At 40.5% G+C, this 72,089-nt stretch overlaps 1 long non-coding RNA gene across 1 annotated transcript; it reads left to right on the top strand.

Moving 5' to 3' along the window:
- Positions 1-25,475: 25,475 nt before the first annotated feature.
- LOC120398783 lies at positions 25,476-70,195 on the top strand. The gene is made up of 3 exons (XR_005594701.1): positions 25,476-25,577; positions 47,625-47,723; positions 69,878-70,195. It is a non-coding gene; the product is annotated as an uncharacterized LOC120398783 (long non-coding RNA).
- The last annotated feature ends 1,894 nt before the right edge of the window (positions 70,196-72,089 follow it).

The raw sequence follows: 72,089 nt of genomic DNA, 5'->3' as shown, positions 1-72,089 counted from the left end.
ATTGGACTAACTTTTTTAAAAGGGCATTAAAAAGGGGTGAGGGGAAACATCTGAATTACACTGAGCTTGTTTAGCCCAGTCAGGAATCCTAAAATAATCAACTGGTTTTGTTTCTGTCTTTGGAAAGAAAGCATTATCAGGAGTTAATTTGTACAAATTATGAGTCACATGATGGCTAATTTCCATATTACTTGCTAACATTGCCTGGACCACATCTCAATATACACCAGTGTTATGGTATAATATTCTTCATAGGGAAGGAATGTAGTCTGCTAACCAGAAGAGGAGACTAGAAGTCAGTAGTTATGAGTTCACTTCTTGCTTGACTCACTGTGTGACCTTCAGCAAGTCACTTAATCTCTCCGTGCCACAGTTTTTCACTTTGAAAAAAAAGAAAGAATAATACTTCTCACTTAGAAGAGTTCTGATGCTTATATAATTACTGCTTGAAAAGTTCTTTGAGAAGTGAGGGTTACTGGTATTGATTCATGAGCTTGTTAAAAAAACAATCACAATGGAAACCCTACTTACTTATTTAACAATTTCATGAGACTTTCAAATGATTAAGAAGAGCTGGTTGCACAGTACAGTACTATTTAATAATTTAGATAGTATGTGCAATGTGGGTGAACTGATTCCACTACTAGAACTTTTACTTGCCTATTGTCTGCCATTTGTGCACGATACATTTGAATTCCAGCACTGAAAACAAAAGCCAGAGGTCCTCTGACCAAATCAGAATTCTTTTAGACCAATACATTTATACAGACAACACATGCTAATAAAAAATCGAGGGGAGAGACTGTGCTCAGCTAGTGCCACTTTCTAGAATTTGATCCATATTTACAATGTTCCGTGCTAATACAATACATAGCAATGCTACAGCCTTGCCTGCATCAGTAGCCATTTACAGTAGATGTACCCTGGTGAGAAGAAATCAGGAAGAACAAAGAATAACAAAATCTATTGTGTTGATAATCTTCTAGAAGATTGCATTTATATATTAGACTTAACATGAAACTTCAGAAATGTTTAGGGCAGCCAGTTGAACTTTCACAGCATGATTTAATAAAATTGCCGTGTATGAACATACAAACTAGCGTAAGAGTCATTACTTTCATTAAGAATATTACAGTGAATAAATTAAGCTAAAACAATAAAACCTAAGCAACAGATATATGTAAGTCATTTACATCTTGTTGTAGACGCATTTGGAGTAGGAAAGAATGAATGTGTTATGGTAGAAGTTTCATTAGCTCTTGCCTCTCAATTGACTTCAGAGCACACCACAAAAATGCAAAGACAATAAATATAATCCATAAACAAGAATACTATACAGTGCTTTTTTTAGCAACATGTCCTGTGACATTACATTTTAACAGTCATGTTGCATTTTCAATGTGAAAAAAAGCTTAAAAAGTGCTGCAGTGGTGTCATCAATGAAATCTGCAGTCATCTTTCATATGGATTTATTACATAACTCTACAGTCAGACCCATGAATGTGATATTGTCTCATGAGACATACTGAAGATATTGGAGGGAAGGCGTTAACAAACTATTATAAAGACATAGCATCCAGTACCTTTCTCAAAGACGCTTTGCTCAGACATTTACTGAACTTTTTTACACCACCTAACTAAAATAGAATATGGAATCAAACTGCATTTCTAAACACCATGAATTATTTACAACTATAGACATTTTAAGGTGTTTACATTAGCATCTTCTTAGTATCTTGGTTTACAGACTGTGATAGGCTGTTGACTGCAGTCTCTAGGGTAGAATAAGTCTAATGGAACTTCCTCTGACATCTAACAATGACGCTGAACTATTTACATGCAAGATTCTTTGGGAATAAGATTCAGTATAGATTGGTCTCTGAGCATGAATTACTTGTATTTCATTCTGCATCAGAAAAGACTGAGAAATTGGAGTTACACTCTGTGTATGGCTTTGCTTATTAGTATGCTGAAATTGACTGTAATCTATTGTTCCAGGTGTGAATATGTATGGCACCTCATGACAAACTATGGTTATACTGGCTACACTTTGGGTATATTGTAGGATATGAGGCAAAAGCCCAACTACCTTCTACCATCAAATGTAGGGTGTGTAAGTGTATAACTGCTTGTGGATCTAGAAGATGACTATTCCTATAACAAACTATTTCTTACAATTGGCTAACCAGTCAGATGATATGCATGAATATTTGTACTTTTTGCATCCTAAAGGCAATGTGTGAACAATTTGAAGGGAATGAGAAGTATAAGAATTGCTTCAGAGCCTTGTGATGTCCTCTCTGAAAAAAAGCTATGGAATGCAGAGATTATATTTAGTACTGTATGTGGTATTACATGGTTAGAGGAGAAAGCCCATCTCAGTACATTAAGCACCTGCTAATTAGAACATTTGACTAAAGCACTAATAAATCACATTGCAAATATGAAGGATTATACCGGCAGTCATTTAGGTTTTGTAAATTATAGACAGAGCTCATAGTGATGCCTGTAGTTTAAGGTTGCACTAAAGTTTCCATTCAAATAGATAATTTTCAACAACTTATAACTTTCAGGCTGAAATTTGGCAAGTTTGGCCTCTGTCTTGCAACCAGCATTAATAATAATAATAACAATAACTATTATTCTTTCAATATTTTGCAAATTTTAAGCAAAACTGGTTCTGAAGTTTTTAGGAATGAAGAGATGAGGAATGTACATTTTCTCCTGTTGTGAAATTGGTTCTGGCACTTAGGTGTTAAATTGTAGAGACTTGAAATTTGGCAGGAAGATATTTGGCAGTGCCTTTCACTGGAATGGTGAAAATTGGTTGCAATTTGTTAAAGTTATAGGGCTTTTAAAAATGTATCTTCCATAGTGGATTTTCAGTGAACAGTCTATCAATGTTTTACTGGTAAATGCACATGTGTGCGTAACATCAGAAACTTCATAGGAGCATGATGCTATGTCTATACATAGGATATTGCATAGGGGGTGTGCTAAGTGAAAGAAAGGAAACTCTCCTCCTTGACTTTAATGAAGGAAATTTTCAGAGCACTTAGAGACACAGAAACTGGCAAAAAGGATGATTATCTATCTCCAGCTGCCTTCCTTAACAAGATAGCTATTAGCCTATAGGAAGGGGCATTGCACAAGGACACCATGAGTTTAATCCTTTTCCCTTTTGGCTATAAGTATGTTGAAAACAGGTTAGCAAGTACGGTATTTTCCCTCCTCACAGCTAACAACATGAGGAGGCCACTATTTGTAATAACAGTCGAAAGTCCAGAGCTATAGTTTGTTTTATTCACATATGTAATCTGGGGCGGCTACCATCCAGAATGAGAGGGTTAGGAATGCTCACCCAATCTAATATTCTGTATTGATGAATACTCTTTAGTATCTTATAGTTACTTATAGATGAACATGGATACAGAGGGCCTGATCCAAAGCCTATTGCAAGCAATGGGAGTCTTTCTATTTGCCTTTCGAGGTGTTGTGGATGAGATCCATAGGTTGTCCAAAACTTAACACCGTTTGGAAACATCTTTATGAAAACCTCTTAATATGATGTGAATATCTAATTGATCAGTAGTTTTCTGTTTCATTATCTTGTCATAGTACATGACTAAAATACTATAATATCCTGGTAGTTAAACGGTACATTGTTTATTCCTCATAACCTTCTCTAATGCTTTCTCATGAGTTGCCATTGAGAATTCTTTCCTTCTTTTGTGCTCAAGAGCTAATTTTGAAAGCCTATCCTGCCTCCTCTATACCTAGCAATCAGGGGTTTATGATTGTCATCAAACAGTCTCATAACTGAGATGCAGGGAAGATGCAGGGAAAACAGTCTTATCGCTGAGATGCATAAATTTTGAATCAAATAATATAAGACAAATCAAATGGCATGAAAAGTCACTACTGAAAATCCTCCAGATTATGAATGAGGGTAGAGTGTTTTGACTATTGAAAGGTTTGAGTTAATGTTGTAGTATTTGCTTTTGTTACAATATTATAACTCATTATATTGATGGAGTGACTTGTGCTGTGTGAAACTTTCATTATGAAACTTGTAAGCATATGACGATATAGCCTGGCTTTGTGTTTCATTACCGTACCAACTAAAAAGCTCGGACCACATTTATTGAAAAGTCTGCCACATTTTCAATCACACTTGGACTCTGGAGTAAACGTTCATTAATTTATAGATTCACTTTAACACTGGGTGAAACTCTTCAGTGTTGATTGTATATCATATTGTGTGGCTGGATTGATTCAAACCTGAAGCTCAAACTGAAAATCGGTGGATGAGAGCCCCCTTCATTCCCCAGCTGCAGATTCTGATTAAATGTGACCTGCAAATAATGCATTTCATATAGGTCTAGTGCTAATGAGGAAAATTCAGACTTGAATTAGGGAGGAAAAATCCCATTCCTTAGGCTATTAATATGCTTACTTCAAAGTTGGATCTGGTTTTAGGTCTTTAGCTCAAATTTCATTTAGGATTTCTACTTACAGTGAATATTAATCCAATATTAGTCACTGGAATTGTTTATATATATATATATATATATATATATATATATATATATATATATATATATATATATATATATGCACAATCAGAGCTGTAGTGACCAAGAGGTGTAGTGGAAAGAAGATTCTTGTCTCACTGCTATTGCAGAACCTGACTCAAAGACATAGGTTAGGGGGTTTGTTACAGGAGTGGGTGGGTGAGATTCTGTGGCCTGCATTGTGCAGGAGGTCAGACTAGATGATCATAATGGTCCCTTCTGACCTTAAAGTCTATGAGTCTATGAAAGACCACTAAAGTCAACAGACTCCCATTAACTTTAATGGACTTTGGATCAAACACTTAAAAAGGCAGAACATGTAGTCCTAACCCCTCCCCTGCCACACCAGATGCCAGAAGCCAACTGGTAAGTACTCACCTTGAAAGTACATGATTCCTTAAGGCTCTGGAGAGCTGCCAGACACTAGCCAGACTTACAGCTCAAGGTGTACTAGGTTTGCATTATAGCCAGCTTCCCAGCACATGTGCTGATGGAATGCAAGAATCTCTTCCTTCACACAGCAGCCATTCAGCGGCAGCATTTAACCCTCTGTGCAGTATAAAAATAGCATTTATTGTCTGTCATTGTGCTCATTCTTCCTTAGGGTAGGGAGCACTCTGAAGTATATGAGCCATGTTAGGCTGATAGCATGGTATACTTTCAAGTATCTTTTATTTGTATGACTTTGGAGCTGGAGAGAAGCCTTTTTTATTACTCTGTTTTTCCCCTCTAAATAATAGATCTGCAGTATTTCTATAACTGTAACAGTTCTGATGACCTGTTACATTTTGCCATTCACTGTAAAGGCCAATAAATATGAAGTTTAAATTGCACCAAATGTATATCTAAAAATACTCTTCAACTTCACAGGGCTGCTTAATAGCAATATTTCACTTTAGTTCCAGGGATTCTAATTATAATCAATAACTAATCAGAAAGTAACTTACTCAAATGAAGTCAGGAATAATATTAAACTGAGTCATAACTTCCCCAAGCACATAATTATAAAGCCCTTTCCAAATTCTTTTGTAGCAAAAATGTGCATCTAGCACATTTTTCTACTGTGGGCATCTGTTAAAATTTGTTAAAAACAAATTCAAAATGAAACTTTCAGCAGAAGCTTCTACTTTCAAAAGAGGGGCCTTTAGGAAGATACCCTGTGCCTACAGTAAGTGAAGTCACTTAATCAAAAGAGTTGGAAGAGTACCTATCAAAGACACAGAGTATGGTGAAAACACGCAGACTGAGCTGACTGGAGTAAAAGGTCTAGGGGGAACAAGCTTTCCACAGAAGAAAACCCCCTTCATGGTGTTTAATTTGTATCAGGGCTTGCCAGGGCTGAACCCCAGCCCCTCTAGTCTTGGCAGTTCATAGCCCCAGCACCTCTTGGCTTGCCCTGTCAGTAAAAAAAATTGCTTGAGCCCCAGCGCCTCTTTCATTACAAATTAAGCTCTGATCTTCAAAGTGGACAGAAGTGAAGGAAAGATGCATCTGGAGAACATCCAAACCAACACTTGTCTGAACCCTGAAATATAACTCATGCCAGGATAGAAAGTGTGGTCAATAGTTATTTATGGGTGTCTATGAATGAAAGCTTTGCTTATAAAGAAAACCCAGAGACACACCAGTGAAGAAAGTATCAACAGTGCAATAAAATGTAGTGGTACCATCACAAGAGAAATAAAATGGAAAACTTTTTTATCACACTTTCTATAGCAAGATCAAATTGCAGGAATGAACTTTATAGTGAATGCCAAAACATTCTGAGACAAATACACCTCAGCTGTATACTGAAGTTAATGGAGCTACACCAAGGATGATTTTGGTCTTTTTTTTACAAAAAAATCTCAGCTATAAACATACAATAGTACCCCTAGTGTGTTGTGTTTGGAGAAACACATTTAAGAGTCCAGTGGTGAGTTTAAAAAAACAGCCGATTTTACTGACAGCTTAATTCAACTTTGGTTTAATTGAAACTGCATAGTAATCTGGAAGTAATTCCAGTTTAGAATGGCTCCTGAGAGATCACTCCATCCTGCCACCCAAAGCTGACTAGCAAAATTCAAACATTACACCATCAGAAATAACTCTCACTTCTTTCTGATATCCTGAACCTGCTGGTTTTAGAATTTAACTCGTTCATGGGTGTTATATGCACTGCCACCTATAGGAAGTGTACTGAGCCATAGAACATCTTTTATAAAGATAAAGGTTAGCAGACTATTCCACTACTGTTCTTATTCCTTTAAGATGAAAAATAAAATCAAGATCTGTGGTAATTGAATGTGGTACTTTTAGCAAGAGTAAAAAGGCTAGATCTGGCATTCGACACAAATTCCAATTTCAATAATTATTCCCCGCCTACCTCAGTTTTTCTTGCACTCTGGATATGGTTGTGGATATGGTGTTTTCCACTTGCAATCTTAACCTGATGTGCAGACTGTTGTGATTTTGCTTGCTTGCTGTGTTCCGCCCCAGAGGTGGCTATGTTGCAGAAAGGAATGCATTGTTTCGATTAGCAAAATGTTTTGGGTTCCTTCAGGACAGAAAGTAGTAGAATGTCCAGCTATGAAATGTGATTTATTTATTATATCATCCCAGTTTCCTGTCTTGGGACTCTCCTGTGGCTTTTAACCAGAGATCCATGTTGGGAGCAGTGCAAAGCAACATTAATCCAGTGAGATCTCAAGGACTTACAATGACATGCAGAGCTCCCCAGCATGCAGGGGGAGCATGTTCACAACTAGATCACTTAAGAGGGTGCAGTACATTTAGCCCCTCTGGCAGGAGCAGGGGACAGGCAGGATTGTGACTTCACCTCCTCCTTCCTATCCACTTTTCAGATTGTTAGGCACTCCAAGGTGTAGTTAGGGAATAGACTCTGCTTATAGGAGAGCACAGAGGCTGCAGTTGTGGCTATCCCCTGCACACATAGATGGAGACAAAAGGAGGGAAGGTTTCTTGTGCTATCCACCTCCCTTGTGTGTCCACAATCTGGCCCACACTATACCTTAAGAAAGCTACTATCAATATTTATGTAAGCCCTGTGGCCAGAAGTTTCAGAGGGTAAGGAGCTCTCTTCTCCTATCTATCAGAGAGCAGGGGAGAGACTGACCACAGAGCTGTTCATCTGCATAATCTATTACCCAGCATTCTAGATTAACAGAACCTCCAGAGGAGAAGGACTTTTCTGCCCCCACTTTTTGGTGAACGGGGGAAGTACAGCTACAGCAAGTAGTTCTTTTGCATAATAAACTTTATATCCAGAATTCCTTCACTGACGCATTGAGAGTCACCATAACAGTACACAAACTCAGAATTGGTTGGGTAGGAAACCATAACTAAGAAGGGAAGGAAGGGAAAAGGGCTCCTACTTTCTAGCAAAGAGTCTGCTGAAGGGTTCTATATGCTACTGGTTTCTCTCTTATAAGGATCCTGCATCATTAAAAGGATTCTGCATCTGGAGATGATGCAAAGGTAGCTCTTCAATAGGATGCAATACAGAGAGGGCTCTTTGTTGAAGCTATAGAGGACAGCAGCAACTCTGAATGAACTTTGCTATGGTTTCTCCTTTACCAGCCAGTAAGTAAAGCTGAAATTACTCTAGTAGGGTTAAGTGGTAGAGGCTCAAGAGAGAATCAAGTAGCACTTCCTAAGGGACTGGAGACAGACCTTCCAAGTGCACCTCAGGACTCAGGAACTATGCTGCCTCCTAATGCCAAAAAGTGAGTGGGGTTTAGTGGAAGAGGAAACGGGGAGGGACATTATGCCTATTGTATATTCACACCAGCAGGTGGGAAACTGAGTTAATGGACTCCTGGTGGAATGTTTTATTTATCATTTATTTAGATTGTTGTCAAAAAAAAGAAAATAAAAAATGCCCATGTTCTGATGCAGAATGAAACCAAATTCTTAAACTTCTAAATTTTTCAAAAATGGAATTCTTGTTTTCAGGCCAATTCTAATTCTAATTTTTTTCATTCTTCATTGGGAAGTTTCTTCCTTACCTCACATACAGTATCTGAAAGTAATGTCTGATTTCATGTCTCTGCAACACTTGTCACAATATTATAATTTTTTTATAATTTATATAAGATTCTTAAAATAAAGCCTTAACATAGAAATAATATTCCCACAGTTACTACAGTTTCAGCAAACTGGAAAATGGGAACTTTATATTGAATTCCTGAGCATCTTCTCGTGTACTCTGTCCTACTTTTTAGTACTGTGAGCAGTTGAAGGTTCTTGTTTCCTGTTCCAAAGTCTATTGTCCCAAATAGTGTGTCACCTACTCTGCCTCCAAATCGATTACTAGTGGTCTCGCATAGCATGTATTTGAAAACCAGTGGCCAGATTCTAGCCCCTGCGCCAGTCACTTTAGGTACTCCAGCTATGTATAGGGATCATAAGAGAATGCAACAGCTTTGGGGTGCAGGAGCTGGATTATAGTATTCCTCTCATGCAGGAACTATATAATGATGGCTCAGTCACGTCAGGGATGGAGCAAGTTCTGAGAGGGAGTGTATCAGGGGAACTCAGTGCTGTATCCAGTCTGAGCTGCAGATCAGCACATTGGCAGTTATGGATAGGTGAAGTTGTTTTACTCTGTACCTCAAAGAAGCACCCTGAAGCCCTCATATTCATCACTTGCTTACATTTATGATCTGTTTCATACACAATATGCCTGTGATCTTTCCAGGATGCTATAAGAAACTATAAAAGAGAAGTGACATCAGCACTTGGCCTCACTCCCCCCACAATTCAACACCTGGAAACATGTATGGATGACAAAGACTTTGAACTGGGGAGGGTGGTCCCGGGCTGAAAGGCAGTTCCAGCCTGTGTATTGAAGATCTGTGACCTGTTTGTACCATCTGTCAGGATGAGACCCTGCTTGATTCAAATCTTGTTTAGTTTATGGAGCTCAGATTGTGAATTTACTTTTCTTTCTTAGGTAATCAACTTTGGTATCTATGCTTATAATCACTTAAAATCTATCTTTCTGTAGTTAATAAATCTGTTTTATATTTTACCTAAAACATGAGTGGCTGGGAAAAGCATTCATGTAATTCAGTTGGGTGTGTCCCTGCCTGTGTCTGTGTAAGTGCAAAGCCCCTGTCAGAGATTTGTAGCTAGACAGCAGCATCAGAGAGTGAGAGGGATACCCCCGGTTGGTGGGAAAGAGGACTCAGCAGTCCCAGAGTCCAGATTGCACCCCATGAACCCCATCGTAGCAGTGCAGGGGCCCCACTGGCCTCTGACACAGACAGAAACTGCATAGTGCAGAGGTGGATTAAAGCTACCTTTTATATATCGATATGCTAGTTATTTTGGCTTCAGTTAGGGTGGTGGTGCAGCTTTAATTCATGACTTCTATTACTGCTTTCTAAGAGACAAGGCCCAGTTCAGACAGGAGGTGAGTGTTTCTTCCTGCTTAAGTATGCGTACCTCTGGGCCCCAGAGACTGCAATGACTTCACTCCATCTTGTCAGCAAAGTAGAAGGAGAATTCTTCACAGTGAGTAGTGATTGGGTCTGTGGGAGAAATGAGACAATCATCAAAGACTTACAAGTTGGAACATCTCCTTTCCTCAGGGTTTGGCAGATATAAAGGTCATGGAATCATAGAATCATAGAATATCAGGGTTGGAAGGGACCTCAGGTGGTCATCTAGTCCAACCCCCTGCTCAAAGTAGGACCAATCCCCGACTAAATCATCCCAGCCAGGGCTTTGTCAAGCCTGACCTTAAAAACCTCTAAGGAAGGAAACCACTTCCTGAGGTAACCCATTCCAGTGTTTCATCACCCTCCTAGTGAAATAATTTTTTCTTAATATCCAACCTAGACCTCCCCCACTGCAACTTGAGACCATTACTCCTTGTTCTGTCATCTGGTACCACTGAGAACAGTCTAGATCCATCCTCTTTGGAACCCCCTTTCAGATAGTTGAAAGCTGCTATCAAATCCCCCCTCATTTTTATCTTCTGCAGACTAAATCCCAGTTCCCTCAGCCTCTCCTCATAAGTCATGTGCTCCAGCCCTGTAATAATTTTTGTTGCCCTCCACTGGACTCTTTCCAATTTTTCCACATCCTTCTTGTAGCGTGGGGCCCAAAACTGGACACAGTACTCCAGATAAGGCCTCACCAATGTTGAATAGAGGAGAATGATTACATCCCTCGATCTGCTGGCAATACCCCTACTTATACAGGCCAAAATGCCGTTAGCCTTCTTGGCAACAAGGGCACACTGTCGACTCATATCCAGCTTCTCGTCTACTGTAACCCCTAGTTCCTTTTCTGCAAACTGCTGCCGAGCCAGTCTGTAGCAGTGCCTGGGATTCTTCCATCCTAAGTGCAGGACTCTCCACGTGTCCTTGTTGAACCTCATCAGATTTCTTTTGGCCCAATCCTTTAATTTGTCTAGGTCCCTCTGTATCCTATCTCACCCTCCAGCATATCTACCACTCCTCCCAGTTTAGTGTCATCTGCAAACTTGCTGAGGGTGCAGTCCATGCCATCTTCCAGATCATTAATGAAGATATTGAACAAAACCATCCCCAGGACCAACCTTTGGGGCACTCCGCTTGAGTGCCTCATTGCCATGTCAGAGTTTCAGGCACATTTATTGTTATGTAGACATTCCTAAGTCACAGAATGTGTGTTTGGGAGTTCCTATAGCTACAGCTTTTCCTCAATGTGATGGAGGACCATGGCCACTGCTCCAGCTAGCACAGCTGGTCATCTAGCTTCTCCTGGTTGGGTTAGAATGGGACCATGACTGTGCAACATGATCCCCTGCACTGGCCAATGATGAGGGAGTGCATGCTACACCCTTCTCCAGGGAGGTGGCTGCTGCTGGCTGCTACTGCTGCTATTTCCTAGGCACCCCAAATGGAGGCAGGATGGTCTAGTGGACTGGGCACTGCACTGAGATTCAAGAGTCCTGGCTTCAGTTCCTGGCTGAGCCACAGATTTACTGTGTGACTTTGGGCAAGTCACTTAACCTATGCTGTCAGTTTACCATCTATAAAATGGATTTTACATGGATACAAAATCCAGTAATGATTGTGAAGCACTCAGGTGCAATAGTGATGAGAGCCATATAAGCACATAACTAGAGAAAGAGAAGGTTTTCTGGATAAGTGAGAGCAGTGCTCATGTGGTCCTCAGTGCAGAGTGGTCCCTTTAAATGCCCTTAAATGTGGAGCAGTGCATACTGTAGTCCCAATTTAGCACAGTATGCTTGTCAATCATACAAAAGATCTGATGCTAAAGGAATCGTTGAGCAACCATATGAAGGATATTCAAATCCTAGGAATAAACTAGGAATTTACATATGTGAGAGTTGCTTATTGAAAACTGAGTTTGCATAGGCCCAGAACATGGGTGCAGACAATGCTGACTTCCCCACACAGCCCAATAAATGTACATCTACTTTGCTAGTGATGGTCCATCATGCTAGTGATAATTCAGTCTCCCTGCTCATTGAATTCTCAGACTTTCTGCTAAGAAACCTAATAAGGGTGCATTTAGAGTCAGTTGCAGTAGCAGTTTCTGTGATGTGAACATGTGTACACAAGGAACAGAACCCACTGATTCCTTTAAATCATTACTGACCAAGACAAGATTCAAATCAATAACTTAGCAGTATATAGATTTAAAAGGTGAGAGGGTAGCCTTTCTAGTAACTAGTCTATTTTGCTGTGCTGCAGCCATAAAATTTGCCATGAATCATTTACCCTGAAACTGTGCTCCAGAATCCAACCTTAATTTTTTTTTAAATTGTTTCTAGCCCTTATGGTTGGAAAGATGACTCTGGAAAGATGAACTGATCGTAAGTCAAGGAAATGTTGTTTTCCTGAGTCTGCAAGCAGCCTAAAACAAGAACTCTGTGAACTGTCCCATTCATCTTAATGAAGTGTTAACTCTGAAACTTAAAGATGATATTTTATATGCCAATACTGTTAATTGTTTCATGGCTGACCATTTTAGAGGAAATATCCAGTTGATGTATTTATTCCATAATTCCAAATTGTCTCCCATGCCTCCCCATGGGCCCAAATGTCTGTTACTGCCTGTGACTTTATTGATATAATCTGGGACCATATAGAACATGGTGGCAACTGAGGTCCTGTAGGGGCACCAACTCTTATGTAAAGGGGGTCATATAAGGCGTCTAAGACCAGGTTATGGGTTTCTGGTTATGATTATGCTGTCTGTATGCATGTGTCGTTTTGTAGTTGAAGTTATGAATATTGGCTCTATACTGTTTGTACTTCAGACTTATGCTATGCTTCTGGGAAACATCCCAGACAAGTTGGTGTTAGCTCTGCCTAGCCTGCTTAATGGCCCATTAAGGACCATCAGCTACACAATTGACCCATTGAGAGAAGGCAGATACACCTTGTAACTCAGCAAAGTATGCAAGGACTTGCCCATGTGACTCCAGACTCCATTTTGCTGTAATTTTCCACAGTAAGAACAAAGAGGTTCTTACACCTGGAAAAGCCTATAAAAGGCTGATGCCTATCTCCATCTTGTCTTCAATCCTGCTTCTTACCTCTGGAGGGACTTTGCTACAAAATGAAGCTCTGAACAAAGGACTGAATGACCCATGCTAGCGGGGGATGTACTCCAGAGACTTGATTTGAACCTGCAGTTATTCTGTCACTGCTACAAGCCTGAACCAAGAACTTTGCCATTACTGTATGTAATTGATTCCATTTAACCAATTCTAGCTCTCAACTATATCTTTTTCCTTTTATGAATAAACCTTTAGATTTTAGATTCTAAAGGATTGGCAACAGCGTGATTTGTGGGTAAGATCTAATTTGTATGTTGACCTGAGTCTGGGGCTTGATTCTTTGGGATTGAGAGAACCGTTTTCTTTTATTGGGGTATTGGTTTGCATAACCATTTATCCCCCGGACGAGGGGCACTGGTGGTGATACCGAGAAAGTGGAGTGTCTAAGGAAATTGCTTGTGTGACTTGTGGTTAGCCAGTGGGGTGAGACCGAAGTCTTCTTTGTCTGGCTGGTTTGGTTTGCCTTAGAGGTGGAAAAACCACAGCCTTGTGGAAAAACTGCACTGTTTAAGCGATTTATCCTGAATTGGCACTCTCAGTTGGGTCCCGCCAGAACCACATCATCACACTGCCCTCTACCTAACTGCCTATATTTCCAGTTTGGGTTCTGACAGCTTCTATGATGAAATTATGAGTTGTTGATACTGCTATCTTTGGAACATTGACAACTGAAAATATGTTGACAGCATCAATTTAATTTAATTGAAAAATACACAACATAGGACTACTGTATTGACTGTGCTGTTCATTTTCATATTTAACTCAGTAAGATCATCCAATTTGAATTTAAATGAATCTGCCACAGAATTTCCAGGTCCTACAGTAGATTGTCGCAGAATCCTGAAATCTTGTAAGTGTGCACAGGGCGGTTATGCATATCTTATTCCCAAAAGAGTTTCTGAAACATTTGTTACAACAGTTCATAACTAACAATTTTTTACTGCCTTCCAAAACACACCCACACAGAATTGGCATTTATACTTGAAGATTCCACAGTGGAATGGAACAGAACAGAGCAAGTACGGGTAAAGAGAGGACTGTTGTAAGCAGATATATAGTAGAGAATGGGAACCCTATTTGTTGCCATGATTTCTTTATATAAAGAACTAAAGAAAATCCTGTCCACTTGTGCCAAAATAGCAAAAAGAGAAAAGTCTCCAGAGTGATCAGTACAGAGTTAAAGAGAGCTATAAAAATAGCCAAGATGTTAAACAATTACTTAACCTCAGCCTATACAAATGAAATCAATGAACATTTACCTCCATCAGAAATTAGATTTACCAGAACAAAAGAGGAGAAATTAGAAAGTATCCAGATAACACAGTTAATGGTTATTAAAAGCTTGGAAACTCTTACAAGTGCAAAAGCTCTAGAACCAAAACATATACATCCAAATCCAACAGCACTAAAGGAAGGTGGAAAATAAATTGGAGTAATTTAATGGATATTTTTAAGTTTACTAAACCCAAGAGAAAATATTAAAGGATGGAGTATGGCCAACATAATTACTTAAAAGAAGACAACTGCACACTAGGAATTTTCTTAGATCTTAGCCAAATTTATTGTAAGGGATCATATAAAAGAACTTCAGTTTGGGTAATTTCATCAAACATTCTCAGAAAATCTAACTAAATGGCATGATATCTAACTATAGAAGCATAGCCCTTTCTTTTTAAGAAAGACACATCCTTGATGATTTACCTCTAAGCATTCTTACTATGAACACACCAGATTCAAGTCTTCCATCTATATGCTCTACTCCAGCAGTTCTCAAACTTTAATAACCCGAGGACCGCATTTTGATTTAAAATTTTTCAGGGACCCCCAAACCCCATCACTTAGTCCCAGGTCCCATCCTCACTCCACCCCTTCCCCCAAGGCCCCACCACTGCCCCATCTTGTCCCACCCCGCACTCACTCCATCCCTCCTTCGCTCACTCTCTCGCACCCTCACTCACTTTTACTAGGCTGGGGCAGGGCATTGCGTTGCAGTTTGGGGTTCGGGGTGCAGACTCTGGGAGATAGTTTGGGAGTGGGAGGGGATGCAGGGTGAGGGCTCTGGGACGGAATTGGGGTGCGGGCTCAGGGCTGGGGCATGGTGTTGGGGTGCAGGAGGGGTGAGGGGTGTGGGCTCCAGCCAGGTGGCGCTTACCTTGGGCAGCTCTCAAAAGAAACTGGCACATGTCTCTGGCAGCGGCTTCTAGTCTGGGCAGCCAGGGGGTCTCCACACGCTGCCCCTTCCTGCAGGCACTGTCCCCACAGCTCCTATTGGCCATAGTTCCAGAGTCGAACTCGGGGCCGAGGCAGTGTGTGGAGACCTCCTGCCCCCCCTCCACACCCTAGGGGCCGCAGGGACGTGCCAGCTGCTTCTGGGAGTGGCACAGGGACAGGGTAGGCAAGAAGCCTGCCTTAGCCCTGCTGTGTCGCCAGATTTATAGTACCTAAAATCTCCCAGTTTGGCTTCTGTAGCCTCTGGGAGATAGAGGGTGAAGGAGGAGTAGAGAGAGGGAGGGGGAAGGAAGGGAGGAGGAGGAGTTGATAAGCGGGGCCCATGGACCCCCTGGAAATCCCTTCAGGACCCCCAGGGGTCCATGGACCCCAGTTTGAGAAACGCTGCTCTGATGGGGGTGGGCAGTAGTTATGGAACAAGTTATGGCTCTGATTCTGCACTAGCCCCAGCCTCGCTGTATTACCTTAGTACACAGCTCTAGTCCTGGGCCAGGATCCCATTGTGCTATTCATTATATGAGAGATCGGCAACCTTTGGCACGCAGCTCGCCAGGGTAAGCATCCTGGCGGGCCAGGCCGGTTTGTTTACCTGCTGCATCCACAGGTTCAGCCCATCGTGGCTCCCACTGGCCACAGTTTGCTGCTCCAGGCCAATGGGGGCTGTGTGAAGCAGTGCTGGCCGAGGAATGTGCTGGCCACCACTTCTCACCACATGCCAAAGGCTGCCGATCCCTGCATTACACAAACACAGAACAAAAAAAAGACAGTCACTTTTGTTTGCAGTGTTGTTGTAGCTGTGTTGGTCCCAAGATATGAGAGAGACAAGGTGGGTGAGGTAATATTTTTGAGTGGACTAACTTCTGCTACTGAAAGAGAGAAACTTTTCAGCTACACAGAGCTTTGCTTCATGTCTGACATAACATACTGAGGTCTCTGCCATGCTCCCAGAGGTTCTGGAACTAGGAGGTGCTCGGGGAGCTGCCTCATCCCCTGCCTTGAAGTAATATGCCCACCATCAACTGAAGAACAAGAGAGTGATAGGCGTTTCCCTTTACTGAGGGCATGCTACTTGCTACGAAACTCTGCATTCCCTTGCAACATCACGATGATAGGCCACACATCATTTGTGTTCTCTCACACAGGGCATGATGAATGCAATTCTCTGCAGCATAAAAGCCAAGAAATCAAACACACAAAGATAAGAAATGAGGAGTTAAGGTTCAAAGCTCTATGTTAACTATCGCTCCCTGGCTTAATGCCTGAATTTCGGGTCTCTCATAACATTATTATAAACTATGGGGTAGAATGTGCCTGACTCTGTACAGGGTCACATGGTAACACACACCTCTTCATCATAGCATTTGCTAAACCACCAGAACAGAAAAAAAATTGACCAAAAGCAGCAGTCTAAGATTGACATCTGCTTAAATCTATCCCTATTCAATAATTTACTTAGGCATGTACTTAGACAATAATAGAATAGTATGTATTTAAATATTTGTGGATGTTTTCTACATTTTCAAATATATTGATTTCAGTTACAACACAGAATACAAAGTGTACAGTGATCACTTCATATTTATTTTTATTACAAATATTTGCGCTGTAAAAACCAAAAGAAATAGTATTTTTCAATTCACCTAATGCAAGTACTGTAGTGCAATCTCTTTATCATGAAAGTTAAATTTACAAGTGTAGAATTATGTACAAAAAATAACTACATTCAAAAATAAAGCAATATACAGGAAAACTTTAGAGCCCACAAGTCCACTCAGTCCTACTTCTTGTTCAGCCAATTGCTCAGACAAACAAGTTTGTTTACATTTTCAGGAGATAATGCTGCCCGCTTCTTGTTTACACTGGCACTGAAAGTGAGAACAGGCATTCACATGAAACTATTGTAGCCACTGTCACAAAATATTTACTGCCAGATGTGCTAAAGATTCTTATGTCTCTTCATGTTTCAGTACCATTCCAGAGGTAATGCGTCCATGCTGATGGCGGGTTCTGTTCAATAATGATCTAAATAGTGTGGACGATGCTTGTTCATTTTCATCATCTGAGTCAGATGCCACCAGCAGGAGGTTGATTTTCTTTTTTGGTGGTTCAGGTTCTGTAGTGTCTGCATTGGAGTGTTACTCTTTTAAAACTTCTAAAAGCATGCTCCACACTTCAGATTTTTAAACTTGGGCCGAGTGCCATATCTATCTTTAGAAATCTCACATTAGTACCTTCTTTGCATTTTGTCAAATCTGCAGTGAAAGTGTTCTTAAAATGAACAACATGTGCTGGGTCATCATCCGAGACTGCTATAACATGAAATATATGGCGGAATGCAGGTAAAAACAGCGCAGGAGACATACAATCCTCCCCCAAGGAGTTCAGTCACAAATGTACTTGATGCATTCTTTTTTAACGAGCGTCATCAGCATGGAAACATGTCCTCTGGAATGGTAGCAGAAGCATGAAGGGGCATACGAATGTTTAACATATCTGGCATGTAAATACCTTGCAATGCCAGCTACAAAAGTGCTATGTGAACACCTGTTCTCATTTTCAGGTGACATTGTAAATAAGAAGTGGGAGCATTATCTCCCCTAAATGTAAACAAACTTGTTTGTTTGAGTGATTGACTGAACAAGAAGTAGGACTGAGTGGACTTGTAGGCTCTAAAGTTTTAAAGTGTCTTGTTTTTGAGTGCAGTTACGTAACAAAAAAACCTACATTTGTAAGTTGCACTTTCATGACAAAGAGATTGCACTACAATACCTGAATGAGGTGAACTTAAAGTATTATTTCTTTTTTTTATCATTTTTACAGTGCAAATATTTGTAATAAAAATAATAATATGAAGTGATCACTGTACACTTGGTATTCTGTGTTGTAATTGAAATAAATATATTTGAAAATGTAGAAAAACATCCAAAAATATTTATAATTAATTTCAATTGGTATTCTATTGTTTCACAGTGCAATTAAAACTGTGATTAATCACGATTAATGTTTTTAATCATGATTCATTTTTTGAGTTAATCACATAAGTTAATTGTGATTGACAGCTCTAATTCCAACTATACACGCTAAAAGAATCTTACTAGCGCTGTGATGCCTATCCTAAGCAGATATTTGATTGCTGTACTTTCTTTTTAGTTATGGCAACTTGTCATGCTACTAATGTTTATTGAACCGAAAAACAAACTGCTGTAATGGAGATGGGATAGTGAACTAATTTGACAGCACTGTAAAACAGAGGCCTTGATTCAGCAAATCACGTAAGTATGTGCTTAAGTTTAAATGTGTTTACTTTCATTGGCCTCCAAATTTAAGTAAGTGCTGAAGTGCATGGCTGAATAGATTTCACTTCAATTGACTTAAGCATATGCTTAACATTAACATACTTTATTGAATCAGAGCCTGAGGTTGTCAACTGTTTAAAAACTATTTATTTAATTCCTAAATGTAGTTGCTCAATTTAAAATGTTTCTTTCAAACACCTTTGTTGGGAAAAGCACTATCTACAATAAGTTCAGTATGGGGAAAAAAATTAGAGTAGCAAGCCCAGAGTGTTCTAACTGGTAAGTCTTCAGTAGTAGGTTTATGAACTATTTGTATTTGTAGATCTCTTTTCATGTAAATGAAATTCAGTTAGCTTAGTACAGTTAGTGTACAGGATCATATCCTAACCAGTGTCCCTTCCTAATAGTGTATTTCAATTATTTTGTACAAAAATAAAATTTGAATGTATTTTCACATAAATGAACATAGAGGAAATTAAATATGAAGTCTCTAATCATTAGAAAATGATGGTAGTAATTGGGACAAGATGCCATGCAGAAGGATCTAGAGGAACAAAGCTAGCTTATTATTTATCCTGTGTAAGGTCTAGCATGGTTGATTGTTCAGGATAGTCTGCCCCTAAAGAAGAACAGTAGCTAATGAGGATGGATGTATCACCTAAGTGTATTAGAAATGGCTGCAGCAAGAAAGGAATTGTGATGCATATAGAGTGCTCTTTCTTTGTACAGCTCTCTGGTATAAGGCTGCCTCTGAAAACAGAAGAACTGTGTTTCTGCCTGGTACATTTGCTAAAATGATACAATGGGAACAAATGTTATCCTGGCTTTAAAATGGTCATGTTTTATATGTTCTTTCTTTTTGCAAAGGAAAAGATTTCAAGTTGCCCAACCTTAATTCAGGAAGAAAACAAATCCCTTAAGAGACACTGAATTAGGTTAGGTTGTAATAAAAATGAGATGATGCAAAAATAAGAAAATTATTTTGTAAAGGGATACATGATTTAGTTACAGACAATTATTATATTAGTAACATTGATGTTCAAAGGCCAAATTTTATTGTGGGCAATAGATGCAGAAAAAAGCAATCAAGTTATAAAAATCATGCCTTCTGTCCTCCTATTCAAAAATCAGGAGATACATTGCTCTAAAATTGAAGAGAGTTTTCTCTATGCCATTCTGATGTTCTCAGCAATATAAAAGAGTAGACAAACTGGCACTTGGAACAGGTGTTCAATCTGATATTCAGTAAAATAAATATCTAGAACATTTGTAGCCAAGAAGCAGCAAATTTGAAAAGGAAAAACCACTTCGGTTCAATTCAGGAGAGTGAAGGGAAGCTTCATCAGCTCGGGGGGGTGTTTTTTTTGTGAAAATGGTGTGAGCACATCCTGTTTGTTAGAATTCAAAATGGAAAAATTACAAAGATTGTCATACTCTTAGACACTAGTGAATTGTTGCCCCTTTAAAGAAGCCAGGAATCTGTATATCCATCCATCTCCTGACTGTGTACAGTAAAGTTGTCTGTCTGTCATCTAGCTGGAGACAGAGCATGAAAGCATTCTTCCATGGATAAGTACTTGCTGTGGTTGTGCTCTGCACATGAGAATCTAATGATTTGGGTTTAGACTGCGCCTTTAAGAACAGCCCTGAGCAAGTGATATAAGTGCATAAAATCTGAAGACTAAAATAAAATAAAATGCACCACCTGAGGTGATGTCCAGGGAGCCACTGTGACTCAGAAACACACTATTGTTTCATAATTCATTCTGTGCTTCCTCTCCTCTCTGGGAAGTGGTAGTAATTTGCTGTTGGCCTGTACCAGCCATACACATTGTAGTACAGATGCCAGCTCAGCTGTGTTAGCTGGCATGTTTGGAGTGAAGGCTCTGTCCAATCTCTGACCCTCCTCGCCCACTCCCTACACACATGTTCTAGGGCTCACATGCTCACTTACTGCTACCTGCTTGGGACAAAGCTCCAAATAGCGTTGGCAAGGGTTTAAGGTTGGATGAGGGGGTACCTACTCTTCCTTAGTCCTCTGCCTGGGCATGTAATCCAAGTTACAGTCTAGCATATTCAATGGGTAATCCTCAAATAATATGGAAATGAGGTTCAATTAATAAACAGGCAACAGCTCCGATACATACCTAAACTGATACTATTAGAATAAAAAGTGATTCATCTGCTATTTTTCTTGACACTCAGATAAAATCATCAAAATGTTCGGTACTTAGCTTACAATTAATCAGAGAGTGACAAAACTAGCCAAATCCAACACTCTATTGGTCTGAGTAGTACCACTATGTCAGCCTACAAAAGACAACATCAGCACCTTCATGATTAAAATATAGCAGGGCCAGATCCTCAAGTGGTGTGATTTGTCATCCAATGATGTCAATGAGCAATGAGAGGTTATACCAGTTTGGGATGTGGCTCAGAGCAACTTCCTTCTTGTTCTTCACCTCAGGTTCAAAACAAGACAGTATCACCTAAAAGGATTCTATTTGCCTCCATTTGAAGTGCACTATAGAAAAAGGGAAAGATGAGCAGCTGATCATACAACACTCAGAACAGAAACATTTTCAGTGTGAAACCAGCATGTGGGAAGGGAGAATTGGATTGCACAACCACTCTCATATTTGGGAGACTTGGAAGTTCCATTATGGGAGCTCTTCTTGTGATCTTCTCTACTGCTTTCATTTGCCTGTCCTAAAAAACCCTCTAGAGTATATGTATTCCAAAGAACCCTCAAGAAGCATGAACTAGATCAGTTTCTTCACAGAAGACCAAAGTATGTATAATCCCTTCATAAACCTGGGAAAACCAAAGTCATGTGGAAAAATCAGCCAGTTTTCACTCACAATTTCCAACAGACTACCCCTTTGATCATCTGCTTCTGTATGTGTTGAAATTACGTTACTAGTGCACCTGTGATAGTTGCACTGTATACATTGAGAGCAAGTTTTTCATGTCCAAAGTAAAAAAGCATATCCCTTCATCTCTACAGGTTTCCCAAGAGCCATCAGGAAATATCACTGACCTTGTACTATCTGTGCAGAGAGATCATATTTTAATTTGGTCAATGCATAGGTACCACAATGATAGGTGCTATATAAGACCCTAAAGTAGATAGACTTGATAGCGGGCTTGGACTTGTGGCATTAACCTGCTTATAATCCATTCCTGTTGATAACATACATTTGAGATTACTCAGTTACATGAACACTTTAAAATAATTTGTTATCATAAAGACGCTCCCATAAAAAAAAACTGGAGCTGAGTAAATTTCAACAAGTCTAACATTTCAATTTGGTTAAGGTCATAGAGTATCTGCATCTTTCAAGAGCCTGTCTCTCGCTTCCCTCCTTTGCATGCCTTATCTTTGTGCCATCCCTTTTTCCTTCCAGCCTAACCAGCTACTTTCTCCTTTCCCCTTCCCATACATACCTTTTTCTACCTCAACTCCATAAGCCTATTCCTTACCATGTGTAGTACAGCTGAGTGGGGGAAAGAAGAGATGGGTGAGTGAACACTGTTAGGATCAGAGACAAGGAGGTTGGGAGTAAGGAAAGAAAATATTGTCCTAAATACAATTAGCTATATGGCTCTTCTACCCTCTTCTACCTCCTTCTTTCTCTTTCCTTTCCTGACTCCAAACCTCCCTGTCTCTAACCTGAAACAGATTGTTCCCCATCTCTTTCATCCCCCTCTCCAGCAAACACACAAAGCACTTTTGCTGATGTGTCTTTAGCTTGATACTCTTATAGACTCTCTTGCTAGTCCACAGTGAGCAAATTGCTAGTTTCAAATCCCAAATCTAAGCAAAAGAGGTTTGGCACAATCATGGAGAGGATGTATTTCAACAGGTTAAGTTATGGTGTGATGTTTGGGCTGAGGCTCTGACAGTCATTGCTTTCATGACAATTCAGCAATTCCTATTATAAACCTGATCTTTGATCATTCATGTTGTGGCACACCATCATATAAATGCCCATAGTGCAAAGAAAAGACTACTGTTTTAGAATGATTCTGTATATTCCTATAAAAGTCTAGAGAATTCTGCTACTCTTCACTTAACACAAACAAAGGGTAACCATGCATCATTATGGTGATATCAGTAATCATAATATCACAATTCTGTATCCGTAATTACTTTTGCCTAATCATTATTTTAGTGATTATATGGCAAAGTAAAGTTTATAGAAAGGAGGTTGCTAATCTACAGTTTAATACCTGTTCAAATGTTTTGGTCTATTGTTTATCTATTTTCCTACCAAAGCAAAATCAAACAGTCTGCTTGTGAATAATTCACTCTAAATTATTCAAATGTGATAGCATCATACATTCTAAAAAGGAACTAATTACAAGAATGGACTGGAGTCTTCAATAATCTGAAATATTGTTTTTTAATCTAATTCTCCTTCTAAAATAATTACTCAGAATCAATCACTGTCAGGATTAGAACAATAATCAGATTGTCGTTAGAGGCAGTTGATAATATCTCAGAGTCCAATTTCTTCCCATGATAAGGAGATAAAATCATTTCAGCAACTGGGAATTAAATTACAACTATTCAAAACTTAGTTTAAATGCATCATTTTACATTTGTGTATCTTTGGTCTTTGGTGTTCATTTTATTTGTGAAAAATATGTACACAGTGGTCTTTATATGGTATTTTAAAAATAATTACAACCGTTTTCAACTTATCTAAAGGGAGGCTTTCATTGCAGAACTAAAGGCTTCTTCCAGTTCTCAGCACAGTTTATTGATCTGTTCAAAAGGATGACAACCAAATCAGTCTAGAATGTCTCCCTTTGAGTCTTGAAACAAGAAAAGCAAGAAAGAAAAGTGCCTGTGAAGTCAATCAACAGCCATGCATTATCATATAGTTGATAATCCACTATTTCTAAGACTATAAAACCTATATATATTTTTATCCTCATCAAAAACAAATGAAGCTTAATAGCCATGCTGCCTACAAGTGATAAAGTAAGCATTTCATTTAGCTTTGAATACACAGGACAGGTAGGGTTTGGACAGTTTATTCAACAGAAGAATAATAATTCCTCAAGTCTAAATTTGGAAGTAGTCCAAGATGTTCAGGTAAATGTAACCCCCTTTTGGAGTTTGCTAGCTCCTGGAACACTGGACTGAGCCTATAGGGTTTAACATCTGTAGTATGCAAAGTCATGGAAAAAATTTTAAAGGAGAGAGTGGTTACGGACCTTGAGGCCGATGGCAACTGGGACAAATTACAGCATGGATTTACGAAAGGTAGATCATGCCAAACCAACCTGATCTCCTTCTTTGAGAAAGTAACAGATTTTTTAGACAAGGGAAATGCGGTGGATCTAATATATCTTGATTTCAGTAAGGCGTTTGATACGGTACCGCATGAGGAATTACTGGTTAAATTGGAAAAGATGGGGATCGAAATGAAAATCCAGAGGTGGATAAGGAGCTGGTTAAAGGGGAGACTGCAGAGGGTCGTATTGAAGGGGGAACTGTCGGGTTGGAGGGGGGTTACCAGTGGAGTTCCTCAAGGTTCAGGTTTGGGTCCGATTTTATTTAATCTATTTATCGCTGACCTGAGAACCAAGAGTAGGAGTGGGCTGATAAAGTTTGCGGATGACACCAAGTTGGGAGGTATTGCAAATTCGGAAAAGGATCGGGATATCCTCCAGGGAGATTTGGATGACCTTGTAAACTGGAGTATTAGTAACAGGATGAAATTCAATAGTGAGAACTGTAAGGTTATGCATTTAGGGATGACTAACAAGAACTTTAGTTATAAGCTGGGGACGCACCAGTTGGAAGTAACGGAGGAGGAGAAGGACCTAGGAGTCCTGGTTGATCGTAGGATGACTATGAGTAGGCAATGTGATGTGGCCGTTAAAAAAGCTAATGCGGTCTTGGGATGCATTAGGCGAGGTATTTCTAATAGGGATAAGGAGGTGCTAGTCCCGTTATATAAGGCGTTGGTAAGACCTCATTTGGAGTATTGTGTGCAGTTTTGGTCTCCCATGTTTAAGAAGGATGAATTCAAACTGGAACGGGTACAAAGAAGGGCCACTAGAATGATCCGAGGAATGGAAAGCCTGTCGTATGAAAGGAGACTTGAGGAGCTCGGTTTGTTTTCCTTAACCAAAAGAAGGATAAGAGGAGACATGATTGCACTCTTTAAATATATCAGAGGGATAAATACCAGGGAAGGAGAGGAATTATTTCAGCTCAGTGCTAATGTGGACACGAGGACAAACGGATATAAATTGTCAGTCAGGAAATTTAGGCTTGAAATTAGACAAAGGTTTCTAACCATCAGAGGAGTGCAATTCTGGAACAGCCTACCAAAGGAAACAGTGGGGGCGAAGGACTTCCATGACTTTAAGATTAAGCTAGATAAGTTTATGGAGGGGATGGTATGATAGGATAACTGGCTTAGTCAATAGATCAATAAAGTTCCACACTGGTAATTAGTACAATGGGTCAATGATAGGATATTGTTAGCCTTTTTCCAGAGGGTCTGGCTGGAGAGTCTTGCCCGCATGCTCGGGGTTCAGCTGACCGCCATATTTGGGGTCGGGAAGGAATTTTCCTCCAGGGTAGATTGGCAGTGGCCCTGGAGGTTTTTTGCCTTCCTCCGAAGCATGGGGCAGGGGTCGCTTGCTTAAGGAGTTGGTGGATCGGCTTATGTGGCCTGCATCTTGCAGGAGGTCAGACTAGATGATCATAATGGTCCCTTCTGATCTTGAATTCTATGATTCTATGATTCTATGATTCTATCCTTTGGACTACAGCAACAATGGCTCCAGAGCCTCTGGATACCATTTCCCAGCCTGCCTATGGTGCAGAGTGGGGACAGAATAGACTGGAAACTTGTACAAAAGCCAATGGTGAGTTTTGGATGGAATGATTTACATAGTCCCTTTGCTGGGTTCATGAGGAACCAGGATTTCTCTGTTCCCTCAATGGGAGGGGACAGGCTGCAAGCACCAAGGACAAGGCTTGAACCATGCCTTGGGGGAGCGGCTACATCAATAATAATTAAACTGGGCATGTGGAGTTGTAAAAGTAATATCACACTGTAAGAAATCAGGACCCAAAATTATTTTAGGTTTATTTTTCTTTTCCCCTGGTCCACTGGTTCTAGTTTATATTTGTTTACTGAGTTTTGAAGGTGAGGGGGATGGGGTTGGTCTTTATATGAATTTATTTATTTTTAAATCTTGAATTCCCAACATTCATAATAAACTACACATACCTACAAAGCATATGAACTGTGAGTTGCATTATATCATATTTTTCTTACATAAATAAACCTCTGAAAAATCACTCTTAGAGTTTGTCTACACCATGCAGCGATGTGCACTACGTGGAGAGGGATATGATCTTTAAAGTGCACACTAATTATTATGTTAAAGTACTCTAGGGAACTTTTAGTTCACACCAGCGGGGTCTATATGGACCAATTAGTACGCAACATATTAATGCACTTTAGCAACACAGTTCCAGCATGAGCATCGCCTCACGGTGTAGACAAGTCCTCACACTAATTTCAAATCCACTTCAGTTGTATATGTTCATATTTTTGTTCAGAGTGGAATGTTATTACCAGTCCTGCAAGTGAGTACCTTTAGCCCTTCATAGTCCAAATGACCTCAATGAAACTAACATACCTGTTTGCAGAGTGAGCCATAAGTTTACTTTCTGCATAGGACAGATTTGTAATAAAGAGCTGAGAAGAAATAGGAAGACAAAATACCAATGATTAAATGCCGTGAAAAATTGAGAAGAAAGAGGGCAAAGGAAAAAAAATATAGAGAATCTGGCAGAAGGAGCTGAAGATTGGGATGAAAACAAATTCAAGTGAAATAATACAGCACACATGTATATTTATTATGTATTTACCGCATACAAGGTATTCAGTGCATAATAATACAACGTATATGAGGTTCTATACCTAATATATAGCACAAGCATCTACACACCCAAACAGATCTTGGTGCTGATTCTGCAAGCATACTCATGCTGGTGATGCTCTTTTGATCCAGCAGCAAAGAATCCTGTGGCACCTTATAGACTAACAGACGTTTTGCAGCATGAGCTTTCGTGGGTGAATACCCACTTCTGCATCCGAAGAAGTGGGTATTCACCCACGAAAGCTCATGCTGCAAAACGTCTGTTAGTCTATAAGGTGCCACAGGATTCTTTGCTGCTTTTACAGAACCAGACTAACACGGCTACCCCTCTGATCTTTTGATCCAGTGGCTATTGACTTCAGTAGGGCTCCAGGCAGGCGCAAGGATTCTGCCCATCCAAATCAACTTTCAAACTAGGATTCCATATACATCTCTTAGAACTTCTGGCCAGTTTCAGATCCCCTTATTTACCTTTGGTGGTTCTTCTTTTCCTTTGCCTTCCTTTGCAGTGTGTGGGTGTGGGTGACTTGCCAGGATTATCTGGGTATATCTCACTTAATAATTTCCCTTCCATTACCGGGGCCTTGCGTACTGATGCACCTCAATTCCACCTATTCTCTGCCTGTTTCACATAGTAGTCTAGAGTAACACCAACTCGGTCGTCAGCAGGTAGGATTGAACTTGGGATCTCTGGAGCTTAGAGCATGAGCCTGTACTGCATGAGCTAAAAGCCACATGGCCCTTAGCTAAGGCTGTAGAGTGGATTCATTAATCTCTCTCCAAGTGGTGCCAGTAGATGGGACAGAGCACCACACCCAGGAGGTGTGTGGGTTACACTAGTTTCCTGTTGGCTATAACAGTTTGGTCTAATTTTGGTTGTTGGATTCACTGTGTGGGTGCTGGGTGGTATTGATAACCTCTGATATACTAGATATTCACCAGATCAGACTAGATGATCTAGTGGTCCCTTCTGACCTTAAAATCTATACTGAGTAGCACTTATTGCACAAGTAGTTCCCTTGATTTCAGTAGGACTTAGAAGTAACATATCACCCAATCTGAGTAAGGGCATCAGAATCTTGGCCTGTAAATGGTAAGTGGGTATATTTTTATTTATTTATTTATTTTTACCTAGACGAGATTAGGTAACAGATGTCTGCATAGATCCTGGGTTTAGCCTTTAGTTCCATGAAAACTAGATTCACGTATAGGTTTCTGCAGAAAAATACAGAGCCCAGTTCTCATTTACAGTAAGGCCTTTGCTCCCACCCTGGCACTGTAAAGTGCCTTTGAAGGGCAAGTAAATTATATTTACACTCATCTCATTTTAATGCCCCATTATACAGCCAGAGCTATGTCAAGGGCCCATGGTATCATGACAATTTGGCCCTTAATGTCCACCTAGTTATAAACATAAGTCCCACTTTAAAGTTGGAAAATGATGGAAAGTGAAAAGACAGAATAATTTAAACAAACTTTGTTAGATTGTATAAGCTTCCTCGCCTGTCTTTTGGCATTTGTTAATTATTAGATCATATCCCATTTATGAGAGAAATTTCATATCCCCTATAAAACCATTACACGTCTTTTCTCAAGGCAAGTAGACTGTGGTAGATAGAAGGCATAGATGAATACCCAAACGACAGATGACGTTTTAGATTTCTTTTTAAAATGTGTTTTTAAAATGACAAATTTAAAAGACTATAGGCATCAGCATGGCTGAACAGGAAAACATTGTCAAGGAAGAGTACTATTTACATTTTCATGATAGGCTATATTTTAAAATGTTTGAGAGCAAGCTACTTTGATTGTTACATTTATTTTGGGCCTCAACTGATCCATATTCACACAAAATTCCCATGGGAATCAGTGGGAGTTTGGGCTCTACTGCAAAGGAAAACGGGGGAGGGGGGAAATACTCCCTATTTTTTTCCCATGTTGTGCCAAAAATTTCAAAACACTTTACATTTTCTGAGCCGTTTTATGCAGAGTAAAGACAGTAGCATTTTGCCTTCTAATAAGAGACTGATTTTCATCCTGACTGTAACCAGGTCTCCTCTTCTGCACCACAAATTTAGATACTTTAAGCTGTTATCCAGCCAAGCACATACTTAACTACACACACATGTATAGTTCCAGTGACATAGCTTGGCTGGATCAAGGCCTTAATGATTCTGAAGTGCAGTGACCTTAGGGGTCATTCAAATACACAGATTTTTTGCAAAGAAAATAAGGAAACCAGCCATCCTCTTTTTCACCTGCAATTTTGCATCGGTGTATCAGACTTCAGGGTGATTACTAAAGCCTGTAAAGTTAAGCATGTGCATGAGAGTTTGCAGGATTACGGTCTTTGTTTTTGATTTGTGGGTGCAAAATATCTCTGTTTGAGTATCCCATAATACTGCGGCAGTTCAGAATTCAGAGCCAGCACATTTAAGAGAACCAAGATCCTTGTTGAGGAATGTAGATCCAGCATGTCACAGAATACACAGGTTGCTTGACAGAAGCCTGTAGGGACATCAGAAGTTATTGATAACATGTTGTATGGATTTACAGAATTGTGGGCATGATTAATGTTTCAGTTTAACCTTTTATTCCCACAAGGAGGAGATACCTGTGTTCCCCCTAGCTGACAACAGGAATTTCCACAGGATTTTTGCAGCTCAGTTTAAGCACTTTTAAGCCTGCTATAGACATATACTATCTCTGAAAGCATGCTGAAGAGTGGGTCTCAAGCTTTCAGATTAATTCCTTTCCTGTGCAGCCTCCCTGAATCTCTGCTAAAGGCACACAAGGATAAGAAGGGTTACATGCCATGTACTTCCCCTTCCCCTATGTTGTTGGCCTGGAGCGTGTGAATAGTCAAAGCCTTGGTTTTAACCCTGCTTGCCACCTAACATGCTAACCAGCAAGCATAGCTGATCTTGTGTTGTTGGGAGAGGGAGTAATCTGTTCCTGGTATGAGCCAGTAGCAGATTACTATCCCATAGGGGCAAGTAGGAAGGCGTTATGCCTCCTTAAGGTGCTCCTGGGACGGTGAAATTACAGCTTGCCTTTTGTACAGGGCTACAGGTAAATGCACAAATGTAGCCTAGTGAGTCCAGTGGTGGAGTAACATATTACTCCAGGTGATGAGGGGTGGCAGAACGAGAACTGAAAAAATACCCGTTTGAACACTATTACAGCAAAATAAAGCTTTGGATGTTATCCTCCCAAGTATCAATTATAAGATGGTTACCATGAGTGCTGAGCGGGACTGGAAATCTGCCAGGCATTTGAACTGACAGCATCCAAAATGTCAATATCAGGATAAAAAAAAAGTTCTTTTTTTTTTAAACTTGACAGCTCAGATATATTTTATCTGATGATAGTTCAAGTGAAATAAAGAACTCTGACGACATTGTCGCTTTGAAATATAGCTTTCCCTCATTAAGCAACAGTGAACTTGGGACTGTAGCCAAACTAGCTACATTTTGAAGTCAATAAGATGAGATATCCAATATGGATATGCTTTTCTTATAGTTTACAGAGCAGATATTGATGAACCACATATTCTTTTTGCCCTTAAGTGTGTCCCTGCCAAGTTAGAATAAAAATATGTAGTTGCCTGCTACAGAATTGGTCTATAAATCACAACTAAGGGCCCAGTGTTTACAGTGAATAGCACTTAATCAGGCAGTTTCACTGACGTCACGTGTAGTCCATAATTTGTGTAACACCAGATCCAAGTACAAATCTTCCAGGAGTTGGTGCTTCTTGCCAAAGAGACATGGAAAAAGGCAGGATGTGTAGTCATTACTTTATTGCACAAATATTAGAGCTGATCACACAAAATGGAATTTCTATACCGGAGGAAACTAAAATTTTCAATTTGTCCTAAATCAGGATGAAAATCTCAGATTTTTATTTTTACCTTATTTAAAAAACTTCAGAATTTCCCTTAGGCTATGATAATTACACAAATTAACAGAAGTCAAAACAATGTTATGGTATTGTAATTTATAGCAACAAAAAATCAAAACAATAAAGTCAGAATAAAATGTTTCAACCGTATCAAAATGAAATATGTTGATAATTCCTTGTCAAAAATGTCAAAAAAGTTATGCATTCCCACAAAACATTTCAATTTTGTCAAATCGTCATTTTCCAGCAGGGATACTATTCCCTCAGAAAATTTTTGATCAGCTCTAATTAATATTTCCAGTGGATGTTATTGGAGCAACTTGCCTGAGTAACTGCTACTCAGCCTGAGTAAGAATTGTAGAATCAGACCCTGATTTAGTGATGTGGCCCTGAATCCACTGCAACTTAAAATGCAGCTCTACCCTGAAAAGTGACTACTCACCAGATCTGCTGTGTATATATATGTAGAGTCATATCTGCTTAGTAACAAAAGTAAACATTTACCCCTCTGAACAGCTGGAAGCACTGCACAATCTGAACAGCTAAGAGAACTAGCCACCTGGACTTCTCCTTGCTTCTAGAGACCCAAATAGTCACAACCACCATAAAATGCTGTTTTCTGTCTTTTCTCACCTGTTGGATTTGAACTTTGCCAGGCTGCTCAATGCATTTTTGACTTCCAGGCCCAATCACTGTAATGTTTTGGGTCTAGATATGACATCACCAACCTTTAAAAGCTATGGTAAGTTCTGAAAACAGCAGACCATCTGCTCAAGCCACAGAGGCTAACAAGAGTGCATCACCCTGGTGCTCTGCTTTTAAACTCGCCCCCTGGGGAATAGCATTTGAAATTCAGTGTGTCTGAACTCATTCTCAATCAAGAAAAAAGAAGGCCCATGGTGTTATTTATAGTAAATCTCTCAGCCTTAGCATGTTGTAGTGGTAGCTAAGACTGTGATGATGCACCAATTTACATGCTGAGCTGTAACTGTTAAGTACTTACTAAATACTCCTCAGAGAGAAATGTCCAGAAGGGATAGCAACCTTGTTTCATACAAACAAGTTTCGATGGTCTGCATATGGACACTCCTTTCTCCTTCAGAAGGTTTTGGTCTATTATAACAATTCTGTAACCTGCCAGGAGACCTGAAAATGCCTAACCAAGTTGTTTTAGTTCAAACATTCAGTTCACAACATTCCTTTGACTCCACTGTTTTTTTCTTTTCATACCAAAAATATTACATGACATGTATTGTTAAAATGATCTTCCTTGCACCTTTTACTCACTCTGGGCAATATAAGATTTCAACTTAGGGTTTGGTTCAGTCAATATCTAAGGTACACAAACCTTTTGAGCAAACCAGGGGACGCTTATGATACTGCATTTAAATCATATGAAATCTGTAATTTCTCATAGTTTAGATATTGGCAGCAGAAATCCAGCAGTTTTGACAGTTTCAGCGAGACAACACAAAACTCAAAAATTGGCAGATGTTAATCTAAGTGTATCAAAGCCAAAGAAAGTGTTCTTGTGAACCTCTGCAAAGCAAAACAGCCAAGTGCCACATGATTTCAAGGCAGTACCACTTGCTATAAACACAGCCACAGTTAATACTTTTAGATTTCCAAAACCCATATTACCATATGTTCAGAGGTATATTCATTCTCTCCAAATAGCTTGGAACATTTAAAGGGCATGGAAACATTTTCATTCCACTAATCAAGGGTAAAATTATACTGTCTCTGCCAGATAAAAAGAAAATAAACACTATTGTAGGAAAAGAAAGAAAGAAAGAAAGAAAGAAAGAATCCACAAAGTCCTGAAAAAGAAGCTTATGTAAACTAGTTTATGTTTGCATATATTTTCATCAACTCTAGGCCTGCTTCCATTTCCAGTGTTGCCAATAACAAAAAAAAAAACCCTCCAATTTTCCTCAATAAGAACAGGATCTGGCTCTTTCTGTTTATTAAACATTGAACTGATTTTTCCATATGCACACAATAATGACTATGGAGGATCTTATTATGTGGGTATCCACTCTAGTGCTTTACATGCAGAGATTGCTTTCATTATTGACAGGATATAGCCCTTTGTATCCTTGCAGGGCTTTTTATCATGATTAAGATTTGAGTAAAAGCCTTTTATTTAGGGCTGTCAGCTTTAATAGAGGGGAATGAGACTGATCAACACATCTGACAGAAGAAGTCTCTTCTTGGAAATTGCATTGTACCAAAGTGTCAGGTTCAAACAATGTGACAACTCTCTCACTTCTGTACTGAATCACAAATGGGGAATCACTATGTTTATGTAGATATAGTCATATTAGCATGTTTTAAAAGGAAGCATTTATCCTGTATTTTTTTTGTACCTAAAATGCTTTTGTTGAAATGCGATCCACCTTACCAGAGCGATTTGTAGGGTCAGGAAGCTAATGGAACAGTGCTCTGGCTTCTTCCCCCCATTAAACGGCGGGGGGGAGGAAAAGAATGTTCTAGAACATGGATCGGCAACCTTTGGCATGCGGCTCGCCAGGATAAACACCCTGGTAGGCTGGGCCAGTTTGTTTACCTGCCTCATCCGCAGGTTCGGCCGATTGTTGCTACCACTGGCTGCAGTTTGCCACTCCAAGCCAATGGGGGCTGCGGGAAGCGGCGTGGGCCAAGGGATGTGCTGGAGCTTACTCTGGTGAGCCGCATGCCAAAGGTTGCTGATCCCTGTTCTAGAAGCTGGATGGCTTTAATGTAGGTATGGAGAAAGAAATGCTATCTATGATGGCCTCCATCACATCTGAGTACTTCACAACTGCTAATGTAGTTATCTTCACAACACCCCTGTGAGGTAGGGCAGTGCTATTATCCCCCATTTTACAGATGGGGAATGGAGGCATGGAGAGACTAAGTGACAGGCTCCGGGTTACACAGGACGCAGGGAGTTGAACCCAGTTTCACAGGGCCCAGGTTTGTACCCTAACTACATGACCATCTTTCCTCTCCTCTAGCATTTTTTTAAGTCGAAGAGAACCTACAGGAATAATTAGGAGTAAGAAAAATATGTAGTTCATCTATTACTCCCCTGAAGACTGTATCAGTATTCAATATATCTCTCCATATTATTTTATTATACCACTTTTTTTAGTATCTTTTTTTTAACCTCATTTAGTTCAATTGCTCTTTGTAGAAAAGGATTCCACTTCAGCTGCTCTGTGATGGGGTATACCTGCCCTGCACTGGACGGAAAGGAGTTAATCCCATGCTGTGGGCTGAGGAAGCAATGACCCATTGCCTCTGTTGGGCATGCTCCAGCTGGAGCCACAGTATAAAAGGGAGCAGCCCAGCTCATTCTGAGCTGGCTGCTGAGGAGAGAGGGCATGTATTGCAGGCTCCCTCATGGGAGCTGCTGGAGCCCCAAACCACAAAGGCCAGGCATGCCGAGAGATACTCAGCTGCCCACAAAAGCCCAAGAGTGGACGGAGCCATCAGGAGCTTCACTGGCCAGTGACCCCAGAGGACCTGCAGACTACCGTCCTTGAAAACAGGGAAGGAAGTATCCCAGGGGACCTTGATATTGATCCGGTCGTGGAACTGAGAACCTAGACAGCGTGTTTCAGAGGGATCCCCACTGACCCAGCGGTGAATACATTTGCTGCTGACAGAGCCCTGGACTGGGACCCATGGAGTAGGAAAGGCCTGGGTATCCCTAGCTCAGATGCCATCCGTCCTTGGGTGGTGGCCCACTCCCCTCTGGCCACTCGGCCACGCAGCCCTGCACAAGAAGGCAGCCATAATGACTCTGGCCTCTAGGCCATGCAGCCCTGCACAGGAGGGCAGCCATATTGACTCCAGCCATTAAGCCATTCTTCCCTGAGGCTAAGGGTGGTTATTTGGACTCATCCATAGGGCTATAACACTCCCTCCCTGCTCCCCAAAGGCTGATGGAGTATACCTGCCCCACAAGATGCTCATTGGTGGCTCTCTTCTCATTTTGATGCATGGTGTCTTGCATTTCTCTTACTTACTAAAGGATCTCATGATAATAAAATGGCCAAACTGACTTATCATGGGTTGGATTAATGAACTGCGGCCAGTAATTATGGGATTACTATTATTTATAAATTATCTCCCATAGTTATTTGTGATGAAATAGAATAAACTACAAATGGCTTTCAATAGCTCATTATTCCATTATACTCATTTCTGGAACTCTCAATAGCTGGCCATAGTTTATTTTTCTCCCTTCAAACCAACTTTCTCAAAGGAGGTAAAATATGGTCTAGATTTGCATTAGCCAATAAGGCACCTATGAGGCTGGCAGAATATTTCAAAACCTTTGAAATCTGATCTTTTGAAATATCACTTGTGATGGGGGGAACATCTGAAACACCAAAACAGTCAGCACCTGAATACCTGAACTGCTTTAAAATGGCTAGGGGAGAGGGATGGCTGTATGGGATTGATACTGGTTTAACAAAGCATTGTCCCTCGTGTGGGAGAAACAGAGAGCCTAAAGCACTGGGCCTGATGCAAGATCTGAGGCCTGAAACAGAGGCTGTGAATCAAAGTTGGGCCATGTATTAAAATAGATGTTTACAAGTTCACTATATGATCTTGGCAAAAGTATTGCTAGTGTGGCTAAAACACAGGCACTCCGAAGAATCAACAGATACTGTGTATGTGAGAGCACACTCCACAAGATTGGCCCAGGAAGGCCATCCTGGCCTAATACAAGACAAGAAAGTCTGCCAGAAGTAATGAATAGGGATGTTGTGCCCAAGACACCTGGAGCATGATACAAGGGGAGGTAACAAGCAGATGATACAAGAGTTATTTATGTTAGTCTATAAATGTTGGGGTGTTTCACCTCAACTGTTTGTGTGGCCTTGGAGACAGCAGAAAGACCAGTTTCTGACTGAGTCGACTGAGTCGTTCCTTGCCACAGGAACACTCGTGTTAGCATACTTGTAGCTCCTATGGGGTGCTAGGACTGTGTCTTGAGAGCAATAAACCTGGCCGAGTGCCTTTGTAAGTAAACCATGCTGGTGGTCCTTCTTTCTGGGTAGTATTCTCAATGTCTGCTGAGCCAACTATCTGTACAAGGCTGGAACAGCATATGGAGAGAGCACACACATACCTAACTGACTATACCTAGTAGCCTTGATATAGCCTTATAACACTGTCTAACACTGCAGATAATTCCAGGTCCCTACCCTGCAACGAGGGCTACTTAAGTGGCCCCTAGTTGAAGTGAATGAGGCTACAGATGGACGCAGGGATCCACCCACAGAAAGCACATTGCAGTATATTTTTTTAACATCTCATCCTTTTTCCTGCACAATTTATTAATATTAAGCATCCAAAGGTATGCTAGGCCCTTCACAAAAACAAGTAAATGCTCAGCCTATGTCCCCCAGAGCTTCCACACTCAGGGTGTATCTACACTGCCAAAACACTCACAGCAGCAAATCTCACAGGCCGGGTCAACTGACTTGTGCTTACAGGGCTCACACTATGGGGCTGACCAGTGTAGACATTCCCACTTGGGTTGAAGCCTGAGCTCTGTGACCCTTCCCAGTCCCAGAGCTCAGGCTCCAGCCTGAATCCAAATGTCTACACTGCTATTTTTAGCCCTGTAGCACAAGCCCTGCAAACATGAGTCAGTTGATTCAGCCTCTGAGATTCATTGATGCATGGGGAAGGGAGGGTCTGGCAGCGTAGATGTACTCTTAATCCTTAATCCTGTCAGGAGCTCTGTCCAGGCAGCCTTCTATGCCACCAGGGAGTCTTAATGTCACTGGGGTTCTGGGTACAGGGCTCTGCCTGTACAGAGCTCCTTGTGGGATCAGGGCCTAAATACATCTGTGACACAACAAATGAGAACCACAGACTGTAAGATGCGGGGAGGGAATGGAGAGAAGTAAGTAAGAACAAGAGTGACAGTCAATGTGGTTACTCAGTTAGGCATGTACAGCCTTGATGGAACACTTAATTGGGTTTAAGTATCAGAGGGGTAGCCGTGTTAGTCTGGTTCTGTAGAAGCAACAAAGAATCCTATGGCACCTTATAGACTAACAGACGTTTTGCAGCATGAGCTTTCGTGGGTGAATACCCACTTCTTCGGATGCAAGAAGAAGAAGAAGAAGTGGGTATTCACCCACGAAAGCTCATGCTGCAAAACGTCTGTTAGTCTATAAGGTGCCACAGGATTCTTTGCTGCTTCTTTTAATTGGGTTTGTATTTGTTTTTACACCCACCCATAGATGACATGGCAAAAGTGACATTTTAGGAGAGCTTTGAATAAGGAGCAAGAGGTGGCCTAACCAGTTCATAGAATCATAGAATCTCAGGGTTGGAAGGGACCTCAGGAGGTCATCTAGTCCAACCCCCTGCTCAAAGCAGGACCAAACCCAACTAAATCACCCCAGCCAGGGCTTTGTCAAGCCTGACCTTAAAAACCTCTAAGGAAGGAGATTACACTACCTCCCTAGGTAACCCATTCCAGTTCTTCACCACCCTACTAGTGAAAAAGTTTTTCCTAATATCCAACCTAAACCTCCCCCTCTGCAACTTGAGACCATTACTCCTTGTTCTGTCATCTTCTACCACTGAGAACAGTCTAGATCCATCCTCTTTGGAACCCCCTTTCAGGTAGTTGAAAGCAGCTATCAAATCCCCCCTCATTCTTCTCTTCTGCAGACTAAACAATCCCAGTTCCCTCAGCCTCTCCTCATAAGTCATGTGCTCCAGCCCCCTAATCATTTGTGTTGCCCTCCGCTGGACTCTCTCCAATTTATCCACATCCTTCTTGTAGTGTGGGGCCCAAAACTGGACACAGTACTCCAAATGAGGCCTCACCAGTGCTGAGTAGAGGGGAATGATCACATCCCTCGATCTGCTGGAAATGCCCATACTTATACAACCCAAAATGCCATTAGCCTTCTTGGCAACAAGGGCACACTGTTGACTCATATTCAGCCTTTCGTCCACCGTAACCCCTAGGTCCTTTTCTGCAGAACTGCTACCCAGCCATTCGGTCCCTAGTCTGTAGCAGTGCATGGGATTCTTCCGTCCTAAGTGCAGGACTCTGCACTTGTCCTTGTTGAACCTCATCATATTTCTTTTGGCCCAATCCTCTAATTTGTCTAGGTCCCTCTGTATCCTAGCCCTACCCTCCAGCATATCAATCACTCCTCCCAGTTTAGTGTCATCTGCAAACTTGCTAAGGGTGCAGTCCACACCATCCTCCAGATCGTTAATGAAGATATTGAACAAAACCGGCCCCAGCACCGACCCTTGGGGCACTCCACTTGATACCGGCTGCCAATTAGACATGGAACCATTGATCACTACCCGTTGAGCCCGACCATCTAGCCAGTTTTCTATCCACCTTACCATCCATTCATCCAGCCCAGACTTCTTTAACTTGCTGGCAAGAATACTGTGGGAGACTGTATCAAAAGCTTTGCTAAAGTCCAGAAATAGTACATCCACTGCTTTCCCCTCATCCACAGAGCCAGTTATCTCGTCATAGAAGGCAATTAGGTTAGTCAGGCATGACTTGCCCTTGGTGAATCCATGCTGACTGTTCCTGATCACTTTCCCCTCCTTTAAGTGGTTCAGGATTGATTCCTTGAGGACCTGTTCCATGATTTTTCCAGGGACTGAGGTGAGACTGACTGGCCTGTAGTTCCCTGGATCTTCCTTCTTCCCTTTTTTAAAGATGGGCACTACATTAGCTTTTTTCCAGTCATCCGGGACCTCCCCCGATCGCCATGATTTTTCAAAGATAATGGCCAATGGCTCTGCAATCTCATCGGCCAACTCCTTTAGCACCCTCGGATGCAGCGCATCCGGCCCCATGGACTTGTGCTCGTCCAGCTTTCCTAAATAGCCCCGAACTACTTCTTTCTCCACAGAGAGCTGGTCACCTCCTCCCCATACCGTGCTGCAGAGTGCAGCTGTCTGGGAGCTGACCTTGTCTGTGAAGACAGAGGCAAAAAAAGCATTGAGTACACTAGCTTTCTCCACATCCTCTGTCACTAGGTTCCCTCCCTCATTCAGCAAGGGGCCCACACTTTCCTTGACTTTCTTCCTGTTGCTAACATACCTAAAGAAACCCTTCTTGTTACTCCTAACATCTTCGGCTAGCTGCAACTCCAAATGTGATTTGGCCTTCCTGATTTCACACCTGCATGCCTGAACAATACTTTTATACTCCTCCCTGGAGTATTTTTTGTTAAAGCAACTAATGCATCAAACCAGACAAAAAGACTATAGTGAAAAGTCACCCAGATAAAAAGCCATTGTTACCTTTCAATCCCAACTGCTGAAACTGTTTTCTTTTCTTTGATTATCTCTCACCTTGACTGATGCTACTTCCTGCCGTCTGGCCTCCCTGTATCTTGCCCCAATCCAAAATATGCCAAAAGATTGTTGTCAAAAATAATCATCCTTGTGCTTTGACCACATCTCTCTTCTGAGTCTCCCTGCAATGACTTCCTTTCACTTTACACATTAAGTTCAGGATCTGGTCTTTAACACCAGAGCCCTGCATGACTATGCTCCTTCTTAAGGCTACTTGCTGTTTGAACTGAGCATTGCTCCCTGTCTCATTTTCGGTAATCATTCCAAGCCTCTCTCCTAAATGCTCTTTTTAGATCATTTTCCCATTCCCATCTCCACAGCTCCTTCGTTGAAGCCCTGGTGCTCTTGGAGCGCCTTACATGCCTTGCTAAACAATCTCATCAATTTTCACTCTGTCTCAACCTTGTTTTAGGAAGCTGTTCAAGATCTTCATAACTAGCCAACTTTGTATCATGTGACAGCCTGGACTACTTACCAGACAGATTTTAGGCCTGGACACAGCATTCAGACTGCACTGATATATTTATATGAAGATCTCCCGGTCATAGACTAAAGCTGGTGCTGATTTTGTTAGCTCTTTCAGAAGACTTTGTTTATCAACTGCTGACTCATCTGTGGGTTGGGAGGAATGGAGTTGCTTGTTTCTTCCTGCCAGGGAGAACCTAGAAGATAATTATGGGTGATCTTCGTTCTCTGCAAGGCTCTCTTACAAGGTCTTGTAGGGGGCCATCTTGACCCCATCTTCTCTTACAAGTGTGTGAAGCCACTTGGGTAAATTTTGTGACATTTTGGTCTACAGTACTCTCAGTAGAAGGCAAATACTCATTTTTCTGTCCCCCTTTTTGAATCCACATTCTTCACACTCCCTGCTTTCCCAGTGCCTAGGCAAGCTGAATTCCTAGATGCAAGATAGATGCTTAAATTTCATCCAGAGAAGATGTTTCTCCAGAGGAAATACCTCAGAGAATTCACAGATATTCTGACTGTTCTCACTGCTGAAAGGCTATGCCCACCCTACGTTTCAGTGGCTTGCAATCTTGAGGCCTCATTGAATCCATCATTTTTCTTGTTTTCCTACACAACATCTGAAGCACCATTTTTCATTTCCTGCTGACCCACAGGCTGCAGCACTTGTCTTTGATGTGAACTTCATAATTGTCATCCATTCACCATTGACCTAATATTAAATAGCACATTAAATGGATGTTCAAATCATTCAAAATTAGAAGGACTTGAAAACACCATAAAGGACAGAAAAATAATACAAAAGGGACAAAGGGTTTACAAACATGGGAGCTCATGCTGCTGTAGTAGGACTGGGGGAAATAATCTAAAACACTGCTGTTCAATGGGTGAAAGAAATCTAGACTGCTAAAACAGAAGTAATAGGGGACAGCAAATTAGACCAAAACCAGGCCAATGCAATTTTAGGACGACTATGCACTGACATCATGTCTCAGATCAGGGCCATGATACTCTTTACTGCTGAGATAGGAACTACACCTGAACTAATAATTTCTGGCCACCTCACTATCAAAAATATACTGACAAACATGAGGGACTTCAGAAAAGATTGACAATACTTGGATACTGTAAGGATTGGTTTATGAATTAAATACAATGGGCCAGATCCTCAGCAATTGTAAGTCAGAATGGCTGCATTGATTTCAGTGAAGTAAACATATTTACACCAAAACATGTATGCACATCGTTTGTCTGAAAAACTTTTCAGAGAGCTAGAGCATGAAAAGAATCTACACATTTTTATGCAGTATAAATACCAAGAAGAGAGGGGTATTATTGTGGTCATCGCTGGAAAGATTTAATTGGCCTTTTTTGAACTTTGAAAATGATTCAGTTTGGGTTCAATGTGAGTCTTGGGTGATAATGTGGATTGAGTGTTTTATCCACATGTATTTGTCAGTCTTTAATTGCAGACCTTGGAATAATTCCTGGTCCCCTGTAGCTTTATATTCACAGTAGTAAATTATATGAATCACTTATCTGCCTCTGAGCTTAATGTAGTCAAGGCACTGAATTTCTCTGTTCTATTATTTCTCCCTCCCCTACCATTTGCGTCATCAGCAAATTTTAGCCATTTTTGAAATTGTATTTTATTTCAATAACTATCCTCCTCCACCATGTTCTGCATGCTAAGTTTTTAGATCTTAGGAGTGGGCTCTCCTATGAATTCTAATAATTGAAATCATATTCAATCCACACACACTCAGTTTCTAAATTTCAGCTGATGTCAGTGTTAGGATCACCTGTTTTAAGGATTAATTTTAACTATAGTACCAGAATCTATGGATGTTTGAGTTCACAGATTATTAAAGGATTTGATAGACAGAGAGATACAAAGGTTTAGTAACATAACTCATCATTTGACCTACACTTGGATTTGATTCCCACATCAGCTATGTCTATAATCTTTAAAGCAAACATGGATTACAGCAAGCTTGAATGAAAATTGATATTGTAGTATATACTGTCAGTGGAACTATTTTGCAAGCTCATTGGATTTTCAAGATGTCTGATAGCATTAAAAGGCATCCCTTGTTTGTATTGATCTAAAGTCAACACAATTTATTTCTATAAATGAATATTTATAGTCATTTTAAAAAGTGGACTCAAACCAAATCAACTTTTTTACTTCCCCTTTGCATTTCTAGTAACATTTACTGTATAACATTTTCAGCTTTATTTTATTTTGTAGATAATTTAGTGTTTGTTCTTGTTAGAAAATGGAAACTGAGTTTAAAAACAGATCTCATCTTATTATGGAATTTTATTGGAGGTAGCTTTGTCTAGTTGTTTTGAGCAAGCTACTCCTGAGATCTACTCCCAGGTGTCCTATAGGAGCTTGGGTAGTCACAGGCTTTCCCAGTGCCTTACTTTCCCCACCTATAAAGTGGAAATAGTTGCCTACCTGATCATGACCATGATGTCTGTAAGGCTTCATCAATTGAAGTTTAAGCTCTTTGAGATCCTGATATGAAAGGTACTTGTAAAATATTAGAGAAGTACAATTATTTTAAAGTATATTCTACTTATATAAAGAACTCATGGACTCAAAGCCAGTGAGGTGTGCGGGCACATCTGAAGGCAGAATTTAATCCTATCAGAGAGTTTTCAAGCAAAACTAGCCCTGTAGTTGGTGCTCCTTTGGGGACAGATTCAGATGGTCTCATTGAAATCAATGGAACCACTCGTGTCATAAGGGAATTTGTGAAATTAGGTCTGTTTTGCAGGAGTCAAAATCTGGCTCTTGGTGTGCACAGATCAAGGACAGAAAGCATCTTAAATTGTTAAGTGTCTAAAGTGGGTATCACTATTAACAAACTGTATTCAGTAATATTGTGAGCCAAAAAATGGAAGTAATTGCATTTTAAATGTATTTTTCAGTATCAAAATGTTCACATAAGTCATTAAATTCTAATCTTAAGTATTTTTTTTATTTCAGAAAGGTTGAAGTGCTTTTGGAGAGAAAGATTAATTTCAAATCCACTTTCGCTGTTATATAACTATGAGGTGATGATCTGTACCCTCTCTTAAAACCAGAGATTATATCTATAGAGGTTGTCCATGATTAAAGTTATGTCATTTTACCATCCCTTTAAGAAATATTTATTGTTTTCAGGGTCTGTGTATTTTTAATATTCCTGTAGTGGAGCGACATATTGCCTTAATTAAAATAACTCACATTCATTTATGAATATCTGGTGGGAATTTGTCAAATGGTGATTAAGGTGTAATAGAAAGACGCAATCATAGCTACCAGGAATTCAGCAGTTGTCTTTCAGTAAGGACCTCTTGACCTTACAACTCATTTACTCTTCAGCATGGCCTAGTAATCTCTGGAAGGAAATGATGTGGAACACATGAGGACTCAGGTCAGACCCTTTGTTAGAGTCAGTGTAAAAGAGCAAAAGATTATTAGGACTCAATAAATTATGACTGTAAATTATTTCAAGTGAAAATTATGCCAGGATGCAAGAGGACAGTACATAAAAATCAAATCAGGGATTAATCTGTTTTCACTCCATTGAAATTATAGCAAGCCTGATGTCAATTGTCATTGCATAAAATGCATACTTAGAAAAACATTAATTGTGTAAGACTTATACATATTTTTGTTCTTAGGATATCTAACTATGGGAAGTAAAATGAAAATGGGAAAGTAGTCTTAATAAGAATATATCTAATGTTCCCATTCTTGTTAGCTTCCATAAAGTCTTACATTAATGGCATTCACCAGTCTCACCCCAAAATCACAGCTGTCTGACTTCAAACAACTGAAACTAGTTACAGTGACACAGAGTAATAACCATTGCTCCCTTGCTATTGTAACACCAACAGACTCCAGTCATTGGCAGGCAGGATTGAACGTGGGACCTCTGAAGCTTAGTGCTTGAGCCTCTACTGCATGAGCTAAAAGCAGACTCCTTAATCTCTCTCTCTCTCTCTCCAAGTAGTGTCAGTACCACTAGATGGGACAGAACACCACACCCAGGAGGTGTGTTGGTTACGCCATCTTTCCAAAAGATGCCTCGAAACTCACTTCTGTCTCATGTTGTACAAACTGTGATCACTTGTAACTGCTTTTTTAGTGTCTTTTTAAATCCTTGTGTGATGTACAGGAGACTTGATAGTATCTGTAAGCATGTAGGCAAAATTGACATTGAAAGGTGCATTCAACATCAATTTACAGCAGTATGTAAAGATCAGGCAGCCTCTGACTGAAATCAGGGCTAAGTGTTCTGAGAAGGCTTTTGTTTTTGTATTCCTTCCTGTGCACTGTTAGCAATTCCAGTGCAGGGAAATTGTTCTTGGTTTGGCACAGATCTTAGGCCTGGTCTATGCTAGACAATTGAATATTTTGTCCAAAAAAAAAAAAAGAAAAATCATATCCAGACATTTTATAACCTAGGAGCTATGGGTATAACCATTTAGGTTTTATTCTGTATTAGGGCTGTCAATTAATCACAGTTAACTCACAGGATTAATTCCAAAAAAATTAATCGTGATTAATTGCACTTATAACAATAGAATACTAATTGAAATTTATTAAATATTTTTGGATGTTTTCCTACATTTTCAATATTGATTTCAATTACAACACAGAATACAAAGTGCACAGTGCTCACTTTATATTAATATTTTTGGTTACAAATATATGCACTGTAAACATGATAAACAAAGAAATTTTTCAATTCAGCTCATACAAGTACAATCTCTTTATCGTGAAAGTGTAACTTACAAATGCAGATTTTTTTTTTGGTTGCATAACTGCACTCAGAAACAAAACAGTGTAAAACTTTAGAGCCTACAAGTCCATTCAGTCCTACTTCTTCTTCTTCTGCCAATCGCTAAGACAAACAAGTTTGTTTACTTTGATGGGAGATACTACTGCCTGCTTCTTATTTACGTCACCTGAAAGTGAGAACTAGCGTCCGCATGGCACTTTTGTAGCTGGTGTTGCAAGGTATTTACATGCCAAATATGCTAAACATTCACATGCCTCTTCATGCTTTGGCCACCATTCCAGAGGACATTTTTCCATGCTGATGACGCTTGTTAAAAAATAATGCATTAAGTAAATTTGTGACTGTACTCCTTGGGGGGAGACTTGTCTGCCTCCTGCTCTGTTTTACCTGCATTCTGCATATATTTCATGTTATAGAAGTCTTGGATGATGACCCAGCACATGTTCATTTTAAGAATACTTTCACAGCAGATTTGACAAAATGCAAAGAAGGTACAGAAATGTGAGATTTCTAAAGATAGCTACAGCACTCAAGCCACTGTTTCAGAATCTGGAGTGCTGTCCATAAATCTGGGAGGGACGAGGTTTGGAGCATGCTTTTAGGAGTCTTAAAAGAGCAACACTCTGATGTGGAAACTACAGAACCCAAACCACCAAAAAGGAAAATCAGTCTTCTGCTTGTGGCATCTGACTCAGAAGATGAAAATGAACATGTGTCAGTCTGCACTGCTTTGGATCATTATCAAGCAGAACCCATCAACAGCATGGAAGAATATCCTCTGGAATGGTGGTTGAAGCATGAAGGGACATATGAATATTGAGCGCATCTGGCACGTAAATATCTTGCAACACCAGCTACAACAGTGCCATATGAATGCCTGGTCTCACTTTCAGGTGACAGTGTAAAGAAGAAGCAGGCAGCACTACCTCCTGCAAATTGTAACCAACCTTGTTTGTCTGAGTGATTAGCTGAACAAGAAGTAGGACTGAGTAGATTTGTAGGCTCTAAAGGTTTGCATTGTTTTATTTTTGAATGCAGGTTTTTTGGTATATAATTCTACACTTGTAAGTTCAGTTTCATGATAAAGAGATTGCACTACAGTACTTGTAGGAGGTGAATTGAAAAATACATTTTTACAGTGCAAATATTTGTAATAAAAATAAATATAAAGTGAGCACTGTACACTTGGTATTCTGTGTTGTAATTGAAATTTATTATATTTGAAAATGTAGTAAACATCCAAAAATATTTAAAATAAATGGGATTCTATTGTTGTTTAACAATGTGATTAATCACTTTAATCACTTGACAGACCTATTCTGTACCCATAATGGACCTTTTCCAAACATTCCAGCACAGAGAGGGTGTCAGGAATGGAGGTACTAGCTCAACTCCACAGCTGCTTCAGTTCCCATCTGTAGCCCCTGCCATGATCTCTACAGCATTGCTTCCCCAGCTATATCCTCACAAAGACACTGCCCTCCCCTGGGAAGTGTCCCTCTACTCTGGTTCTGCAGGTCCTCAGACAACAACCTAGCTATGCATCACCATTGACATTCCACTTCATCTTTCTGCAATACCTACACACACACACACACATCCCCTCCCTCCACCAAGACCTCTGATCATACCCATCCCAATTAACTTCCAACATTAAAGTGTGCCCTGCCCAACCCACCCCCAAGTAACGTTTTCTGCATCTGTACCTTCTCAGTTGGCAAGCCAGCTATGGTTCTCTAGTTGCAAGTTTCAACCTGACAAACACCAGCAGTTCATCAGCCTGACACTTGCAGTGATCCATTGGCTGCAACTACCCCCACAAAGCCTCCTCTTTTCAGAAGACCAACCCTCACAGCTCCTAAAAATAATGCTACCCTCTGTACCAGAAGCTGATCTCCACCAGCAAGCACAGTATCCCTGTCTGTCCTGACCCCTCCTTCTTTAGGAGAAGGAAAGGCACACTATCATAGGGATACCATATTTCAAGTTCCCAAATAGAGAACACTGCTGAGGGGGGTGGGTATTTGGGATGGTGCTGGAGCGGGGGTACCTGTAGCCTCACACCTGAGGTGGGGGGCAGTGTTGCATTCCCTTTCATGGTGGCAGAGTGACTGGCACAGGCCCAGGACACAGCACCAGACCATCTGTCAGTGCCTCCCTGTGGGCCTATCTCCCTCTCCATGGTGTGGATCCTGGGCCTGGCCTTCCCTCCCAGCCAGCCTCTGAGGCCCACAGTTGGGCAGGCGGCCCAACCAAGAGGCGCTTGGTGGCTCCACTTACCTGATGGGCTGGGCTGGGGCCAACAGGATCCAACAATTGCAGATGCAGGGGAGGGACCAATCAGGGTGCAGAGACGACTTTTTCTGAGCTGCAACATCTGCCTCTAGCCTCTGTTTGCCAGAAGCTTGGAATGGGAGAAAGGGAATGGATCATGTGATGATTGCTTGTTTTGTTCATTCCCTATGGAGCACCTGGCATTGGCCACTGTCAGAAGACAGGATACTGGGCTAGATGGACCTTTCGTCTGACCCAGTATGGCTGTTCTTATACTCCACAAGGAAAAATCCCAGACATTTCCTCTTATTTGAAAAATCCACCCAGACGGAGATAGGCATACCAAAGAGAGGTCATATCCAGGAAAAGCCGGACGTATGGAAACCCTACAACTAAAAATGTAAATACAATGAAGCTTGTCTTAGGCAAGGATTGACAAAAACCAGTTGCTTAAAGGAGGAAGTCTTCTGTTAAAGGTAAAGCAGAATAATGTATTGAGAATACTTTATTGTATTCATTTAAAGCAGGAGTTGCCGAATGAAAATGCCCTTTTGTGTGGATTTCACTGTAAGTGTATCTAATAGCTACCTATCTGAACTGTCAAGGAAGGAATACTCATTGATACAAGAGTCAGAGCCATCCATCCCACATGTGATTCCAACAAGCTGCTCGCACTAACATTTCAGTATAGCTAATTCTTATTCTTGGATATCCACTAGTCACCATCAGGAAGTCGTTACTGTGGGCAGTTTACCATTGATTCTTTTGGGGGATACCACTGGTATTAAGGTCATGATATTGCAACTGAAACACCACCATTAAAAAGGAAGATCTTTATTTCCCGCTCCCCCCTCCCCTCCAAAGTCTGTCATAGGGTGAGAAACTAGGAGATGGGTGCCTTGAAATACCTCTGTTAATCATTTCCTGGGATTACATAATCTTCTGTTCATCTGTGTTTGAACCTGGCTTTGTGTCTGCCTTTTGAAGCCAACAACTCACAGTGGATGAAAGGAAAGCATTTATCACTTCTGCAGTTTATACCTGTTTGCTAGTCCAATGTGTAAACAGCTGCAGATTACTTAGACCTGCATGGCTCTATTCACAATATCATTCTCTATTCTAACTTCCTTCCGCTTTACCCACTGGCTTAAGAATGTCTGAATGCAGTGTCTGAATATTACAAGCAAGTTAATTTATTCTTTTACTATTGTATTTATAGGGCAATCAATCTTAATATCTATAGCAAGTGAGTTTATAATACAATAGATAAAGTACATCAGGCAGAAGAAGAGAACCAAGACAACTTAAGAGGCTGATGGTAAGATTGAAGTTTTCATTCTGTATTGTTATGCCATTGTACATATTTCCCACTGTGTTTTAGTACTGCTTCAGTCACAATACAGTACTTGTATAGTAATTGAATGCAAGTTCCCTTATGGCCAATGTATCAGGCGATTTAACTAGGTTATGTTTTTCTCAGTGTTACAAGTTCCTTTATTACTTATTTTATATGACTTGCAAAAAATATTTCCAAACTATATCTAACACCTACATAAGTTATTTGTTCAGTAATTATTGAAGGGTACTCGCTATGTACTACTAATCTTCCCTAATATTTATTATAGATATATTTTCAGACACTAAAGTTAGTGGCAAGATGTCCATTATTGTTAGGCCCCTCAGTTTAACCAATTTCCCATATATCATCAATGGTGGCATTTACAATTGTCTGTGTTGCTTTTACAATTTGCTTGTACAGTACCATATTTCAAACAGTAGTGGGTATGAGCTCTCCAAGATCGTCCTTAAAAATGAACACATTGCTTTATGTATGGATGTAATACATGTAAATTGGGTATTTGCACATGCAGATTACCAGTCACAATGTACACAAGTTAGGTGGCTGAACTAAAGCCAACTGAAATCAATTGAATGACTCCCATTTACTTCAGTGGACTTTGGATGAGACCTTACACACATAATTGCTTGCAGTTGTGTACCCTCATAGGTGCTACTCAGATCATTCAAAATTATATGTAGTAAAAGCCGTATCAAGGTGGTCACCATGCTGAAAAGACAGATATTGCAGTGGAAATCACTGAAGTAAATGTTGAATTTTTAATGGCAGGTACTGCCTGTGATTAATTATCCAACAGAGATTAGACTATACCATTCTTGCACTGTAAAAATGGCTTTCTTTTCAAATATAGGACAGTGGAACTACTGTAATATTTCTCAAAGGCAGATAAGCAGTGTCATGAATCGTAATTACTACATACATACTGGGAAAGCAGAACTAAAAATATCTTTTTAATTAATATTTTCATTTTACACACAACAGGAAAGACCGGTTCTCTCTTGCTGTCAGAAAAACAATATAATTCATAGTTGAGTCACAAAGGAGAGTGAGAGATCATTCCAACTTTTTATCATTTAAATAATAAAGGCAGAAAAAATGGGAATGTGATTAGTAGTGAAAGGAGATGTGGGAATGTTGTGTCTGCATGAGAAGGAAATAAAGTAAAATAAACATAGAGAATAATAAAATGTGTTCAGCCCTGCACTCTAACGGTAACACAACATGAAGGCTCTAGATCAGGTTCTCAGTTACATTAAGACACCTTTACACTGCTCTAGCTGTCTATCTGAGTTCTTATACAGCACTGATTGCTGTTGTATTGGAGTCTTGCTTGCCAGAATGGATGCTTCACCAGATGCAGGGTTTAGTTAAATTATCTGAGTACTCAGTGGTGATTTAGAGGATCGTATCACATCCCTCCTTCCCCAACACTATCCCTCCAAACAAAACTACAAAGTCCCTAAATTACAGCCATAATTGTGCATGTGATTTGGTTGCTTGCACATGCAAATTGGTATTTTCAAGTATCCATATATGTACGACTTTCATGTGCAATCACAGGTGCATTATTTGCAAATGAAATTTAGGGCCATTTTTTGAAACTGTAAGAAAAGAAGACCCCTAAGGATACATTTACCAAAACTTCTAAGCTGGCATGTGCTGGTAATCAGTCAAGTATTAGAGGAATAATAAATGTGGGCAGAACAACTATTAATCATCAAAAATACAACATGACTAGAATGTGCTATTCATTCTCCTCTTTTTAGAAGCAGTAGTTGATAGTTCACAGCACACTAGATCCATACCGTTATATATGTCATGCAGAGCAAGGCTGATACTCTAAAAATATACAAAAGGGAATTGAATGGCAATCATGAGAGCATATTTTCTTCTATCATCAATAACTGCTGAAAGACAACTAATTCTTCTGACCAAAATCCTCAGAAATTGAATATACTGTGAATCACCTAGTTTAAATGGTTTGCAGTAAAACCATTGCAGAGCTGACATACAGCTGACAGAGAGAAAGAGAGAGAGAAACGGTGACATTAGATGAAAAAGTGTCTACTATATCTTAGCCAGTTAGTGGATGGAGATGACCACTTTCCAACATGGCATAATGAAACTATCACAGAGCTATATTTAAAAATAGGGCTTTACACAGTGTCTGAATAAGATTTTTTAATATAAGTAATACCATGTCAGGTTATTTAAAAAATAAAGTATTCATTGAATATTTTGGATTAATTATTAGCCTAGCCATATAGCTAGTCTGATAATTTGACTACTAAAAATCATGCCATATATTTGACAAAATGTCTTAATACTTTTTAAATATTCTTCAACAATTATTGATAATTTTTATATGTAACCCATATAAACTCATTAAACACAGGAGAAAGTAACTTTGTGCTTGGTAAGAGTAATATCTGATGCAGGTGGTACAGGGAATCTGTGTGCACTCTGACCAGCTGAACCACCCTATGTCTAGAAAAAGGTAGATATTTATGCTTTGAAATATCAAAACCAATTTACAAGAAGCTATATCTTCTACTCATTTTGTGGTGGTGGAGGGGAAGCTCTTAAGAATTTCCTATTTTCAACCAACCCCAGACCTTGCAATTCAATCTTCTCTCATATGACGGGGCTGGATTCATGTCTCTCTAGAGTTCAGTGCTAATCCACCAGAGGGTATTAATGGAGAATGAAGTGAGGTGTTCCATCACTTCCTAGCAGAGGATGAGCGTATTGCCTCCTCAGTTGTCCAGACTCCCCGCAGCCTGGGTAGGAGGAGTCTGGATAGGAGGAATCAAACTCAGGACATGAACGCAGATCTCCTAGTGAGAGAACATTTAATTCCCACAAAACTGTCAAAGTAGACCTCACTTTACCCATCTCAGATGCCAACATCTCCGAGAACCATTCCAGAATTCAGTGCCAATAAATGCCATAAAATTTAAGAAATACAAACTGAATTTGAAAATAAATGAGCTATTGTTGCAGTAACACTAGAAAATAATGGCGTGTAAGTTCAGTATTTGAAATCAGTGGAATGTTTGATGGTAAAGAATATGCACGTGGGCAAAATTGCTTGTGCCTTGTTACAATAGCAGAACCTGAATTACATTACGGTTTTGTAAGGTTGTCTTTACAAGACCAAATGGTTATAAACTGGACATCAGTAAGTTAAAGCTTGAAATTAGAGAGGAGTGAAGCACTAAAACAGCCTTCCAAGGGGAGTAGAGGGGGCAAAAAAACTAACTTATTTTAAGACCAAGCTTGATAAGTTTATGAAGATGTTGTGAGTCTGAGTTAAAGAAGACTCAAGATTGTCAAATAACAGGCACCATTGGAATTATTTAATCGAAGGTTATCAGAGGTTAGTATAGCATTGTACAGAATACAAAAAGAAATAGATATATTTCCACCCTTTCTTGTCAGATCAAGAGCTGGCTCTGTGTGTCTCCTTCACTACATCTGGAGGGATGCAGTTTTCATTCCCCAACTAAGAGCCCCTACTATTACCATTCTATAGGGCTTTTAACACAGAAACTCTTTTTGCCAGAAGAAATATATGTTGTAATGTCTTTTCCATACATTCTCATTTTACCTCCTTTATGTATGAAGGCATGATTATTTACGGCTGAGAAGACTAACAATTCTTTAACATAATAGCCCTCAGTTGGTCCTTCTTACACCCAACAATCAAACAATATCTGGAGTTTTACAAACATGAAGGCACCAAGAATTATCAGCTACATCCGAATGCATAAAAATCATGAATAGGGTTACTTATCGGTCAAGAACTAGTGTTCTGGGACTTGGAATTCAGACACACTCTTTGTTGAAGATCAAGATTCTAAAGAAGCTGAGAATGGGCGACGGGATGGATCACTTGATGATTACCTGTTCTTTTCATTCCCTCTGGGGCACCTGGCATTGGCCACTGTTGGGAGATGTCTGGCTGGTGGATCTTGTCCATGTGCTCAGTGTCTAACTGATCACCATATTTGGGGTCTGAAGAAATGTTTCCCCTGGTCAGATTGACAGAGACTTTGTGGCGGGGGCCTAACTTTCATCTTTAGCATGAAGCATGGGTCACTTGCTAGTTTGAACTACAGTGAGTGGTGAATTATTTGTAACTTGAAGACTTTACATCATGATTTGAGGACCTCAGTAATTCAGCCAGAGGTTACAGGCCTATTACAGGAGCATGTGCAGGAGGTGAGACTAGGGGACCATGATGGTCCCTTCTGGCCTTATAGTGTATGAGCACTGATATGGATCACTGGAATAACATGATAATAAACAAAGTTATAAAAAGTATGTCCTCTTACTTTTCCTCCTAACATCACAGAAGCATTTGCAATGGATGTGAATCTGCACAAGTACCTGAGTAAACACCTGTGTATAAAGAAGACTGGAATTTTAGTGACACCTGCAGCAATACCATGTTAATATGTACTGTACTTCCAGAACAGTTTCAGTGATCTCCACTGCACAAGTCCTTCAGATTATAGTAAAACTCGTTATTTATAAAGCACATTTTCAGATGGCATTTTTTAAAAAAGTTTCCAGTTTGTTTTACAAAATAAAAAAGATAAGAGAGAGTTTAGGGGATTAAGCAAATTTATCAGTGTTGTCATTTGCTCTTTGCATCAAAATGGCATCTACCTCCTACTGTAATAAGATGAAGATCCCAGCTATATAAGTCATAGGCCCTTTTATGGTGTCCTGCTTATTTGTTTCTATCATTAGAAATGATATTTGCAGACAGTTTGCCACTTGCGAATTTTTAATGTTCTGCTCCAATCTTTGAGACATACTGTATTTCCCTTACCTACTCATCCTTGCTTCTTTCTATCTGCTCTCTCACTTCTCTTGCCATGCCAGCCATCTCTGCACCATCAGCTTCATTTGTTTTGTTTTGTTTTTTGTCTGTGGGAACAACAGTCCTGTTTCCAGAAAGAAATGGATTGAAACGGACAAAAGTCAAACTTACTTTACTAGGTACAAAGCAGTTATCCTAAGGTGATCAGGGAAAAGGAAGACATTGAGGATATGTCATCAACTAGTCTTCAATAAGCATTAAAAAGTCTATTTAAAGCTATATGAACTAAGCCAATTGACTTTCATTCATGTAATTGTTTAGTTCCAAGCCAATACCAATCTAACTGATTAGACATGACAGAAGAGGCACCCTGATCATCACTTTGGGAATCTGTGTAAAAGACCAGCTGAAATTTAAAGTCTAACCTAGCAAAGGGCTCTGAGGAATGGCCACACCTGAGGGAGAAGCCCAAAGGTTCTATTCAGCATTCATTCAACATCAAGAATGATTTGAGGTCTGGAAAATATGCCGTACAATGAGAGATTTAAGGAGCTCCATATGTTTAGCTTATCAAAGAGAAAGTTAAGAAGTGACATAATCTTGGCAGGTATGTGTTTACACTGGGCAAAGATATCTGATACTAAAGGTCTCTTTAATCTAAATAGGCAAAGAAAGGCACAGTAAGATACAATAGCTGTAACTTGAAGTTAGAAAAGTTCAAATTGGAAATCATGCACATTTGTAGTAATAAGGATATTTAATCACTGGACTAGCTTGAGAGGGAGGTGGTGGAATCTCCATCACTTGAAGTCTTTAAATCTAAAATATTTCCTCTTGTTCAACCCTATTTTATTGGGCTTGGTACAGAAGTTACTGGTTAAAGCCCTATGCCTGTGTTGTACTGGAATTCAGACTAGATGATCACAATGGTCCCTTCTGACCTTAAAAATCTCTTGATCATGCACTGTATTCTGCTCTTTACAAATCAATGATGATTACAGTCTCCTAACAGATCCAACATAGAAATGTTCTTAATGTACTGTAAGGTAAACAAAGTCATCAGGCGAGCAGGTCGGGGAAGGTGACTACTTACCAGTCTGAACAGGGGATGGAGACTGCACCCCCAGGAAGCCTTCCTTCCTCTTGAAATAGTGTCAGTGAACTTTGGGGAGATATAAGGAAAGGCAAAAAGGCATTTTGTTTTCTATCATCTAGGGGACCAAGGGAAAGCCTCACCCTTTGAGTTAATGAAAAGTGGATCCTCTTGGCCTACGAGTCCAGAATAGCTGGAAATGATATTTGCAGACAGTTTGCTACCTAGAATTTTAATGTTCTGTAATCTTGCTGAGAGTTACTGTATTTGTCACCTACTCATCCTTGTTTGTTTTACTTATAACTAAACCTGTCTCTTCTGTTCTTACTTATCATCATTTAAATACCTGCTCTTTGTTAATGAACTTAGTCTTGTTTTATTACACAACCATCACAGTGATGTGTTTCAAACAGAAGGGTAAAATACTCAGCCAAACTAACAGGCTGGTGAGTGTTCTGTCTCTTTGGAGGCAGCAAACTAGATGATCTCTGTGAGGGTCCAATGAGAAGGACTGGACACAGCAGGGGAGATGCTTTTGGGGAGTCTTGAGACTGGGAGGGTGTTGGTGTCACCCTGCGAGGAGTAACCAGGCTAGTGGAAGCCATGGTGAGGCCATTGTGCTGTAAGCAGGTTGCAGAGTCAGGCTCTGCTCCAAAGGTGCACAGCACAGAAGCACCCAGGGTTCCTGGGAAGATGGTGACACCACCCCTTACAGGTCTGGGTGAACTCCCAAAGCATCACAGTGATGGATAGGTGCACCACCCCAGGAGTAATTGGGGCAGGTCATTAATTGAAACACCCCTTTATGGAGTGCAGCATATTCCCCATTGATCAGCCAGGTACCCCCATTGTAGATGCATAGGGGAAAGGGAATAGAGTTAGGGTTACGTCTACTCCCCTATCCATCCCTGCCCTTTGCTCCAAGGGGAGATCTACATGAACTGTCTTTGCCTACCCCCAGATTCCTGGAGCAGCAGGCCAGGAAGCCCTTGGACTGCCACACAAAGAGATGAACAACTCTAAGCCCTCCTTTTCTACAGTATTGCTGTGCAACAGCTAGGCACAGGTTAGCCCTCAGTGTTTCTGAAGGTGTTTACTACAATCCATGCATCTAATATCTTGTCAAGAAGGCATACCGAATCAACTATTTCAGTTTACTACTATTCTGAAACGTTGATGTGTTGTGGCGCTGATGACGACATGCGTCTTTGTACTACAAACACAATATGTTTGTTTTAATACAGCTTGATGGGGTTTTAATTCATTACCTTGAAGTATAAAACAGACACTAGGGTACAGATTTCACAGTCATGTAAATATACAAATGTCAGACAAGCTACGGAAGGGTTCCCTTGTTGTTCTTTGAATGCAGTTGAAATATATTGAGAATTACAGTAATACAAATAATACAAGGGAAAAATAACTAAAATATTAAACATGAGTGCTGAAGTGTTTCACAGTCCGTATCAAGAGTCTCTTACATGCAAATGTCTCTGCCAATCAAATTAATTTCCTGTATGTCTTGTTTCATCAGTAAAAAGCAGTAGAGGATGAGGAAAAAAGATTCTTACATTACATATTTCTTCAGGAACACTGCACCTAGCTATATTATTTTTGTATGTTTTATTAAGGGTATCAGGTGTTTGTTAAATGATTAAAATGTATGTCACAGGGTATTCCTCCTCCTCCTCCTTGTGGCTGCAGCTGGGGACTAGCTCTGCCGTCTGACACCCCTTCCTTTAGGTGCTCACTCTATCTTTTTTTAATCTCTCTCTTCCCTCAGGACTCAATTGATGCCTCTTTGTGGCTTGGTCCTCTGGCCAGGTCACTGTAATCTTCCCCTTTGAGTGCAGGTGGGGAAAGGGAGTTGTGTACTAAAGTCTCTCTATTCCAACTGTCCCAGGCAGTCTTCCAATTCATCATCCCTCTATGCCTCTATGGTGCCACTTCCCCAGTGGCTGGTAGGGGAACCTGGGCCCACCCTTTTCTCTCAGTTCCAGCCCAGGGAGCCTACCACCAGAAGCTGAGGTCTACATTGCCCTATGCATTGCTGCTGTTTCCCTGGACTGCTTCCTACATTGCCTCTATCAGGCTCCTTTTCCACCCTCTTCTGGCCATGTATATCCTTCCCTCCAGCCAAGCTGCCTTCTCTCCCTAGCCACAGAGAGACTAATCACAAGTCTCCTCCCTGCAGCCCCTTTCTGCCTCCAGATACCTGGCTTTATACAAGCTCCACCTGTTTCTGTCCAGGTGAGCTTCATCCTTCAATTAGTACACATTGCTCCCTGGCTCCTCCTCCAGGTACAGCCTAGGTAGTTAATTGGCCCACCTAGCCATCTAACCCCCTTTATGGGCTGGTATGGGGTGAACACCCCATCGCAGAATGAAATTCATTATTAAAAAAGTTGTTTTATGTTGCCAGGGCAATATCCCTAATTCCCAGTGATTCTGGTTCTGCACAGATAGTAGATATTCTGTTCCTTACTTGGCTAGAGTCAATACTCTGACTCTGAATTACTGTTTACTTTCTTGTTGCTATATTAAACATACAAACAACAAGAACAAACACACTTCAAAGAGTACAGACCTTTTCCTCTAACCCACTATTCTAGGAAAATAAATCATCATCATCCTGCAATATACAATACTGTATAACCTAGGCAATCTGCCAAGACCTCCCTTGTTTGTAACATCAGATCAGATAGAAAACAATCAATTTAGAACAAAAAACTCCATTAATGATGGAATCAAGCTACTTAACCAACACACCAAATTATTTTTAAATTAGACACAGACCCTGAACTGACTTTATAGACTGGAAAAACAAAAGAAGGGAGTAGTAAGGAGGAAATGTATCATTTCACTGCTATCGTTTTCTAGCCTGACTTTTCTCTTAGCAGAGCAGTGGAAGAAATGCAATTTTATTTCAAAGCCACAGAATCTCCTGTTTAAGTTTCCGTTTCAAACCCTTCAAAATAAGCAAAGTGCATCATTTATGACAGGTTGTATCATGCACTATGAGAGTGTTAGTGCTCAGTGTTATCCACACCATGTAAACAATATCTTACATAAATATTGTAATAGTGATCATGAATATCTCAATCACTATTTTCATACATGTGAAACAATATGCCTGTAATGTAGACACAGGCAGAATTAATCCAAAAGATGCATTTAAAAAATCTATTGACAAAGGACTGTTCTTACAGCTACTCAGATCAGCTGCTCATACATTCAGATTGAAAAGCCCAGGTTCCATTTGTGCACCTGCAGTTTGGGAACAAACTTAATTGTGAGCTCAATTTTGCACCTGCAATTATTTGAAGACTTAATGTAAGCCTCTTAAATGTACCTGATTTGTGGAAATCATTTACATGTGAGAGAGGCTGACAGCTCACTCTACATTACATTGAGGATATGCTGCTGCTATTCTTCCATCTTCCCAAAAACACATAACCGTAGATCCTCATGCTTTCCATATTTGTGACTGGAGGCTCCCCATAAATAGGTGTTGCTTTACCAAAAGTGAGAGGATTTAGCACAATCTACAGTTTCATTATACTCTGAGACTAGTTTGTCTTTGTACCATAGTGCCAACTTTGTTTCACAACGAGGCCCCATGGAGCCATAGTCAAGACGGCCACTTGTTACAGCTGAAATCCCTGAATCTTGTCAGTGTTGTCTTCCTCCAGAATCAGTAGCATCCAAATTCAGCAGCGTGTGTTAGGGGTGCTGGGTACTGGTCCCATGCAAATCTCAGAGATCTAGCTGCAGCCCTGTGGCTGTCATAATCCCCATGAAGTCCCTTGTGATAGAAAAGAAAGCAGGGCAGGTTCAATGGACTCAGTGTGAACACCTCCAAAAAACAAGCAGCTGAGCTACTAGAGGGATAGTGTCTCCCCTCCTACCAATTGGCCAGGGTCTTGATAGTACATTGTTACTGGCTGACAACTCATCTTCAGAGTTGTCAGCTGGCTTCTTAGCCATCTGATCCTTCTCAGTCTTTTCAGCTGCCCATTTGCATCTCCTAATGCAGAGACATAAGGGCAGGTACCATTGATTCATCCCTGGCTATCCCACTGCTGTATGTGTCAGTGCAGAGACAGTCATAGACTCAACCACTTGGAAGAAAGAAGATTTGGCAATTGTAATGCGAGAAAGAAAAAGCAGCAAACTAATGCCTAAGAAAAGTACTATATTCTGCTCTCCTCTAAAATGCATATACTATAACCATAAATCTGTGCATTCTACCCCTAAAAACATAAATGTAAAAAGAAAGGAATTTACTGGATTGAGCCATAAAAATCATCAATATATTCACACACCACCACTTAAAAAATAAGCATATCTGGAGGCAAGAGTGCAATTGCTGATTTGGATATGGTATGAATGTAAACTCCTATAGATACCTGACAGAAGATCCAGTGCTAGCTCTATTGTTATTAATAGTGATGACTTGTTCCTGGTGCTGTACAAGTATATTGGCAATGTGCTAGGTGCTGTACAAGTATATTGAAAACAAATCTCAGTCTCTGCCCAAGAAGAGCTTTACTTGTGCTCATCGTGGAGAAATACTGCTGTGTCCTCTTTTCAGAAGCAGGGAAAGTGAACTGATTGCTGAAGGGTAGCAAAAGGGAGTGCCTGACATGGCATCCACAGTTGTGCATTAGATTTGGTTTCTGAAGGACAGCAGAAGTGTTACCAGAGGGCATAGCAGAAATATATGTGGTGATGATGTAACTGGGTGTGTATGTAGGTGGTCCAAATCACTCTGCTTTCAGTCCAGACTGAGGTTATGGTCCAATGAGGTTACTACCGATTGACAGTGAGGACAGAATCTGGCTCACTGAGCTTTGTTCTCTTTTGTTTAGTGCTCCATAACTTCACTAGTATGTAGAAGATGACAGTGTGAAACTCTGTAAATAAGCAGCACACTGATATCTACACAGGAGAAGGACTCTGGGCAGTCTGTGTTAAGGAAAGAGGATGGGAATAGAGGGGGACCTGTCATACATGGGGGCTTGTCTGGGATCTTGCCTTTATCCATGTGGACAGAGAATGGGACAGCTGGTGGAAAGGGTTGACAGCACAGGAGATGTAGAAGAGATTACAATGGCTTGTCTAACAGCAGCAGGAAATGCAGACCTTCCAGAAGTCCACCACTTGGAGAGAGAGTCCTTGCTTACCTGGCAGGCTGAGCAACAAAAAGGCCTGCATGCCCAGGTGCAGCAACAATCGCTACAAAATGTGGTGAGTCCTGCAGTGGGGATCGGCAATCAAGCTCAGGGGGTAGGCCTCTGCAAGATGGGCCCCAGGGTGGATCCTGATACATTTTTGGCCATGTCTGAGTGACTGGAAATGGGGGAAGGATGGGATAAGGAAACCTGGACCCTACAGCTAGCACCCTATTTAACAGGGGAATTTCAGGCAGCCTACATGGCTCTCAGTGATGAGCAAGCAAGGGATTACAAAGTGGTTAAGGTGGTATCCTCCTCTGGGTGGGCCTTTTGACAAAAGCAGCACCAGCAAATTTCAACCCGCAAGATGGATTGGGGGATTATAGCACCAGAAATTGCCCTAAAACTGACTGACTGGGCCATTCATTGGCTGACACCAGATACCTAAGGTGTGGCTGATATTTGGATGCTGTCATTCTAGAACAGTTCCTTCTGAGTCTCCCAAAGAATACTTAGCTGTCAGGCAGGCAGCATCAGCCCATCACCATAGATGCATCAGTTAAACTAACAGAGGAGTTTGTAGAGGCAGACATTCCCAGACAGGGCTGGATCCTGAGAAGAAGAACAGAGAACCTACATTCAGAAAGGGTGCAGAGAAGAAGAGGGAGGATTCCAGAACAAATGTTTACTACCAGTGTGGGTGGCAGGGACATACACAAAAGGGACTGTCCATATATGGAATGTTTACAGAATTGTTTGCTTGGGTTGGGATTCCTGGGCAGGGAGAAAGACATTACCAAACATTTCTGCTATGTTGGGGAGGAGGTATCAAAGGGGTCTGGTGGACACTGTCTCATCCAGTACACTACTCAGGTGGGAGTTGGTGAAACCCCATTGGATACTTCCCGGAGCAAGAGTGAGGCTCAAATGTATACATGGGGATAAGAAATTCTGCCCTGTGGCACAGGTACCACTAAAAGTGTGGGAGAAGTTTAAATGGCAGGGGGTTGGAATAGTGGATGAGTTGTCTCATCTGCTCATGTTAAGCATGGACTAGAATCCCTTCCCCTTCTCATTAGGGAAGCAAGGGGCATCTTGAAACCCCAGAGGAAAGGCATGAAACTCATGGGGAAGGGTTGGAAAATATTAGTCAGATGGAAAATAAAGAAAGGGGAATAACCTGAGAGATGAAAGGGGAAGAGGAAAAAAAACAAGGAAATAGTCTCTGGGATAAAGGTAATCTGAGCTAATTAACACATGTGGAGCAGCTATTGGAACTCCCACCTCTCGAATGCCAAAAGGAAGGATCTCAAGAGAAGTTCAGAGGATTGGGGGGAGCAAGTGACCACAGGTAACCAGGAGGAGGAGGGATACCAGTAGACCCCTCCACAAAACAAAAAGGTTAAGAACATGGAGAGTGACCTCCCAGATTGACCCTAGTGTGAAGACCTGTGAGCCGATGCGCAATTATGGGGCAACCTCCACCAACCAAATATGATTTTTGTGGGTGGAGAATGAACAGACCCTACAGAGGGGCAAAGAAATGCTGAAGTCAAGTACCATCTCCAGTAAAGTAAGGAGAGCATGGGGAAAGTAATACCTTTCCATCAGGCAAGGTGATGAGGTGTGAGACAGACTGCTGGAAATCAGCAACTGAACCAGCACTCTGGTCACTTTTTAACCAATTAGACCTCCAGAAAGTCCTCTCCCTAATGAGGTCCTCTCTGACCAGAGTGCCTCATTAAGAAGAAAAGTTTCTGATTACCAGATTGGACTAGAGTGGATAGCTAATGAGCACACTAAGAGCACAGGAAGGAAGTGCAGGGATTAGAGAGAAGCAGAAGAGAGACAAAGGCAAGTAGGATCTGTCAAAGGGGATTCCTTGGGGATGGGGGAAGACACGTTCCCCCCCCCTCCCCTTTGGAGAACAGATAGTAAAACTGGAGGACATTGTAAATACTGTGACTGCTCTAGTATGTAGAAGGTAGTGAGGTAAAACACTGTAAATAAACTGCTCAATGGTGTAGTAGGAAGAGGGCCTGAAACATAAGCCCGTGTATCTGAGGCCTGAGGCCTGGGCTAAAGTAGTCAAAACATTGCCAATATAAAGCAAAGTTAAGTTGTGGTAAGAGGCAGGCCCTGCTCACAGAACCTAGCAAGCATAGGACTGATATTGCAGAAACACATATTCCTAAAAGATACTAGGCACAAAACAAGCAAGCACATTCCAGAAGAGTGGTATCAGAACACCCTGATAAACACATTCCCTAAAGATAACAGGAACATGCTGACCCATCTTAAGGATAAGGTCAGGATGACAGCATGATGAATAGAGATGTTTTGATCGACAAGGCAAAGGATGATGCCCTAATACGTCAGAGGGTGGCACCCTGATATGTCAAGGGTGATAATTAACTTCTTTGTATTGGTGTATAAAGATGTATCTCAGAGGGAGTGTCTTTGGCCAGCTGAGGGGGCAGTGGAAAGTCCCACCACTGACTGAGCTGTGTCCATTGTCATGGGCATACATGTGCTAGTGTAACTGTAGACATTGATCCAGGGAGCTAGGACCATGCTTTGCTGACAATAAACCTGACCAACCACCTTCACACCTTAATGGATTTTCTGGTCATTGGGCAGTTCGCTCAAGATCTGTTGTGCCAGCTATCTGTGCAGAGCTGGGACAGCACACAGGGAGAACACACACGCAGCCAAACATGTGACAACAAATGGTACCTACACAAGAGACGTTCTCTGAGCAGGCTGTGTGCAGAGCTTACCCCCGATGCTAAAAACCTTAAGGGGCCAAAAAATAGCACAGATGGATCATTCCTTTACTTCTGGCTTTGCTTCCTATGGAGTCAACAGGGTTGGAGTGACATGGAAGTTTCTATGAGGATGGCCCTCTGGCATTGGAAAATTCTTCTTGCATGTATTGATACTTTAGGGCTGAAAACACTGGCTTTACAGCCAAACTCCACAGCAGTGCCATGCAAAGCACACCAGAAGGTCTGACCCTCATGTGGCTAATAAGAAAATCCACAGTTGCATTATATAGTGTAGGTATTATGTATATATTTATGGCCAAGATTTTTTTTAAATGGGTGCCCAAAGTTAGGTTCTTGAAAAATATTTTGGTTTACCAGATAAATGGCCTGATTTTCAGAAGTGCAGAGCCCACTGACATTATGCTAAGGCTCAGAAAGGTGCTTGTCAAACATGACATAGACAGTACTGAGCCAGTGGAAGAGATAGGAATAGAGATCTGCATACCTGTCTCTCCATCTTACGTCCCAACTACTTAACTACCCTCAGACATTCTTACTTTTCTGATAATAACTCACCCATGTGAAAAATGGGTGAGTTTCAGAGTCCACAGTTCTAAACTGATGATATAGGATCAGATTGGACATGAAATATTCCGCCTTGATTGTCTTTAGTTCTCACAGATATTTGATGACCATAACTATATGTGAAACATCAGAATTACCTTCACATAAAATAGCACGTCCCTCCAATCAATACATACAAAATGTTTTTTCTATGACATGCTTCTTTTATGTTTAAAAAATGAACATTGTTCTTTTGTGACAAAACTGTACATGTTTCACAGAGAACGATAATCTCCTGCATTACAAGTAAATAATGCTAAAAGAGGTAGCAGGTGCTCTCATACAGTACATTTTAATCTATACTGTAATGAATTTAAGACTGCTAAACTCAATTGCTCCTTGAAACCATTTTTGCCTGGACTTTATCTTGTTAAGAACCTTGTACTAAAATCATATCAGCCAGATGGTAGTATAATTGCGGGCCACAAGAGGATAGACTGACTCCTTCAGGTAAAATGTTTTGAGCCAAGAGATATCATCAGGGGGCTCCAGTTACTGGTAAGGTTTTTTTAATTGAGGCCAGTAGTCTGATTAAGGATATAGTTTGGCCTTAAGTCCGAAACTTTAATAGGCTATAATGAGTTCTGCAGACCATTTGTGACATTCTGCTTCACTATTGCAAGCAATCTGATTGGAATCAATACAAAGGAATTATTGGTCATCTTTTTGAGAAGCTTTATACTAGATATTAGCTGTTTCTTCAGTAATTATGGGCTTCGAGGGTTTCTGATATTTAAATATTTTATGTTTCAGTTGCTGACAATACTTTAAAATGTACCTGCTTTTAATAGTTTGTTGCTTTCAGAAAATATATCATTTTGTTTTATGGCTCAAGGAAAAATATTCTCCTTGTTTATTATAACGTATTCTTCAGCTCATCTGTGATGCTTCAGCCAGAGGAATATTGGGACTCATAGAAATATGGTAGAAAATAAAAAACCTTTTAAATTGTACCAGCAAACATTCTACACGTACAACAGACATTAATTAACTTAATTTTTGAACAGGGCTTCATAAATCGCTGAGGGAACAAGTTTGCAACCAAAGTTATCAAGAAGTACAATTCATGTCATATAATATGTGACTGCACACAAGAACTAATGAGTCAGATACCTAAAAGATTGCATTTGACCCTGAAAATAATAGTAAGTGCAAAAGGGGGGATCAAATAAAAAATAGTCTAGCTACCCAGTTTAAGGAAATAAATGGGAGGTTGATCATGCATGTGGATGAAAGTGTAATTATGTAGGCACAGGTGCAGAGGACATTTTTTTTTAAATGGACAAAAGACTCCAGAAAGGGCATTTCTTTGATAAATAAATTCTATTTATTGGCCCTTGTGAAAGCTAAGAAAATAGAAAATAACAAAATCACATTAACAAACAAATAAAAAGTACAGCAAAAACACAGAAACAAGGGTGTGAACTTTCTAATCAGATAATCACAGGCTAAAGAAAAGCTGAAGGTATCAGTGCAGTCTGCCAAGAACTGAGGACCAGAATTGTATAAATGGCCCCAGTGTCCTTACAGTTTCCAAGAAGGTCCCAGTCTAGAGGTTGAAGCATCAGCATAACAAAATGGCTGACTGCTGGAAGTATGTTTCCCAACCTGCCTTGCAGGAATAGAAAAGTTTCAAATTCAGGCTAGCTGAAAAAATGAGCCTCTTCTAAGCACCAAGATGGTGGCTGCCATGCAGTTGCTGGCCCATGTAACCCAAAGGAGCAAACTCCTCATCCCAGACATGCTCAATTTCATTCAGGACCTTCTTGGGGATTTAAACTTCAGAAACAGATCTTCAGGTAAATACAGTGAGAGGTTGAAAAGTTTATGTTGTAGATAATACTGCATCCAGGATAAGGGACTGAATCTGATAGGGCAGAGCGTATAGTTAACTCATTTCAAGTAGTTGGGGCATTTTGGCCCACCCTGATCTAAGAGCTCCAGTGTTGGGGCTATGAAAATAGTAATGGAAAAATATAATGGTGTTGGGCAGAAGCTAACAACAGTTTGCCACAACACCACTTTCTCTTCCTCTGTGACAGGTTGCCAGTCACTGCTTTACTGATCCTCTTCCCTGAACCACAATAGGGTACAACAGATCTGTTGCTGGACCTTGTGGTTCAGCAAGCTGAACCAAGGCAATGCATAGAGGCTAATACTCAAACAATTCTTGAAAATCCAAAGGTTACAACAACTAAATGAGGAATGTCCAGGCAGAAAGTAGCCCTACATGTAAAGCTTCTAAAGCATTGAAGCCTACACTATTTCTATTAGATTCAGGAATTGACCTTTGGCAGTATATACATATCCTTTACTAATTAAATGAACATCTACTCCTTAGAATCACAGTTCCATCAGAAAATGTTGTCTTCTTATTAATACAAATGACTCCTGAGATTGGTGTCACTGAGGAAGATTAGAGAAAATGTTTTATTTTTCTCTTTTTTTTCCAGTTTGCTGATCTTGTGTATTTGACAGTACCTTGTGGATAGCCAGTTTCACTGTTTTGTTAACCATGCATATACTTCCTCAGACCCAGAAAAGATAGGTACCAGCAACAACTGCAGCAGAGCTGGAACTGAAAGTCAACAGGCAGCAAGAGGCAGGCAGGTGTGTTCAAAAAAACAGAAAGTGGGGAAGACATGAACATTTTGGTGCTGTTATGTTTTGGCCTGCCATAAAGAGCCTTCACTACATAAACTGGGGAGCTGAAAAGCTCTTATCACACTGTTTTTACAATAAATGTTTATTTTAAAAGTCCTATCATTTGCAGGCTGCTCTATCATAAAACTGATATTTTTTTAATTAGTCACTTCAAAAATCATTTTGTTTGACAGTATTTCTTTCACAATAATTGTCCATACAAGAAATGCTGCCCACCTTAATAATGAACTTCAATAGTTTTTAAAGCAAAAATAATCAGTTGCAGTTACAGAACTGAAGATTAGAACAGTGGCAATCCTTTTTCTTTGGCACACACCATCTTTTGTTCAGGAACAACAATCTCCCTTTTATTGAAGATGGCAATGGCAAATCTTCTTGCTGAGGGTACGTCTACACTATGGGATTATTCCGAATTTACATAAACCGGTTTAGCAAAACAGATTGTATAAAATTGAGTGCGCGCGGCCACACTAAACACATTAAATCGGTGGTGTGCGTCCACGGTCCGAGGCTAGCGTCGATTTCTGGAGCGTTGCACTGTGGGTAGCTATTCTGTAGCTATCCCATAGTTCTCGCAGCCTCCCCCGCCCCTTGGAATTTCCGGGTTGAGATCCCAGTGCCTGATGGGGCAAAAATCATTGTCGCGGGTGGTTCTCGGTAAATGTCGTCAGTCACTCCTTCCTCTGGGAAAGCAACGGCAGACAAGCATTTTGCGCCTTTTTTCCCTGGATTGCCCTGGCAGATGCCATAGCATGGCAATCATGGAGCCTGTTTTGCCTTTTGTGACTGTCACCGTATGTGTACTAGATGCCGCTCACAGAGGCGATTCAGCAGCGCTACACAGCAGCATGCTTTTGCTTTTGCATGACAGCAGAGATGGTTACCAGCCATACTGTACCATCTACCATACCATAAATTGGTAATAAGATGATCATGGTTACCAGTCTTTTTGCACTGCACCATTTGCTGCTGTCATAAGTGCCCCTGGCTGAGATCAGCCAGGGGCGCAAAAGCCAAAATTGGGAATGACTTCCTGAGTCAATTCCTCCTTTTTGATATCTAAAAATAGAATCAGTCCTGCCTAGAATACGGGCAAGTGTACTAGAGAACCACTGTATCATAGAACCAGAGAGCACAGCTGCTATGTGTCAGATCCCGCAGAAATTATGAGCTGTATGCTATTCACAGGAGGTGCTCCTGCAACAACCCCACCTGTTCATTCCGTTCTTCCCCCAGCCTTCCTGGGCTACCGTAGCATTGTCCCCCCACTTGTGTGATGAAGTAATAAAGAATGCAGGAATAAGACACAGTGACTTGTTAGTGAGAAATGAGTGGAAGGCAGCCTCCAGCTGCTATGATAGTCCAGACAGGACATTAAGCAGTGTGGAGGAGAGGAGCCCAGCATCCCGCTGCTAGTCCAGGGGCAACTGAATCTTTTCTTTACACATGAAGGGTGGGGGCTGATTGAGCTCAGCCCCCTGTTGCTATGATGAGGATGGTTACCAGCCATACTGCACCATCTACCAGGAAAAATTAGGGCCAGGCGCCCTTGATCGACCTCACGGATGCTAGTCGGCATGGTTACCAGTCCTTTTGAACTGCCCCATGTGCCAATAGGCTGATGATGACGATGGATATCAGCCATGTTGCACCATCAGCCACCCATGGCGGGGGGGGGGGGAGCAAGGATGTTGGTGTTGAGTGCTGCAGCATCGCGTCTATCTGCAGCATTCAGTAAAGATAGGGTGACATGTAAAAGAGTCAAGAGAGGATTGTTTTCCCTTTCACTTCTGGGGGTGGGTGGGGGGGTGCGTAAATTGCCGAGCTATGCCCTGACCCACCGCAGACACTGTGTTTGACCAGAGCGGTCAGTGGTGCACTGTGGGATACCACCCGGAGGCCAATACCGTCGATCTGCGGTCACACTAACCCTAATCCGATATGGTAATTCCGATACTAGCACTACTCCTCTCATTAGGGAGGAGTACAGAAACCGGTTTAAAGAGCCCTTTATATTAATATAAAGGGCCTCTCAGTGTGGACGGGTGTGGCGTTAAATCGGTTTTACGCTCCTAAAACTGGTTTAAACGCCTAGTGTAGACCAGGCCTGACACACACACAGTTCAGCTCCAATTTCTGAGTTTTAGAGACAGGATCAGCTCTTAATTCCCTGAAGCTAAATCAGAACATAACACAAACTATTTTTGTTCCAGTTCCCAGCTTCTTACAAGTTTTCTCAGTTTCCTTTACAGCTCTTATATAGTCAGTCTATCTGTGCCTAAGACCTCTCAATTCCATAATCCACCCGCATGCTGGGTGCTTTATAAACTCTGAATGCAAATGAAAGGACCTCAGCTGGTGATTCCGACTGGCTGTTAAGCAATCCTCTCACATTGTCTTTCAAGTCCCCTTGCCAAGTTTCTACTGGTCTTTTGCCCTTATATTACACAGAAAATATCCCCTAATTCACTTACACTTAAGCTAAACTTTAAAATGGAGAAGGTGCAAAAAATTCAAAACCAAACTTTTTCAGCTTTAAATAATCATGTAACATTGTTTTAGCTGGACAAAATCTTGCATCCAAACAAGTTGGAGAGGGGCAGTGATGCAATATGGCAGTCCCTGGCCATTGTGCATCATGGGTGATGATGCCTGACCAGGGAGCCAAGCCCATAGGGAAGAATGGGGACATGAGGAAATCAAACTACAACTCCAATGATACACCACAGCACCATTTCCATATCAAAGTATTTTGATTTTTGGCCAAAATATTTCAGTTTTCAAGTGAAATCTTCTGTAGAAAGCAGACACTTCTTGTGAACAATTTCATTTAGTCAAAAATCCTACTTTCTGCCACAAAAAAATAGTTTTCACAGAAAATTTTTGACCAGCCCTATTACCAGCCTGTGAGTCTCCTCAGGTCATCTTTCTCCTCAGTTATAAACATATAAAGTTAAATGTGTGTTTCTATTAGGGATACAAGCTGCTTGTTCTCAGCCCTTACTCCAGACAGCGTTCTCTGGATGGAGACTATTGCCATGGAGACTAGTAACTAAAAGAACACTCTGGGCTGGATGTGGGGTGGTGTGCTAGTTTTCCAGACACACCAACTCATATGTTTTCTATCTGATGAAGATCTTTCTTCAGCTACAAGTTCTGCCACCTGCCACTGCCTCCCAAACACTTGCTGCTGTCTTAATAAGCATGGAAGCAAGTTGGAGGGACTTCTTCCTGAAATCAAGAGGAAAATGAGACCATTATGCAGATGCCCAAAATGATGATGTACATAATGTTACTAAACAGATCAAGATTGGATTATATCTCTGACTGAATCCAGCTGAACATTAAAGCCTCCTCACTCCCCTCTGGAGTATTAAAAACCTGGCCTGAGATAGTGTCGGAGACAACAATTAATTGAAAAATACAGGGAGAGACATAGTTATCTGGTGATTGGTGGGCTGGGTCTTTAGAACTGCCTTGTGTATTCTTTAGGACATATTAATTGCATAGGTTGGCAGCCCCATCTGCCAATCAGACAACAGCTTTCATCTAAGCCAGTTTGTATGTGCATGGAAGATGTTTCTATCTGCCTATTTTAGGTAGTTTTTTATTTGTCGTTCTACTTTACAGTATGTCCTAGTAATAGGTTTAGAGTTATGGAAAAGGTGAATGGTTTACAAATTAGAACAAGCTGTCCAGGTGTCAGCATTAACTTATTATGTGCTTAAGATTTTGAAAATGCCAAATCAAAGACATAAACTACCTGGAAACAGGTTTATGATACTTGCCTATATCATCAAACAGCTCTTTCTCCTTGATTATTTTTCACCCGCTTCATAGAATGCACACACTTGCTATCTCAAGGAAACTCCTTTTATATGAAGAAAAGCCCAAGATTGGTTCATTACTATTGCTTATATCATTGAAATAGAGGTTACATTAGGCATCCTATACAAGTGTTATACCCATATAGATCCCTACATTAATGCAATTTGGAAGGTGGTGGGATCCTCGCTTCAACTGCAATCTTACAGCTGCATAAGTTGGAGTGTTCATTTTCTGGTACTGCCAGCAACATTTTTCCCCCACTCAAAAAAAAATATTCCAGGAAAGAACAGTTGTGATGGTTGTGATGATGATGATGATGATGATGATAAGAATAAATAATGCTAAGACAAACTTTACTAATTTATTTGCTTTTTTAAATTTTATTTTATTTACTTTGCCCACCAGCATTTTATTTCCACCCATTAAAGTACAACAAATAAAATGCAGCAACACTTTTTTTTTAATCTGCTCTGGGTTTTTTTGGGGGGGAGGGGTTGGTTTGTTTGGGGTTTTTATTTTTGTGAGGGGTTCTTGTTTTGGGGTTTTGGGAGATTTTTTATTTGTTTTGTTTTTACTTTAGCCGTGTGAGCAATTTCGTTAAAATAAAAAGGAATATTCTTTTTTTAAAGGTGGAAATGATTCTGTGCTTTTAATTTCTTTCTGAAGTAACAAACTGTCTAGCACCAGTATGTTACTTACCATTACTGGTCCTGGCCTTAGGGAATGTTACTTTATTACCTTTCCAAACCACACTTCAGAGGAATTAATTAATTGATGCTCTTAGCAGCCTCATCCTGACAAAAACATATGATACTCAAATGTTAAACATGGAAGCTAAGATGAAACTGTCAGGAGAAGGCTGAAAGTGGTTATTAATATGGGTTTTGATAAATATCTTCTCAGGCTCACACTGTGCCGTGTCTACTTTCATCTCGGAAAGTAGTTAATCTGATTGATGAAGATCCTGTTTCAGATTGTCTCCATGCTGAGTTTAATAACTGCGCTTTTTTTTCTCCCCAAAATAAAAAAGTCCCATATTGCAAAGCAGAAAGCTTTGCACTGTCGTGTCTTGCAATCATGTAAGAAGCTTAACAGTGAAACCCCTGTCTTTGTCATGCCTGTTTTAGCGTGATGTTCCTTAATCGCCACTCCATCCAGCACGCAAGAGACTACAGTCCACCTCCTCATCCCCGTGTGTTGGCAAAGCAGAAGTCTGATAAGAAAGATTCATATGCTGCTAATGCTAAGCCCTTAGGCATGGAAGAGCAAGCCCATCATGGCATCCTATCTGGCCTCAAGCACAAAGAAGCTACACAGCAAGGCAATTTGGTATCATTACCAACATCCTGGACATAAAATTGATAACAGGACTTTTATAATAATTTAAAAGCTTCTATTATTATATTAAGTATATAGTCACAGTTATGATTGCTGAGCTAAAATAAGAGGGATATTTCTGTCACAATGTAACATCTGTAGATGTGCTACCCTACAGTGTACAATTATTCTTGTGATAAAGATAGTAGTTTTAAAATACAATATATAATGAAATAGAAGGAAACACCAGAGAATACAAATTATTTCAATGGATGAACTTGGTTTGATTTGAAGGCACTGGGACAGTACTTTGGGAAGCTCTGAGGGACCCAAGAGAAGCACACCCCTGCTCCATGGACATATGCCATGGATGCACCTCCTTGCTGTTCCTTTCTTGGTGTACAATACCACCAGAGGTTCTAGACGGGAGTGGTCATTGTGCTTGGGTGCACAAGGAGTGCAACTGTGGTCACACCAGGCATATTTCCTCCCTCTTGTACTGGCCCTATATATTTTAGGTGAATATACCTCTAAATTAAAAAACAAATACATTTATCCTTTTTAAAGGCTAACAGATTGAAAAAGTATGTAGAGTAGTTTGAAGCAAATTGTGTTATCTTGTAAATTTTAGCAGTAGTCAAAGATCATATACTAGCTGTTGTGCAGCTCTAGTGTGTCAAAGATTCAATGCTGGTTTACAGATGCTATAGTAACGGACAATGAAATGATAATGTGACTGTATACAACTAATTAGTAAGCCAGCTTTGGTGGGTGATGACACAATAACAGAGCTAGAATAAATTTCTCTGGCACTATGGCCCAGTTCCTCAAAGGTATAGGCTCCTAATTTTCATTAGTTTTAATGGAAGTTAGGAGCTTAAATACCTTTGTGGATCTGGGCCTATGTAACTACCATGCTTGACACCTGAGTCCCTTCAAATATAACCTTCTACTAGTAAAGCTGAGCAGGAAATTTAATGTTTTGTAGGTGGAATTGTTTAGGAGATATGGTGTGCAAAAACAAAATAAGGAGACTGTCTGGAAAAAGAACGAGGAAAATATCTGTATTCCACACTTCCAAAACAAGTATTTCAGAAAAATTCCACTCCAGGAGGGGATCAAATTTGTGAGATTGGATTGGTTTTGGTGAAATAATGGTAGTTTGAAAATCAACTTATAACAGGATACTGGTTTCATTCTTAACTATGAACAAGTAATGAGAATTCACCTGCACTGAAAAAATTCTCAGTGCTGCGACAGGGGGCTATGTACTGAAAACCGGCACAAGCCCTGCAGTCTTTGTTCATTTGAGTAGTCCTGATGAACCTGGAAATAAGAGAGAGAGCTGCACCATGTCACCAGTCACCCCTCTAATGACCGACGGGAAGTGCTTTGTGGCCCATCCGTGATCCACAAGGAACAGCTGGGGAACCAATGACCTAGAGTAAAAGTCTCTTTTTAGCAGATCAGAACAGGGTTGTGCATAGCATATGAATGCTCAGCAAAGGAGCACATCTCATATTTATAAAATCCTAAGGGACCTTTAGTTTCTAAAGTGGTTGTTACCTTGTTTTCTGGGAATGGGACTTGGAGATACCTCTATAAGAGAGGATGAAATGAAGGATATGTCAATATGTGCATAAATGTTCCTGTTTTTTAAATAGTGAAGGCAATACATATTAAGTTTACCCTAACATTAGATTATATATCACTGCCAAATTAGCCTTCATAATATCAACTAACCTATCCCATATCCTAAAAGTTAAATGGAAGCATATTTCCTTTATGCATTTGTTATGGGACTGTCCACAAAGACAAATATTAAGGTTGATATTCCAGAGAAATATGCAAATAATGTATCTGTGGACTTGGTATCCAAACCCCCCACGGTATTCAGTAACCTTTGTGTGTCAATCTTGTTCTTCTGTGGAAAAATCATACATTGCCTGTTGCTGAAGACTGGAGCATCTTGCCCTTCAGCGGCAGAGGTTATGCTTCCTAGTGAGGATGGTCAAGCTAATG

Source organism: Mauremys reevesii, linkage group 2 (genome assembly GCF_016161935.1).
Source record: "Mauremys reevesii isolate NIE-2019 linkage group 2, ASM1616193v1, whole genome shotgun sequence".
In the NCBI taxonomy this organism is placed as follows: Eukaryota; Metazoa; Chordata; order Testudines; family Geoemydidae; genus Mauremys; species Mauremys reevesii.
Note: the sequence above shows the minus strand (reverse complement) of the source record. Positions and strands in the feature narration are given on the sequence as shown.